This window comes from Engystomops pustulosus, chromosome 10, assembly GCF_040894005.1.
Source record: "Engystomops pustulosus chromosome 10, aEngPut4.maternal, whole genome shotgun sequence".
Taxonomy (NCBI): Eukaryota; Metazoa; Chordata; class Amphibia; order Anura; family Leptodactylidae; genus Engystomops; species Engystomops pustulosus.
Window position 1 is genome coordinate 98,805,711 of NC_092420.1, and position 65,532 is coordinate 98,871,242.

A 65,532-nucleotide genomic window follows, 5' to 3' on the forward strand; every position below is an offset into this window, starting at 1 on the left:
ATCGGATATTTGATGCTTCACAGAGATCAGATGTTTCTCAGCCATTAAGATCAATCAATGATGTGAAGAGAATTCCCGGGGGAGGAGAGAACCCGTCACGTTTCTCAAAAAAAAGGTGGAATGTGTCTGCTATGAAGATGCGGCTCTGGGGGCCCGGCTCCGGATAATCCCGGATCTCATCCGTATCCAACATCTTATATCTGTGAGAGGCAACAACACAACTACAAATCCAGAGACACTAAACGGCCGTATAGGGAGGTCAGAAAATCAGGGACAAGCGACGGCTGCTGTAATAAGGTCTCCGAAGCAGAATTTGGAGATTATTACTGATACTTTGTAACATAATTCTCAATAGCCAAATGATACTTTGTAACAAAAAAAAGTTCAGGCTGGGCCAGATGCATGGAGAGGGCAGAGCAGACTGACTGCAGGAGGCGGGGTTACCTGACTGCAACAGGAGGGGTCACCTGACTGCAACAGGAGGGGGTTACCTGACTGCAGGAGGAGGGGTCACCTGACTGCAGGAGGAGGGGGTTACCTGACTGCAGGAGGAGGGGTCACCTGAGTGCAGGAGGTGTGGTTGCTTGACTGCAAGAGGCGCGGGTGCCAGACTGTAGGAGGTGCGGTTACCTGACTTCACGAGAAAGGCTTGCCTGACTGCAGGAGGAGGGGACCCCTTCTGGCTAATTAGCATAATTATAGAAGTTGATTTTAGAAGGAAGAGGCCATGGATAACAAATATGAGAAGATCCCAAAGTCCCGGTGCCTGGATCTAGGAGTAATGTCCCTGGTTTATCAGGATGGATGTTTTCCTTCAAAGTTTGCTGCCAGAAGACGTGAGACATGTGACCCCCTGGGGTAGCAGGAGCTGTGACATCCGCACGCCCCTCCAAGAGTGACCAGAATCTGTCAGGACATGGGACGTCATTGGAGGTCCCGAGTCCCACGGCCCGTGGCTCCTGGTTGTGAAGGGCAAACATTAGCCTTTTAGTGCAAGTATGTAAGGATCCATGTCCCGGAAGAAGCCAGAATGAGGCATTTTCTGGACTTTTATCTCAATGTGAAGTTTTTAAGAATATTTTTCTGTATATATTTCAATCAAGTAAGACTTTTACATTTATTTGGGTTACCTGCACTATGTCCGCTCCAATCCGTCTAAGAAGCTGAGCTTAGTCCAAGAATTTTGCTTTTGGAAATGATAGGAACCTTATTAGGGTCTTAAACTTTCCCTTTTAAAGTTTGGTATAAGTGACCAACCCCTTTAATAGATTTACCCAAAAATAGGAGTCTAGATCTATACATCTATATGTCACTTGTAATGTTTCTGCCTTCTGTGAACAATTTTAAAGATTCGCTACAAATGATACAATGTTAATAAGGGGGAGGAGACATGTGGATTCTCCCGGTAAGGGAAGATGGTGGGATCCTTCAGAACAATGCTGAGCAGAGACCCCCGGCATAGCCAGGATGAGACATCACACAATGGGGAACATTTACTAAGTGTCAGCGGATTTCGGGTTTCCTGACTATTTCAAATTTGTGCCGCAGTTTTTGGCACACGCAATCGGATTTTGGCGCCGACTTTCATGCGACACATATCGGGGGGCGGCCATTGGACAACCTGACTGATTCGGACTAAGCGCAGGATTTAAAATTCAAATTGTGTCACAAGACGATGCACTCACATGCACCAGGAAGAAGAAGGTGAACTCCGAGGACCTGAGCGGGGAAGCGACACATGCAGGATATCGGGCGCAGGATCTTAGTGACTCCCCATACAGCACATTATACACGGACAATGCACTTACATGCACCAGGAAGAAGAAGGTGAACTCCGGGGACCTGAGCGGGGAGGCGACACATGCAGGATATCGGGTGCAGGATCTTAGTGACTCCCCGCACAGCGCATTATACACAGACAATGCACTTACATGCACCAGGAAGAAGAGGGTGAACTCCGGGGACCTGAGCGGGGAAGCTACACATGCAGGATATCGGGCGCACGATCTTAGTGACTCCCCGCACAGCGCATTATACACGGACAATGCACTTACATGCACCAGGAAGAAGAAGGTGAACTCCGGGGACCTGAGCGGGGAAGCGAAACATGTAGAATATCAGGCGCACGATCTAAGTGACTCCCCGCACAGCGCATTATACATGGACAATGCACTTACATGCACCAGGAAGAAGAAGGTGAACTCCGGGGACCTGAGCGGGGAAGCGAAACATGTAGAATATCAGGCGCACGATCTTAGTGACTCTCCGCACAGCACATTATACACGTACAATGCACTTACATGCACCAGGAAGAAGAAGGTGAACTCCGGGGACCTGAGCGGGGAAGCGACACATGCAGGATATCGGCCGCACGATCTTAGTGACTCCCCGCACAGCACATTATACACAGACAATGCACTTACATGCACCAGGAAGAAGAAGGTGAACTCCGGGGACCTGAACGGGGAAGCGACACATGCAGGATATCGGGCACACGATCTTAGTGACTCCCCGTACAGCACATTATACACAGAGAATACACTTACATGCACCAGGAAGAAGAAGGTGAACTCCGGGGACCTGAGCGGGGAAGCGACACATGCAGGATATTGGGTGCACGATCTTAGTGACTCCCCGCACAGCACATTATACACAGAGAATACACTTACTTGCACCAGGAAGAAGAAGGTGAACTCCGGGGACCTGAGCGGGGAAGGGACACATGCAGGATATCGGGGGCAGGATCTTAGTGACTCCCCGCACAGCGCATTATACACAGACAATGCACTTACATGCAATAGGAAGAAGAAGGTGAACTCCAGGGACCTGAGCGGGGAAGAGACACATGCAGGATATCGGGGCAGGATCTTAGTGACTCCCCGCACAGCGCAATATACACGGACAATGCACTTACATGCACCAGGAAGAAGAAGGTGAACTCCAGGGACCTGAGCGGGGAAGCGACACATGCAGGATATCGGGAGCACGATCTTAGTGACTCCCCGCACAGCGCATTATACATGGACAATGCACTTACATGCACCAGGAAGAAGGTGAACTCCAGGGACCTGAGCGGGGAAGCGACACATGCAGGATATCGGACGCAGGATCTTAGTGACTCCCCGCACAGCGCATTATACATGGACAATGCACTTACATGCACCAAGAAGAAGAAGGTGAACTCTGGGGACCTGAGCGGGGAAGCGACACATGCAGGATATCAGGCGCAGGATCTTAGTGACTCCCTGCACAGCGCATTATACACGGACAATGCACTTACATGCACCAAGAAGAAGAAGGTGAACTCTGGGGACCTGAGCGGGGAAGCGACACATGCAGGATATCAGGCGCAGGATCTTAGTGACTCCCTGCACAGCGCATTATACACGGACAATGCACGTACATGCACCAGGAAGAAGAAGGTGAACTCCGGGGACCTGAGCAGGGAAGCGACACATGCAGGATATCGGGCGTAGGATCTTAGAGACTCCCCGCACAGTGCATTATACACGGACAATGCACGTACATGCACCAGGAAGAAGAAGGTGAACTCCGGGGACCTGAGCGGGGAAGTGACACATGCAGGATATCAGGCGCACGATCTTAGTGACTCCCCGCACAGCGCATTATACACGGACAATGCACTCACATGCACCAGGAAGAAGAAGGTGAACTCCGGGGACCTGAGCGGGGAAGCTACACATGCAGGATATCGGGCGCAGGATCTTAGTGACTCCCCGCACAGCGCATTATACACGGACAATGCACTTACATGCACCAGGAAGAAGAAGGTGAACTCCAGGGACCTGAGCGGGGAAGCGACACATGCAGGATATCGGGTGCAGGATCTTAGTGACTCCCTGCACAGCGCATTATACACGGACAATGCACTTACATGCACCAGGAAGAAGAAGGTGAACTCCAGGGACCTGAGCGGGGAAGCGACACATGCAGGATATCGGGTGCAGGATCTTAGTGACTCCCTGCACAGCGCATTATACACGGACAATGCACTTACATGCACCAGGAAGAAGAAGGTGAACTCCGGGGACCTGAGCGGGGAAGCGACACATGCAGGATATCGGGTGCAGGATCTTAGTGACTCCCTGCACAGCGCATTATACACGGACAATGCACTTACATGCACCAGGAAGAAGAAGGTGAACTCCAGGGACCTGAGCGGGGAAGCGACACATGCAGGATATCGGGTGCAGGATCTTAGTGACTCCCCGCACAGCGCATTATACACGGACAATGCACTTACATGCACCAGGAAGAAGAAGGTGAACTCCGGGGACCTGAGCGGGGAAGCGACACATGCAGGATATCGGGTGCACGATCTTAGTGACTCCCAGCACAGCGTATTATACACGGACAATGCACTTACATGCACCAGGAAGAAGAAGGTGAACTCCGGGGACCTGAGCGGGGAAGCGACACATGCAGGATATCGGGCGCATGATCTTGGTGAATTGCGCCAGACTTCATCCTCGTCACACAGTCCAGATCGGGGATCGCGACAGGACCGGGTAAGTAAATGTTCCCCATTGTCTGGTGCTTTACTGCGTTATATAATGGTTTATGGAGTCACAGGGGACAATGGCCGCTCCTGGCCCCACCTCTCTTTTTGAACGGTTCTCATATCGGGGGGAAGGAGGGTCCTGCCGGCAGATAATGATATAAATGTGTTTGGGAAACCCCTCTATTCCTGTGCATGGGGGATGACAACCCCTTTAAAGACCGATTATTGATCCTTCCTCCGTCTCAGGATTATTGGAAATAAATACAATCCTTGTAAATTCTGTACAAGAAATTGCGCTAAAAACTAGCAGCGTCCTAATTCAACCGCAGCAAGGAATATAACTAGTATACGGCAGCAGGATAATACAGGAGCCATTAGCAGGGAGCAGCGCAGGTGATACATCTCTGTGACACCGGAATCTAGTGGAAACGCTGTGATTTATCACCAATGGAATAACCCACATCCTACCCCCCCCCCCCCCCCCCGCTGCGGGGGAGCGGCTCCTCAACGCTTTGCTGTAAATAACCATATATTCCCATATACTGACTGACGGAGCGGGGTCTCTGTAATTGCTTTTTTGCCCCCTGACAAAACACTTGATTAAACAATCTAATCATTAATTACAAATGTGGCGGCAATGACATTAAAGATGAAGAACTTATCAACAGCGTTTATTATATTATATACCCAGCAAATAATAGGCAGAGAACAACACAAATATTATATAAATGTCACACAAATAATCAGCGACTTCTGCTACGATATTCCTCCTCACAGCAAGGGGGCAGTATTATAGTAGTTATATTCCTGTACATAGGGGGCAGTATTATAGTAGTTATATTCCTGTACATGGGGGTCAGTATTATAGTAGTTATATTCCTGTACATAGGGGGAAGTATTATAGTAGTTATATTCCTGTACATAGGGGCAGTATTATAGTAGCTATATTCCTGTACATAGGGGGCAGTATTATAGTAGTTATATTCCTGTACATAGGGGCAGTATTATAGTAGTTATATTCCTGTACATAGGGGGCAGTATTATAGTAGTTATATTCCTGTACATGGGGGTCAGTATTATAGTAGTTATATTCCTGTACATAGGGGGCAGTATTATAGTAGTTATATTCTTGTACATAGGAGGCAGTATTATAGTAGTTATATTCTTGTACATAGGGGGCAGTATTATAGTAGTTATATTCCTGTACATAGGGGGCAGTATTATAGTAGTTATATTCTTGTACATAGGGGGCAGTATTATAGTAGTTATATTCCTGTACATGGGGGTCAGTATTATAGTAGCTATATTCTTGTACATAGGAGCAGTATTATAGTAGTTATATTCCTGTACATAGGGGGCAGTATTATAGTAGTTATATTCTTGTACATAGGGGGAAGTATTATAGTAGTTATATTCTTGTACATAGGGGGAAGTATTATAGTAGTTATATTCTTGTACATAGGGGGAAGTATTATAGTAGTTATATTCTTGTACATAGGGGGCAGTATTATAGTAGTTATATCCCTGTACATAGGGGGCAGTATTATAGTAGTTATATTCCTGTACATAGGGGGCAGTATTATAGTAGTTATATTCTTGTACATAGGGGGCAGTATTATAGTAGTTATATTCTTGTACATAGGGGGAAGTATTATAGTAGTTATATTCCTGTACATAGGGGGAAGTATTATAGTAGTTATATTCTTGTACATAGGGGGCAGTATTATAGTAGTTATATTCTTGTACATAGGGGGAAGTATTATAGTAGTTATATTCTTGTACATAGGGGGAAGTATTATAGTAGTTATATTCTTGTACATAGGGGGCAGTATTATAGTAGTTATATTCTTGTACATAGGGGACAGTATTATAGTAGTTATATTCCTGTACATAGGGAGCAGTATTATAGTAGTTATATTCTTGTACATAGGGGGCAGTATTATAGTAGTTACATTCCTGTACATAGGGGCAGTATTATAGTAGTTACATTCCTGTACATAGGGGCAGTATTATAGTAGTTATATTCTTGTACATAGGGGGCAGTATTATAGTAGTTATATTCTTGTACATAGGGGGCAGTATTATAGTAGTTATATTCTTGTACATAGGGGGCAGTATTATAGTAGTTATATTCCTGTACATAGGGGGCAGTATTATAGTAGTTATATTCCTGTACATAGGGGGCAGTATTATAGTAGTTATATTCTTGTACATAGGGGGCAGTATTGTAGTAGTTATATTCCTGTACATAGCGGGCAGTATTATAGTAGTTATATTCTTGTACATAGGGGGCAGTATTACAGTAGTTATATTCCTGTACATAGGGGGCAGTATTACAGTAGTTATATTCCTGTACATAGGGGGCAGTATTACAGTAGTTATATTCCTGTACATAAGGGGCAGTATTATAGTAGTTATATTCTTGTACATAGGGGGCAGTATTATAGTAGTTATATTCCTGTACATAGGGGGCAGTATTATAGTAGTTATATTCTTGTACATAGGGGGCAGTATTATAGTAGTTATATTCCTGTACATAGGGGGCAGTATTATAGTAGTTATATTCTTGTACATAGGGGGCAGTATTATAGTAGTTATATTCCTGTACATAGGGGCAGTATTATAGTAGTTATATTCCTGTACATAGGGGGCAGTATTATAGTAGTTATATTCCTGTACATAGGGGGCAGTATTATAGTAGTTATATTCCTGTACATAGGGGGCAGTATTATAGTAGTTATATTCTTGTACATAGGGGGCAGTATTATAGTAGTTATATTCTTGTACATAGGGGGCAGTATTATAGTAGTTATATTCTTGTACATAGGGGGCAGTATTATAGTAGTTATATTCTTGTACATAGGGGGCAGTATTATAGTAGTTATATTCTTGTACATAGGGGGCAGTATTATAGTAGTTATATTCCTGTACATAGGGGGCAGTATTATAGTAGTTATATTCCTATACATAGGGGGCAGTATTATAGTAGTTATATTCTTGTACATAGGAGGCAGTATTATAGTAGTTATATTCTTGTACATAGGAGGCAGTATTATAGTAGTTATATTCTTGTACATAGGGGGGCAGTATTATAGTAGTTATATTCTTGTACATAGGGGGCAGTATTATAGTAGTTATATTCTTGTACATAGGGGGCAATTTTTTTTATTAGTAAAAACAGACAAAAAAAATATATATAACAATACATTCTCATCAGAATGACCAAACAATTATTTAACAGAAATCATACATATCAGAATATAATAAATTGATAATAATATTAACTTAAACAAAGTCCATCACTGGTAAGAAGGGAAATTAGGAAATAACATGACATGATCAATTACCCCAGATATATGTTCCTCCATAACTCAACATAATTACCCTTTTTGCTAACCTCTATGGATCGTATCCACCTCAGCTCAGATAGTATTAGGGTTACAGCGGTCATGGGCTGGAAGGACTCGCTGTGCGCAGACACTCTGGTGCTGGTGTGCCAGTGGTAATATTTGAGAACGGTGATGATCAGGTACATGGTCCCCCTGTCTATGCCGGTTACTTGTGGAGTCACCCCATAGATGATATCTGGGTATTTGAGAGACTGCAGCCTTGGTATTTTTAGCCTGCGGAACACCTCCTGCCATATCTGCCTCCCTCCCGGGCACTCGTTAGTAAAGTGCTCCATAGTCTCCTCCAGCTGACATCCTAAGGGGCACATACGGTCAGAGACACTCAGAAACTTTAAATTACCCCTGACAAAGAGCCTCCCATGTAAGGACAACCAGGCGATGTCATAGAACTTTGCAGGAAGCCTCGGACTATTGAGGAACCTCAGACTTTCCTGCAGGGTGGCCGTTGTGCAGTCCCTCAGAGCTGGCTGTACTGTATAGAAGGTCCTACAGATATTGGTATAAAGCTCCTTCCTGGTCCTACTCTCCAAAAATGTCTTGTCTATCCTCCACTTTTTCAAACACCTGAGACCATACTCCAGATACTGGGGGAGGAAGCCAGGAGTCCATCGGCCCCTCTTGAGACTGCCGCCTCGCACCCAAGACTCTGCAAAAGGCAATATCCAGTCCCTGACACTACTTACCCACAGGAGACCATTATTTGAGTCCAAGCTTCCAAAATTAACTTTCAGAAACATGGAGTCAAAGAAAACCCTTGGATTTAACATATCCAGTCCACCCTCTCTCCTCTGCAGGTAGGTGATCCCTCTTTTTACTGGGTTCAACCTGTTCCCCCATAAAAGCTGGAAGAACAGGCTAAAGAGCCTAGCGGAGAAAGATTCTGGCAAAGGAAATACGACAGAGACGTAGAGGAAGACAGGGACCAGGTAAGTCTTCATCAGAGTAACCCTTTCTCTATAGGTCAGCCTCCAGTTCTTCCATCGCTGAACCTTTGCATTTCCGGTTTCCAACTTCTCTTCCCAATTTAGTTTGGCATTATCTTCCCTCCCAAATTTCACCCCAAGGATCTTAATATGGGTGGAGGCCTTGGCGAACTGTGGCAGATCAAAGTCAGGAGCAGTATCCAATGTCCAGAAAGCCTGACTCTTCTCTAGGTTGACCAGAGACCCGGAGGCCCCTGAGTAACTTCTGATGGCTGCAGATAACATCTCCACCTCACGAGGTTCAGATATCACCATAGTCACATCATCCGCGTAGGCGACTACCTTCAAAGGCAAGCAATGGGGGACCGGCACCCCCTGAAAATCACACCGCTGCAGTGATCGCAGAAACAAGTCTATGGCAAACACATACAGCAGTGGACTCAGGGGGCAGCCCTGTCGCACCCCGGCCTCTACTTCAAAAGTGTCCCCCTGCCAACCATTGATCAGAGGAAAGCTCTTCGCCTCTCTATACAAAGTCCTGAGCCAATCTATAAATTGTCCCGGAATACCGTACTTTGACAAAGTGGCCCATAGATAATCGTGATCAACCCTGTCAAAGGCTTTAGCCTGGTCCAGACCTACAACATATCTCCCACACCTCAGAGCTTTACATCTCTCAAACATCTCCCTTATCGAGATGACTGCTCCAGAGATGTTCCGCCCTCTTACTGTGCCGTACTGAGAGCCTGCCAACAGTGCCGGGGACAAACAGACTAATCTAGAGAAGAGGATTTTTGCCAGAATCTTCCGGTCGACATTCAAGAGGGCGATCGGCCTCCAGTTCTTGATGTCACTAGGCTCTTTACCTTTGGACAGCAGAATAAGGGAGGACACTCTCATGGATGGAGGCATCAGGTGATTTTCTAGACAGTTGGTAAACACATCCACAAGGATCGGGGCTAAGAGGTCTCTGAACTTTTTATAGAATTCAGCTGTAATACCATCAGGACCTGGTGCCTTCTTCAGATGTAACTTATCAATGGCCTCTTTAACCTCCTCCTCTGTTATTCCTGCTGTCAAAGGAGAAAGGTCCAAATCTCTAGTGTCAGGACCTGGAGTTGCCTCCAAGAATTGAGCCATTTTCTCTTTATCCAAAACCTTCTTCTGAAATAATTCAGCATAGTACGATCTCACCACCCCCAGGATACCCTCCCGAGATTCCTGTAAAACTCCCTGGGAGTCAGTGAGACCTGTGATCGATTTCTTGGCCACACGTTCCCGGCAATTTTCATAGGGATCGGGAACTCCCAGTTTTCCGTAATCTCTTTCTATTACCAGGGACGTGTAGCGGCTGTACTGATACTGCTTTATCTCAGATTTCAGTCGGTCAATCGTTTGTTTGTCCCCCCCTCCCGCCGAATACAGTGACTCCAATTCTCTCCGCAGCTTGAGATACTGGCTGTACTTACTCCTACCCTTCTTCACTGACAGTCTCTTTAAGAGGGACCTGATCTCCTCCTTGACGTTCTCCCACCAATCAGATATGTTATCATAGAAGTCCTGTCTCTGGAGCTGGTCCTGAAAAAGGGAGTGGATACAATTCTGGACATAGACATCATCCAGGACGCTGGAATTGAGCCTCCATAACCCCCGACCAATATCAGAGCGGTTAGTAGCTCCAATGCAAAACAATAAGGCCAGGTGATCAGAATATGGGACAACTCTCTCGCTCATCCCACTTAGATTCTCTGAGGGACTGACAAACGCCATGTCGATCCTGCTATGTCTGTCAGCACAGGAGTACGTGTACTTAGGTGTCCTACCACCCAGGGTGAATACATCACACAGATGGGCCTGTGATATTATGCTCTGTAGGACCCTGGAGTCTCTGACCACTGCTCTGCCCGAGGACCTGTCACCTGATGTCATGGTAACATTGAAATCACCCGCCATTACTACAGGGATAGAGGTGAAAAGATATTGCTTCACCTCATTGAACAGCTGGATTCTCTCTGTCACTGTCTGTGGGCCATAGATGTTAATCAGCCGGAGCCGCCTACCATGGATGGTCACTTCCAGCACCAGGCACCTCCCCATAGCGACCTCCGTCAGCCTGTGCACCGTCACGTCTGTGGTGTTAAACAGTATGGCGACCCCGGCGTACGGCTCCACAGCCAGTGACCAGTAAGAAGGACCAGACCGCCACTCACGCTCAGCCTCACGGAGATGCCCTAAGGTGGTCAGACGGGTCTCCTGCAGGAAGATGACATCAGCGTCCAGATATCTCAGGTGGTCATATACGGCGTGTCTGGTCCTTCTTACTTTAATGCTGTTGACGTTGCTAGAAGCAACTTTTAGAGAGAATCCAGCCATTATAACCAGAAAAAGCAGAGCAGTGACCCCCATCATCATGAGTCAGAGTCAAAGTCCTCCTGTCTTCCACCTGTCTCCATGTCCGAATCCTCAGTGGTATCTACAGGAGGGGGCTTCTTCTTAGTTGGAGGATTCCCTGTGTCCACCTCACACTCACTGTCAATTCTTTCTAGCTCTTTTTCAAAGTCCCCATCTGACTCTGACAGAGCATCAAACCGGTTGGAAAGGACCATGACCCCGGCATCACCGCTGGACTTCCTCCTGGTCTTAGGCTCCGCACTATACTCCTCAGGCTTACGGGAGGATTTGTCTTTTTTCTTCCTTTTATTCTTTTTCACCTCCTCATATTCAGTGGGTACTACAGAGGTGGCGGCCTGAGGTTGGTGTTGAGTTACAACCTCCACACTCCCCTGAGCACTGTCTGACTGCTGGGGTTCTGCATCACCTGACCCCTGTACCTCCCGCCTGGTCAGAATTTCCCCCGACACTAAGGCCTCCTCCTCTATGGCGTCTGCCTCCTGCACCATCTCATCATCAGAGAAGTCTCTGGCGATGTTGTGCCAGGCCTCCGGGCAATCCTTGTGCGGGTGCCCAATCTCTCCGCAAAGGTTACACTTGACCGTCTCACAGGTGGCACTGAGATGACCAACCTCCCCACACAGGTTACATTTAACTACCGTACATACTTCGGCCACGTGACCAATCCTACCACATCTAAAGCACTTCCGTGGTTGTCCGGGATAGAAGCAGACGCCCTTTTCTCTACCTATATAGAAGGAGTTGGGGAGGTGCAGAGTAATGTTGTTGTATTGCCTCAGCTTCACCAGCACCTTCCACCCTCCAGTCCAGATACCGTCGGCGTCTCGGTTCTTAGTGAGGTCAGACAGCAGATCACAATGGCGCCTGAGCCACACCAGAATATCCTGAGGGGGAACAGACTCGTTCCAGAAGATGACATTAACCACTACGGTACCTGGCCTGGAAATGGGGACAAATGTAAATTTATTCCAGCCGTCCTTGTCCCTGAACCGGGGGAGTTTATCCCAGAACCTGTCCAGACTAGACATGAGCTTAAAGCTGACATCATAGCCCTGTCTGTCTGGAAGGTTGATGACCGCCAGGATATCATCTGGCGTGAACCCCATCTGGCGGCACAGGAGATCCCGCACCACAAACCTCCTGTCTGGGAGATCTTCCTTATCGCCTCTATTCTTAAAGCGCACCACGTTCCTCCTCTTAAATGCCTGCCCGGAGTAGTGTGCACCGGAGGTGAAGGAGGGAGCGCCGCGGCTCCAGGCATTTCTGGGAGGTTCCTGACGGGGCTCACTCTGATTACTGGGTGGAGGATCTGATCTAGAGGGACCTGACTCTACTAGGGGGCTCGATGTTAAAGGGGGGAAGTCACAAGCATCATTCTGCACCACCCCCTGCCCCCCCATCCACCTCTATGTTATCCTCCGGTGACTGAACATCCCAGATAGACTGTGGGTCCCCTCTGTCCCCCGACCCCTCAGGTACAGCAGAATGTCCTACAGTGTTCCCAGTCTCAAGTACGTTAGAGTTCTCCTGGGTCACCGCATCACCAAGACCCATAGATGAAAGTTCACCATCAACAGACACTGCTGGGACTTGTGGTACTACAGGTCCATGCACCTGCTCTGGGACCGCTGCGGGGGTCTGTGGCTGATCTTGTGTCTGTCCCTTCTGGAATGAGAAGCTTGCAGGCTTGATAATCTGTGCAACACGTTGGGGGACATCTGGGGGCATGGGTCCTGCCTGTGCTGTAGGGGCCCGGGGCCCAGAGTCACAGCTCTGCCTCTGCTGGGAGAAGCGCTCCTGGTTTCTGTAAGACTCAGCCAGGGGTCCCATCCTCTCCAGGACACAGTCCATATCCCTGACCACCTGTGCCAGCTCTATGCCTAGTCCCTGCAGCTTGGAGTTATACAGGGTGCTGCTTTCAGGGTGCGCAGTTCTAAGAGAGTACATACAGTCAATTTGCATCTGCAGCATTTTCTTATGGTTAGTCAGCTCCCCCATCCTCCTTACCAGGGTCGGTATCTCCTCCGCCATCTGCAGCTCCGGTGCCCGTGCGGTCTCCTTCCCCTGCTGTGCTGGTCGGGGTGCAGCTCCAGATGGTTTTGGTGCACCCGTCTCCTTCCCAAGCTTGTGGCTTGCACTGGCAGGGGCCTGTTCACACTTAGCAGTGCTCATGGTAACAGTCTGCGGCTTTACTGCTGACCTGGTGCGGCCTGGACAGGCCATGCTGGACACCACATCCCTCTGCTGCAGGTTTTCTTGCAGGGTTTGTCTCTCCAGAGACCTTCTCCTCTGTCTGGGTGCAGGAGTGGGGGGCTGTGCACCTGCTGCTGATCTCACACTCTGCTGCATCACCTGTGCTCCTCCACGCTGGCTGCTCATAGAACTTGCTGCTTTCACTGCAGTATTCATGTTCAACTCTTTCTCTTTGTTCACAACAACAACATCATGTCCACAATCTTCATTACATGTTACTTTGGGATTTGAATCCCTTGTAGAAAGTTTGTGGGAGTTCACTCCCGATGTAGGCCTGGAAGCCTGGGCCTTGCCTGGGGAATCTCCCCACCCAGGGTGGCCCCGCCCTGGGCTAGCTCCAGACATGCAGAGACTCAGGAGCTCAGCTCATACACGTCCTCACAGCAAGGGGGCAGTATTATAGTAGTTATATTCCTGTACATGGGGGTCAGTATTATAGTAGCTATATTCTTGTACATAGGGGGCAGTATTATAGTAGTTATATTCTTGTACATAGGGGGCAGTATTATAGTAGTTATATTCCTGTACATAGGGGCAGTATTATAGTAGTTATATTCCTGTACATAGGGGCAGTATTATAGTAGTTATATTCTTGTACATAGGGGGCAGTATTATAGTAGTTATAATCCTGTACATAGGGGGCAGTATTATAGTAGTTATATTCTTGTACATAGGGGGCAGTATTATAGTAGTTATATTCCTGTACATAGGGGGCAGTATTATAGTAGTTATATTCCTGTACATAGGGGGAGGTATTATAGTAGTTATATTCCTGTACATAGGGAGCAGTATTATAGTAGTTATATTCCTGTACATAGGGGGCAGTATTATAGTAGTTATATTCTTGTACATAGGGGGCAGTATTATAGTAGTTATATTCTTGTACATAGGGGGCAGTATTATAGTAGTTATATTCCTGTACATAGGGGGCAGTATTATAGTAGTTATATTCCTGTACATAGGGGGCAGTATTATAGTAGTTATATTCTTGTACATAGGGGGCAGTATTATAGTAGTTATATTCCTGTACATAGGGGGCAGTATTATAGTAGTTATATTCTTGTACATAGGAGGCAGTATTATAGTAGTTATATTCTTGTACATAGGGGGCAGTATTATAGTAGTTATATTCTTGTACATAGAGAGCAGTATTATAGTAGTTATATACTTGTACATAGGGGCAGTATTATAGTAGTTATATTCCTGTACATAGGGGGCAGTATTATAGTAGTTATATTCCTGTACATAGGGGGCAGTATTATAGTAGTTATATTCCTGTACATAGGGGGTAGTATTATAGTAGTTATATTCCTGTACATAGGGGGCAGTATTATAGTAGTTATATTCTTGTACATAGGGGGCAGTATTATAGTAGTTATATTCCTGTACATAGGGGGCAGTATTATAGTAGTTATATTCTTGTACATAGGGGGCAGTATTATAGTAGTTATATTCCTGTACATAGGGGGCAGTATTATAGTAGTTATATTCCTATACATAGGGGGCAGTATTATAATAGTTATATTCCTGTACATAGGGGGCAGTATTATAGTAGTTATATTCTTGTACATAGGGGGCAGTATTATAGTAGTTATATTCTTGTACATAGGGGGCAGTATTATAGTAGTTATATTCTTGTACATAGGGGGCAGTATTATAGTAGTTACAATCACTTTTTGTTGACACAGGAATGTCCTATAATCATACATGTGTTAAAAACATTAGTTCTATGGATGAGCACATTACTTACTTACCCGGTCACTGGAGTTCACAGAAAATGCATTGTCCGTCTATAATGCACTTTGCCGCGATTTACTAAGATTTTGAGCCTGAAATCATGAATGTGTCCCTTCCCTGCTCGTTTGAACGAGTTCACCGTCTTTTTAGTAGTTGCTTGGGCTTGCGAGACAATTTAAAAGTTAAATCCTGCGCTCAGTCCGAATCAGTCAGACAGCACGCCCCCCCAATCTATGTCGCATGGAGGCAGCGCAGCTGCACCACAAAAGGGTCCCGTGCTCCACAATCCCAGTGCACACACTTATTAGATACCTGTACAATCTGTTTTAGCCCCGAAAATCGTGCACAGTCCACCAAAAGTGCAGCGCGACCCTTAGTGAATGAGCCCCACAATAACTATGACCCACATTTATCAAGTAGTGCAAACCGCACTATGGGTAGTTTTCGTCACGAATGTCCCGCTTACAGCTGAGAGGGAGCCGGTGAGAACCTTGGAGGAGCTGGCGCTGGCCGGATGACGATTGCCGTAGCACCAAAACTTATGAACCAGGAGGAAAGTTCTTAAAGACGTTCTATAGATTTGGTGATACATTATATATATATATATATATATATATATACACACTATATGTAATAATGTATACGGCCTCCATAGCCCTCACTACATACAGATCCTCCTTGGCGACTCTCAGTAAGGAGGAACTTTGGGGCCCGTTTTGAATGAACACAAAATAAAAATCATTAACAAAATATTTAACGAAAATCTTTTCCCCTTCAATATATTAAAAATGGATTATAGTAACAATTACTGCGCCTCTTTATCTAGTTTAGGGCTTATTCAGACAACTGCAAAACAGCCGCAATGTATGGACCTCATTACAGCCACAAATATTCCCGCCCCCCCATTGGGTCTAGTTCTCTACGTTGAAGGGATCATAGGGATCTGTGGGGTTTGATCTTTGGGAGGCAGTTATGTAAGGCCACTAAATACAGTAGATTAACGAACATTTAAAAGCGTTTTTTCATCTTCTGTACTTATCACATGTCCCCCGCCTCCGCCGTGATCATCTCAATCACAAATCCCGGGCAAATGGGGGAGTTTTCCATACATTCATGTCTATGGGTTAGGCTTTCTTTATCTCTCCTGTAGACACGTGTTGCCGACTCTTCATTCTCTGACTCTGACCTAGAGAGGTGCTGGTACCAGAGGGTGGATACAGGGATGTAACTACAGGGGTAGCAGACACAGCAGCTGCTACTGGGCCCGCAGTGTCAGGGGGCCCCCCCATCATCCGACCTTCACCATTATATACATACCGTATGCTGCACATTGTACAAAATAGTGGCCCAAATTTATCAGAACTAAAGCAAACTGCACTGGGTCTTCATTAAGCTGCCGCCCCCTGCACCGCTCTGTGCAACATTCCATTTTTGGTGCTTTTTGTTCATCCCTTCAAGTCCGTACAAGTCTACCGGTACCCAAATCAACCATGAGTAAAGCCAGCATAGTGTAGGGCACTTTTCATCATTTTTCTGTGTTCCAACAAGGATTCATTTAAAAAAAAGTTTCTTTAGGCACGGAAGAGGGGGGGGGGGGGCTTGCTTTTAAGGTGCCCTACAAAATGTTGGTTTTGTTTCGGTAGCCGGTGGACTTCCTTTGAGCCACATTGTTCTGACCCTGACACATTCACTTACAGTAGTTTCATTGAACTAAGATGACACAATTATCATCCCGTCCATTGTATATCACCAGCACAACACGAAACGATCTAAAGGAAACAAACTAAAAACATTCAAAACACTACAAAAACAACACAAAAGTTGAAGGCATAAATACATTTTAATTTCCAGCAGCTTATCTCATAACCCCCCCAACATGCAAATCTGTGCAATCTGCAGTCAGACATCTCCCCCCTAAACCTCGTGCTGCAGGTACAGACACCACCCAGAAGCCTCTGCCGGGACTACTGAGCTCTGTGTAAGAGGTGAAGCACTGAACGTCAAAGACCAACAACCGCAAAATATAGCACAAAAATACATGCGAGCAGCTCGGCTTCAAAAATGATAACGTAGCAGCAAAATAAAAACCGGTAAATAAAGGAATCTCATTGCCACAAAGTCTTGGCACCGCCTTCCCTAAAGTCATCAATCCTAAAAGTTACAGCAGAGTCCGGTCCGACATAAGTCGTCCTACATTATGGAACATTTCCCTTTCAGCTTCTCTTTCTTTTTCTGCTGCCTGGACTTCTTTCCGGCCACCTGAAGGCTAACAGTTCTCCTCTTCTCCAAGTTTAAAAGTTCCTGGAACAATTCTTGTACGTTGTAGTTGAGTTTGGCGGAGGTCTCCATGAAGGAGCACTTCCACTTGTTGGCCAAGCTGTCGCCTTCGGACGTCTGGACCTCCCTTAGAGATTCGTCACTCTTATTGCCAACCAACATGATGGGAATGTTCTGTGTGTCTCCTTTGATCTGACAGATCTGGTCATAGATGGCCTTTAGTTCTTCCAAGGACTGCTTACTGGTGACCGCGTAGACCAAGATGAAAGCATGACCCTTGGAGATGGATAACCTTTGCATGGCCGGGAACTGGTGGCTTCCTGTTGTGTCTGTAATCTGTAGGGTGCAGATGTTCTTGTCGCAGCTGATGACCTGTCTGTAGGTATCTTCGATGGTGGGGATGTAGGTTTCCCGAAAAGTTCCTCGTACAAAGCGAAGAACCAGGGAACTTTTCCCAACTCCGGCCGCCCCGAAGACGACAACTCGGTAATCGTTGCTTTGCTCTGGCATCTTGGCTCAAAAGGACTCAGAAGGCTTCAGGTAGAAATGCAGAGACCGGCAGCTGTTACATATCGAGATAACATGGACACCTGTGGAGGAATAGTGAACAATAGTTTAGAGGAAATCTCATTATTATTGCAATGGAAGAACAAACCTTATCGTAAGAGCAAAACATGGACGGTTATAGGAGCTGATGTGCGCGAGATTCCCCGGCTGATAGTACAATCCCAAGTGCCTTGGACGAGTCACGATGCAACCGGACCACATTAGCAGCTAATTACATCTTTGGTCGGATCCCTAGACATTAATCAGGGCTGCACCATACTAGGGTGGACATGCTAGGCGGAGAGCTGGGACTTACCTTTCCCGAGCACCGTGCTGTCTCCCAGTCTTCCTGAGCTCTGGAGGAGGTTTGATTACTACATCTCACGAAGAGCTCAGCCGGATGAAACCTGCAGCTCCCTCCCTTCTCCGTGTAGATTTTGTTGATATCGGTATTGAATGGCGCGGCCAATATTAGATGATTGGTGCCATCTAGTGGATGTAGTCCACACCGGCCCGGGTTTTCCTGACGGTGAGGAATATTGTTTGGAGAATTAGGGAGCGGGAATGTATCTAAGAGCCATTTATTATTCATTTGATTCGGTTACTTTGTGTAGGAGTTTATTATGATCTCACGGCGAGTGGAATAAGCAAAATTGTCAGTAAGAAGTTAGATGCTCGATTTTCCACTCCATTCATCCCGGATCTATCCGACTGACACCAACCCCCTGCACTGTTATTGGTCTAATCAGACAGTGGTATTAGGGACCTCATGATCGGTGGGGTCTCCGTGGTTTTACCCCAACCAATATTCAGCTTTTACCTAATGTAGAAGTTTTATTCAGTGGACATCCCCTTTAATAATCCAAGTGGTGAGGCTCCTGCAGGGGCAGAGATACCCATAAAGAAACTTGTTTAGGCCCCCAGAATAAAGGGGCCCCCCAAACTGACAGCCTATGTTTTTTTGCTGGTTTCTGTAAATGCAATGTTTTCCCTCCATACTGAATGGTCAGGCTATTCCTGATAATGCTCTGTGCTCATCCAATCAAAAGTCACCCCTGCTGCTCTTCCTCCTCTCTCACAGCATCCAGTCCAGGGGCGTAACTACAGTGGTAGCAGCCACTATGGGGCCCACAGTGTCAGGGGGCCCCGTCATCCAAGCTAACACTAAAGAATGAAGGATGTGCACCATTATATACATATTTTGCTGGACATTGTACAGCATAATATGTATATAACATATAAGTGATGTATATATGCTGTACGTCTGTATATGGCACTATATGTGGGTGTATATGTTTTATATGTTGTATGTAAAAGTGTATAAGTGTGTGTCTATGAGTGAAGAACTGTATTTTTATGTATATAAATGTGTGTGTGTGTGTATTTTAAAGTGGGAAGGGGGGCCCCATTCAGAAGTCTGCTATGGGGTCCTGTCTTCCCTAGTTACGCCCCTGATCCAGTCTCAGAAGTATCCTGGGGGTGGAGCTTCAGATGCTTTCCTTTACCTCTCATTATATATCAAGGTGTTGGATTTTGAGGATTTAGGCTGTGTATATGTGTATATGTAAGGGTGACTACCTGATAGGTATTCGGAAGTTTTAGTATATTGCATTATAGCAATAAGATCCTGCCTGTCATGGGGGATCGCACACTACTAGAGCCAACGGGTCTGGTGTAAAAATAGTTCTGCAATGGAAAACCCTAACTCAGCTTCTAAAGGACCTGCATCCGGCTGAAAAATTCAGAAATGGTTGTGATGTCATCATTGCATCATCATCATCATCATCATCATCATCATCATCATCATCATCTCATCCAACATGGGGAGGAAGCCTAGAGGAATGGGCAGGGATGCAAGGACCCCCATGGCACTATGTAGCTGCATGATACTTGCCGTGTTTCTCACTGGGTAGAAGTGGTGGATTGTACCTGCTGCTTTCTAGTACCAATTCAGAAGGTCCCACCCAAAGCCTTTGCTGAGGTTTATATTAAAGGGATGTCCCAATGAAGTCAGGATATGTTACAGATTGCTAGAGTCTGACCTCAGGGACCCCCATTCTGCTAATCATTGGGGACTGCATGAACGGCACTCTATTCACTTGGAGGGGTCCCCGCTAATAAATTAATGGAGTGCTGGGTTATGTACGTAGCCTTCTTCTTAAAGGGGTTTTCCTCCCATGAAGAAGTTTCTTATATTTACTCAGGATAACAATATAACACATTATCGAATTCACTGTTATTAACAAAAATGCAGCATTTCACAGATATAATTCCAGCCTGTCTCTATCAGTCCTGCTGCACACATTTTCGGTTGCCCCTGGTTCCAGACCCTGAATCTTTTGACTTTAGGGTTGGCAGACATCTTGGTTTTCTGTCTGATGGCGGTGGAGCTGATATTTCTGTCTCTCTATGCTCCCTGCACTCTAGCCCCTCCCCCTGCACTCTAGCCCCTCCCCCCTGCTGTCCAGGATGGAGCCCACACCGATACACAGACACTTACTGCCGGCAGCAGCGTGAGGAGTGTAAAGCTACAGGCAGATAAGTTGTTTATCTGGAAAAGAATATATATATCGCACAGTGCTGCACTGAGCTGCCAAATCAGTCCCTGTCCCCAATGGGGCTCACAATCTAATCATCCTACCAGTATGTTTTGGAGTGTGGGAGGAAACCGGTGGAAACCCACGCACACAGCGAGAGAACGTACAAACTCTTTGCAGATGTTGACCCTGGTATTTGAACCCAGGACCCCAGTGCTGCAAGGCTGTAGTGCTAACCACTGAGCCACCATGCTGTTTACATTGTACCTTTATGTTGTCTCCCCGTATGTTACATTGTAGCCATAGATTATATCTCTGTGCTTTACATTTTATCCCTATACGTTATTCTGTACCCTATGTTGTCTCTCTATATGTTACATTGTACACAAAGATTATATCCCAGTAAATTACATTGTACCCCTATACTGTCGCCCAGTATGCTACATGTACCTCCATATTGTATTCCTAGAATTAACATTGAACCTCCACAGATTGCCCCCCTGTACGTTACATTGTACCCACAGATTGTCCCCCTGTATGTTACATTTTACCCACAGATTGTCCCCCTGTACGTTACATTGTACTCACAGATTGCCCCCCTGTACGTTACATTGTACCCACAGATTGTCCCCCTGTACGTTACATTGTACCCACAGATTGCCCCCCTGTACGTTACATTGTACCCACAGATTGTCCCCCTGTACGTTACATTGTACCCACAGATTGTCCCCCTGTACGTTACATTGTACCCACAGATTGTCCCCCTGTACGTTACATTGTACCCACAGATTGTCCCCCTGTACGTTACATTGTACCCACAGATTGTCCCCCTGTACGTTACATTGTACCCACAGATTGTCCCCCTGTACGTTACATTGTACCCACAGATTGTCCCCCTGTACGTTACATTGTACCCACAGATTGTCCCCCTGTACGTTACATTGTACCCACAGATTGTCCCCCTGTACGTTACATTGTACCCACAGATTGTCCCCCTGTACGTTACATTGTACCCACAGATTGCCCCCCTGTACGTTACATTGTACCCACAGATTGCCCCCCTGTACATTACATTGTGCCTATAGATTGTCCCCCTGTACGATACATTGTACCCACAGATTGTCCCCCTGTACATTACATTGTACCCACAGATTGTCCCCCTGTACATTACATTGTGCCTATAGATTGCCCCCCTGTACGTTACATTGTACCCACAGATTGTCCCCCTGTACATTACATTGTACCCACAGATTGTCCCCCTGTACATTACATTGTGCCTATAGATTGCCCCCCTGTACGTTACATTGCACCCACAGATTGTCCCCCTGTACATTACATTGTACCCACAGATTGCCCCCCTGTACGTTACATTGTGCCTATAGATTGCCCCCCTGTACGTTACATTGTACCCACAGATTGTCCCCCTGTACATTACATTGTGCCTATAGATTGCCCCCCGTTGCCGCCCTGTGGGTCCAGCAGTGAAAATAAAGCCGCCCCGGGGTGTATGATCTGGTCCTGCCATGTGACAATGGAAAATCCCTCTAAGTGACAACCCGCGCCCGCTTCATGTGCTGCTATAAAGAGCACAACCTACAGCTCCATCTACATAGCAGGTAGGTAGAGTCACTTACCTGGAGAGGATGGTGAGTGCTGAGATACAACCTGCAGGGTGGTACATGAACCTCTTACAAAAAGCCACTGAGGGTCCGCTCCATCTCCCCGGCCGTGCATAGGGGGGACTGCATCACCTAATCCAAGATAAGACCCCAGATTTACATGCACTTACCCCGGGGGCAAATACTGAGATGCCCCTAATGCAGAGCAGTGACCATGGCGCCCCCTGCCCTCTCCCCACCCGCACACCCCTGTGTTCTGCAGGGCCCAGAGAGCAGGTGCCCCCCCTGGGTTTCATTCATGTTTTCCTGGAGTGGAACATCCCATTCATGCAGCTGCAGAGGAGGATTAACCCCCTGAGTGCTGGGCGGGGGCTCTGCACTGGGGGGGGGGGGGGGGGGGGGCTTGCAGCTGCTTGCATCAGGTAGAGGGTTAATGCGGCGCAACTCTTCATGGAAACATAATGGGAGGCGCAGGATGGAGATTGTCTCTGAGGACATTTCCTATGTGAGAACATGTGGGGCAGATTGTAGGGAACATTGCTATTCTGTAAGGGGGAACATGAAGGTGACCTTTAAGAGAGCAGGACAGTAATATTACTATAATACTATTACTATGATATTATTACTATGATACTAATACTATGATACTAATACTATGATACTGTTACTATGATACTACTACTATGATACTATTACTATGATATTATTACTATGATACTCATACTATGATACTGTTACTATGATACTAGTACTATGATACTAATACTATGATACTGTTACTATGATATTATTACTATGATATTATTACTATGATACTATTACTATGATATTATTACTATGATACTGTTACTATGATACTAGTACTATGATACTAATACTATGATACTACTACTATGATAATAATACTATGATACTATTACTATAATATTACTATAATACGGTTACTATAATACTATTACTATGATACTGTTACTATGATACTAGTACTATGATACTGTTACTATGATACTAATACTATGATACTAATACTATGACACTGTTACTATGATACTAGTACTATACCATATACTATACTGCGCCGCTGCACACTTCCTAGGCATATTGTCTACCACATGGAGACATTAGGCTGTGTTCACACATTCTGTGCTGTTTTTTGATGGACTGTGTGATGCGGCCTCCCCACTCCATTGCAGGTGAACATATCCTGATCTATTACCACGCACTTTGCATATCTAATGCCCTGGCCTATGGCGGCCCATTCCTGTGATTGTAGGGAGCCCCAGACTCCGGCCCCCGGATACTGGATAATTGCAGGTTTACTGATAAAGCTGCAGCAAAAATTGCCACTGCATGGTGGATTTTTTGCCATTGTCCATAACTGCTTGAGACGTCCACTCCTCTCCCAGTAGGATTCTCCTGGGGTCAGTTCACACTGTGCAGGTGCGGTCACACGGTGCGAGTTAGACCGTTCTTAAACACGCATGTGTCTATACATGTTTCCTATGCGTTTGGGCTGGTTTGAACCTGTTTTTCTCAATTTCTGAAAGTGTAAGCAACTGAGGCAGTCCGTTAAAAAACGCATCCGTTTTTTGACCGTTTTTGTCCGTTTTCCAATTATCCTCATTAAGATAGTTGGAAAGAACTGTCAAAAACGCATTTTTAACGGACTGCTTAAAAACGGGCGAAAAACGGTTCAAAACGCCACGTGTGCCGCCGGCCTAAGACCGTTCCAAGAACGCAGCGCAATATTATAAACTTATGTTTTCATGTTATTTCTGTGTTCACAAAGACGACGACTGCTTCCCCAAATCAGGTCGCAACGAGTCGCAACTTTGTACAACTTTGTTATATCACAAAAAATTGCAACTTGGTTGCTGCATGACGTTTTGTAGAGTGATGTGTAGAGATTCCTGGACTGCGGATGTGATGAAGGTAATGACCCCCCAGGACTAATGGCTGCAGCTGCGTCACCTCCTCCCCCGCGCGTCAGCCTGAACAATACCGCTGCCTTCCGCTCTCGGATACTATCTACTCCTCTGTTTGATCTGCTCCAGGTGTATTTACATGAGCAAAATGTCAGATTCCACGTGTCAGAGCGGCGCGTCCGTGGTGAGGTCATCCCCGCGCAAGGTGCTTCTATATATAGAGTCAGCGCATCTGCTCCGGGTCTGGAATGCGCTCATATAGGAAGTGATTGATGGGTTAATCAGTCTGTAAATACGTAATAACACAAGTGACGACACTGCAAATCTACTGTACAAGAGGCGGCGAGCGAGGAAACCGACTCAGGGCAGAGGGTATGAGACCTTTATAGTACACACTAAGGACCTTCTACACATACAGGACCTAGAGGAATGGATTCCCAATCATCTCCGACTTACTGGCTGCATCTACATGGTGCAATGATTGCTGCTGTATAGGAGAAGGGAATGACTTGTTATCCAATCTATCAATAAGCAATCACCCGACAAAGGAGCATTTAGAGGTTTTGGCACTAAAGACACTTATCCACTATTAACATGCAGGGCCGGCGTAAGGGGGGGGGGGCAAACTGGGCATCTTTCCAGGGCCCCCTGTCTTTTTTTTTTTTTTTTTAAATCAGATCCTTTTTATTGAAACAACTCCATCACCTTTTCCATTTGTAACATTGAGGACAAATCCCAACAAACATTCCCCCCACACACTGCCCCCCATCCCCTCCCCCCTAGCAGGGCCCCTTAAAGAGCCCCTTGTAGAATGCCCGGGTGCAGATGCCTATAATCTATCTCCTGTCTATATATCATCCATCTCCCACTGTCACACATGGTTTGGGTGTTTCTTAAGCAGGGGGGTGGGGGGTGGGGGAGATGGATAAAATTGATGGGAAGATGGAGCCAAATCCAGGACCATTTTGGAAGAAAATCTGTTGGAGTCTGGAAAAGACCTGAGCCTGGGAGAGAGATTTAAACTTCCAAAAAGACAAAGATCCCAAACATAAAGCAAAATCTACACTGGAAGGTTCACAAATAACCGGATCCAGGTGATAGAACGAGTCACATCCAGACCCCAATCCAATGGAGAATCCGAGGAAAGAGCCAAAAACTGCTGCTCACAGACGCTTCATCCAACCTCCCGGAGCTCCGGCCATTCTCCAAGTGCAAAACTGATAGAGACCTGATACCCCGAGCGACTGCAGTTGTAATAACAGCACAAGGGGGCGCTACAGGGCATTAACTTAAGGGGCAGAATAATATCACACCCCCATTTCTCAGTTTATTATTTTTTAAAAAGTTTAAAATATCCAATAAATTTCGTTCCACTTCACAATTGCAATTACAATTTTATATCTTTATGTTTGAAGCCTGAAATGTGACAAAATGTAGAAAAGTCCAGGAGGTGAATACTATCACAAGGAGCTGTATAATATGTGCCCTCCCTGCTGATTCATACAATGTGTGTTCTCTCAATTTAGTTTTACATGTAAGGTGTGAATTGGTAGGTAAATTGCTCCCACCCAGTCAATTTCGTCCTCGGGAAACTTCCATCACGGCAGCTCGGATCCCACGTGACCAGCGTGTGGAACAGCAAACGATTCAAAAAAGAAAATGATCCAGCGCGTTGTGTTGGAAAGAAGCACTCCGGACTTTTTATTTGATTTCCATGAGATAGATGAACATCACATATATTTTAGCACTGCGTCCATGTGGTGGACTACAGCGTCCAGCCTACGCGTTTCGAGCGTATACACCCGCTCTTTATCAAGGCTCACCTTGTGTTCTCTCAATGGCAACTTAAATACATAGATTTATTGTATATCCTGTATTATACTCCAGAGCTCTACTCACTATTCTGCTGCTGGTGCAGTCACTCTGTACATACATGACATTACTTATCCTGTACTGATCCTGAGTTACATCCTGTATTATACTCCAGAGCTGCACTCACTATTCTGCTGCTGGTGCGGTCACTGTGTACATACATGACATTACTTATCCTGTACTGATCCTGAGTTACATCCTGTATTATACTCCAGAGCTGCACTCACTATTCTGCTGCTGGTGCAGTCACTGTGTACATACATGACATTACTTATCCTGTACTGATCCTGAGTTACATCCTGTATTATACTCCAGAGCTGCACTCACTATTCTGCTGCTGGTGCAGTCACTGTGTACATACATGACATTACTTATCCTGTACTGATCCTGAGTTACATCCTGTATTATACTCCAGAGCTCTACTCACTATTCTGCTGCTGGTGCAGTCACTCTGTACATACATGACATTACTTATCCTGTACTGATCCTGAGTTACATCCTGTATTATACTCCAGAGCTGCACTCACTATTCTGCTGCTGGTGCAGTCACTCTGTACATACATGACATTACTTATCCTGTACTGATCCTGAGTTACATCCTGTATTATACTCCAGAGCTGCACTCACTATTCTGCTGCTGGTGCGGTCACTGTGTACATACATGACATTACTTATCCTGTACTGATCCTGAGTTACATCCTGTATTATACTCCAGAGCTGCACTCACTATTCTGCTGCTGGTGCAGTCACTGTGTACATACATGACATTACTTATCCTGTACTGATCCTGAGTTACATCCTGTATTATACTCCAGAGCTGCACTCACTATTCTGCTGCTGGTGCAGTCACTGTGTACATACATGACATTACTTATCCTGTACTGATCCTGAGTTACATCCTGTATTATACTCCAGAGCTCTACTCACTATTCTGCTGCTGGTGCAGTCACTCTGTACATACATGACATTACTTATCCTGTACTGATCCTGAGTTACATCCTGTATTATACTCCAGAGCTGCACTCACTATTCTGCTGCTGGTGCAGTCACTGTGTACATACATGACATTACTTATCCTGTACTGATCCTGAGTTACATCCTGTATTATACCCCAGAGCTGCACTCACTATTCTGCTGCTGGTGCAGTCACTGTGTACATACATGACATTACTTATCCTGTACTGATCCTGAGTTACATCCTGTATTATACTCCAGAGCTCTACTCACTATTCTGCTGCTGGTGCAGTCAATCTGTACATACATGACATTACTTATCCTGTACTGATCCTGAGTTACATCCTGTATTATACTCCAGAGCTGCACTCACTATTCTGCTGCTGGTGCAGTCACTGTGTACATACATGACATTACTTATTCTGTACCAATCCTGAGTTACATCCTGTATTATACCCAGAGCTGCACTCACTATTCTGCTGCTGGTGCAGTCACTGTGTACATACATGACATTACTTATCCTGTACTGATCCTGAGTTACATCCTGTATTATACCCCAGAGCTGCACTCACTATTCTGCTGCTGGTGCAGTCACTGTGCACATACATGACATTACTTATCCTGTACTGATCCTGAGTTACATCCTGTATTATACTCCAGAGCTGCACTCACTATTCTGCTGCTGGTGCAGTCACTGTGTACATACATGACATTACTTATCCTGTACTGATCCTGAGTTACATCCTGTATTATACCCCAGAGCTGCACTCACTATTCTGCTGCTGGTGCTGTCACTGTACATACATGACATTACTTATCCTGTACTGATCCTGAGTTACATCCTGTATTATACCCCAGAGCTGCACTCACTATTCTGCTGCTGGTGCAGTCACTGTGTACATACATGACATTACTTATCCTGTACTGATCCTGAGTTACATCCTGTATTATACCCCAGAGCTGCACTCACCATTCTGCTGCTGGTGCAGTCACTGGGTACATACATGACATTACTTATCCTGTACTGATCCTGAGTTACATCCTGTATTATACTCCAGAGCTGCACTCACTATTCTGCTGCTGGTGCAGTCACTGTGTACATACATGACATTACTTATTCTGTACTGATCCTGAGTTACATCCTGTATTATACTCCAGAGCTGCACTCACTATTCTGCTGCTGGTGCAGTCACTGTGTACATACATGACATTACTTATCCTGTACTGACCCTGAGTTACATCCTGTATTATACTCCAGAGCTGCACTCACTATTCTGCTGCTGGTGCAGTCACTGTGTACATACATGACATTACTTATCCTGTACTGATCCTGAGTTACATCCTGTATTATACCCCAGAGCTGCACTCACTATTCTGCTGCTGGTGCAGTCACTGTGTACATACATGACATTACTTATCCTGTACTGATCCTGAGTTACATCCTGTATTATAGTCCAGAGCTGCACTCACTATTCTGCTGCTGGTGCAGTCACTGTGTACATACATGACATTACTTATCCTGTACTGATCCTGAGTTACATCCAGTATTATACCCCAGAGCTGCACTCACTATTCTGCTGCTGGTGCAGTCACTGTGTACATACATGACATTACTTATCCTGTACTGATCCTGAGTTACATCCTGTATTATACTCCAGAGCTGCACTCACTATTCTGCTGCTGGTGCAGTCACTGTGTACACACATGACATTACTTATCCTGTACAGATCCTGAGTTACATCCTGTATTATACCCCATAGCTGCACTCACTATTCTGCTGCTGGTGCAGTCACTGTGTACATACATGACATTACTTATCCTGTACTGATCCTGAGTTACATCCTGTATTATACCCCAGAGCTGCACTCACTATTCTGCTGCTGGTGCAGTCACTGTGTACATACATGACATTACTTATCCTGTACTGATCCTGAGTTACATCCTGTATTATACTCCAGAGCTGCACTCACTATTCTGCTGCTGGTGCAGTCACTATGTACATACATGACATTACTTATCCTGTACTGATCCTGAGTTACATCCTGTATTATACACAGTGACGCTTTATCCTTGTGAGTGATGACATTAGGCTATTGATGATATTTTTGCCTCTTCTGCTGTTTTGTCTCGGGCTCATTATTATTATTATTATTATTATTATAAATACAAAATCTTCTAGAGAATGTGGTTTGCTTTCGCTCTGTAATCCTCAGTATTTAAGCAGCTTTATTAAGAATCTCTCAAGCAAGACGTCCAGGATCGGCTCCTCTCTCTGATTTGTAAGCTGATCAGGTTCCTGCTGAGCTGCAGCCGCGGCCGGAGATTTAGTGATAATGATGGGAAAGAATGTGAGAAATATCAGAATGTGGAGCGGCAGGAATAGGCGGAGTCTCCAGAGATGGGGATCAGCTGAGAATCTCCTACGAGTCACATTATACAATTGTGCCCATTGAAAAAAATAAATGTCAGTGATAATGCAAAAACATATTACATAAACTTCTCCTAAAAAGTTTGGGATATTTGTCTTGTGGGTAAAATTTTAGGATTAACCCAAAATCCTCACTAACCTTTCCACATTATAACTTGGATCATGTTGGATGCACATCTGCCTGTTCTATGTTATTACTTCACAACCAGCGTATGATCCATAATTCACCCAATAACTTTCTGGTTCAGACAGTCCTCCTCATCATGCTGTTCCCATATTGACATCATTAGACCAAGATGACACCCAACGATTTATCAGCAGAATCACAGCAATTGATGCTTCCATTAGGATATTCTCAGACAGAAGTGGACACTGAGCTTAGAAAGTCACAGAGAGACATCAGCAGGTTGTACCAGAGATACAGAGACTGGAAGAGACACAGAGACATCAGCAGGTTGTACCAGAGACACAGAGACTGGAAGAGTCACAGAGAGACAACAGCAGGTTGTACCAGAGATACAGAGACTAGAGACTGGAAGAGTCACAGAGAGACATCAGCAGATTGTACCAGAGATACAGAGACTGGAAGAGTCACAGAGAGACATCAGCAGGTTGTACCAGGGATACAGAGACTGGAAGAGTCACAGAGAGACATCAGCAGGTTGTACCAGAGATACAGAGACTGGAAGAGTCACAGAGACATCAGCAGGTTGTACCAGGGATACAGAGACTGTAAGAGTCACAGAGAGACATCAGCAGGTTGTACCAGGGATACAGAGACTGGAAGAGTCACAGAGAGACATCAGCAGGTTGTACCAGGGATACAGAGACTGGAAGAGTCACAGAGACATCAGCAGGTTGTACCAGGGATACAGAGACTGGAAGAGTCACAGAGACATCAGCAGGTTGTACCAGGGATACAGAGACTGGAAGAGTCACAGAGAGACATCAGCAGGTTGTACCAGGGATACAGAGACTGGAAGAGTCACAGAGAGACATCAGCAGGTTGTACCAGGGATACAGAGACTGTAAGAGTCAGAGAGACATCAGCAGGTTGTACCAGAGATACAGAGACTGGAAGAGTCACAGAGAGACATCAGCAGGTTGTACCAGAGATACAGAGACTGGAAGAGTCACAGAGACATCAGCAGGTTGTACCAGAGCTACAGAGACTGGAAAAGTCACAGAGAGACATCAGCAGGTTGTACCAGAGATACAGAGACTGGAAGTCACAGAGACATCAGCAGGTTGTACCAGAGATACAGAGACTGGAGGAATCACAGAGACATCAGCAGGTTGTACCAGGGATACAGAGACTGGAAGAGTCACAGAGAGACATCAGCAGGTTGTACCAGGGATACAGAGACTGGAAGAGTCATACAGAGACATCAGCAGGTTGTACCAGAGATACAGAGACTGGAAGAGTCACAGAGAGACATCAGCAGGTTGTACCAGGGATACAGAGACTGGAAGAGTCACAGAGAGACATCAGCAGGTTGTACCAGAGATACAGAGACTGGAAGAGTCACAGAGACATCAGCAGGTTGTACCAGAGATACAGAGACTGGAAGAGTCACAGAGAGACATCAGCAGGTTGTACCAGGGATACAGAGACTGGAAGAGTCACAGAGAGACATCAGCAGGTTGTACCAGGGATACAGAGACTGGAAGAGTCACAGAGAGACATCAGCAGGTTGTACCAGGGATACAGAGACTGGAATAGCCACAGAGACTGGAAGAGTCACAGAGAGACATCAGCAGGTTGTACCAAAGATACAGAGACTGGAGGAATCACAGAGAGACATCAGCAGGTTGTACCAGAGATACAGAGACTGGAAGAGTCACAGAGAGACATCAGCAGGTTGTACGAGAGATACAGAGACTGGTGATTAGTATATAGCTTGGGATACACCATTCCTATGCAGAGCCTTGTGTCTCCATGGTTACAGACTACAAACAAACCAAATGTAGTCAGATTCTTCAGTTGTATTTTAATTAATGTGGGTCCTGGCGCTGTGCGTCGCTAGTCTTTACACGCCGGAATCACCTAGAAAAGAAAGTTATAATTAGCAGCCCGGAGCACGGGGATGAGATGTCCGGTGCTCTGGGCAGCTAATTATGCAAACCCCTCCCATTGGTGGGAGAGGGAGGTGAATTCACGCCTCTTATGTGACGTCACCTCCCATTTCTTTTCTAGGTGATCCCGGTGTGTCAAGACTAGCGAGTGAGTATTTGTAGGTTTTTAAATGTTTTTTTTTACTGGTTGATTTCCTTTACAGGACGTCTACCATCAGATTGATCGAGACTGCAGAGAGCTGGTGAGGTCAGGGACCAGGACTGGACGAGGGAGTGAATACAGTTATAAGCCGAGGTGCTCATAATTTCTGAAACCCTTTCTGCAGAATGGCTGTATTCTGGATTATAATAATTTCCAAGCAGATGAAGTCCTAAGGAGCATGAGAGTAGGACTAGTCAGCTATAAGTCAATCTGATGGCAGACATCCTTCAAATTACAAAAACTGATGACAGGTTCCCTTTTACGCTATAGGTTTATAAGTCCCTGCTGATTTAGCTGTAGATCTACAACACAAATGGCTCATCAGCAGATTTTTATTTTTTTTGCCCGGGGCAAATATGCAACATGGGGGGGGGGGGGGTCACTGACCCCAGGGAGTCCTATAAGTGGCCTCAATAGACCCTGAGAAGGATTTATGTAAAATACCTTTATAAAAGGGGTGCATAGTGCAGATAACACGGGGCATGTGCATCAGCTAATTTGCTGTGATTATACAGAAGCAGCAAAATGGACGGGACTTAAATTCGCATCCTGACACTAAAATAGGAAACAAAAACAGATTTATAGAAAACAAATTCAGCCTTTGAATGAAAGCAGATGCTAAAGGCTAGTGTGTGCCTTCTGGAATGTGTCACAATAGACAGGTAGCATTACATAATGTATGTGCACAGTGACTGCACCAGCAGCAGAATAGTGAGTGCAGCTCTGGAGTATAATGCAGGATGTAACTCAGGATCAGTACAGGATAAGTAATGTCATGTATGTACACAGTGACTGCACCAGCAGCAGAATAGTGAGTGCAGCTCTGGGGTATAATACAGGATGTAACTCAGGATCAGTACAGGATAAGTAATGTCATGTATGTACACAGTGACTGCACCAGCAGCAGAATAGTGAGTGCAGCTCTGGGGTATAATACAGGATGTAACTCAGGATCAGTACAGGATAAGTAATGTCATGTATGTACACAGTGACTGCACCAGCAGCAGAATAGTGAGTGCAGCTCTGGAGTATAATACAGGATGTAACACAGGATCAGTACAGGATAAGTAATGTCATGTATGTACACAGTGACTGCTCCAGCAGCAGAATAGTGAGTGCAGCTCTGGAGTATAATACAGGATATAACTCAGGATCAGTACTATGTACACTACTTATGTAGGAATAATAATATAAACAAATCTAAGGAAAAGTAAACTACTTCATCTTTTGATATGAGACATATATTTTAAGAATGTAAACCCAAGTCCCCATTCACAAAGTTCCTAGTGCGGCCTCTATAATATAAATAGAATGTAAATGTTGCTACAGATGAAATTATAGTTGCAGTTATCAACTATGTAATAATTTCAGCCAACCACTAGGTGGCAGCAACACACAACCAACTGCAAACAATTTGGATGGATTGAACAATGTCTCCTCCTATTTGTTATTACTCATTATTAGGGTTTTCATCATCTTTAATAATGTGAGGAGATACTGAAGACACTTATATATGCACACTATATATTATTAGATACTTATAGCCCCAGGTAATTTACAGGTAAACTAAAGTCAAAAGATCATTTATTTCCTATAAAATGTAGAACAGATTTATAAAAGAAAAACAAAAAAAGTACAAAAAAAAGTTATTTTATTGCTTATTGTATATTGCTTACGAGCACAAGGCAGGAAACGCTTGTAAAATTGTGACTATTGTTCCCAGTTAATTGCTCATCGTAGAAAACCGCAGAGCAAATGATTATTCCGGGGGAGGCGGGGGGGGGATCTGATGGACAAATTCAGCAGCAACAAAAATAAAATAGTAGTAAATCCACCAGTGTGAGTGAGCACTCGGCACCAACTGTATATATAATAGATTTATAAAAAAGGGCTACAACGTTCTGCCTCTCCTCTAAGCGAGAAATCCAGCTATAAATAGGAGAAATGTGCGGCTTCCGCTATCGTACGCGACCTGGTGAGACCGGAACTAAAGAGTCTACATGAAGCCCACCCCAGCGGCTGGTGGTGGGGTCACTCCTGGGCCTCTTTGCCCGCCAGTCGGTACAATTCTGTGGGTCCGTCCGCGTGGGTGATTGTCGTAGTCAGCTGCAGCTCCTCTCCGCTGCTCATTCCGGTTCCACCTGTGATATAGATTGTAAAATTCCGTCACAATAGCAACTAGTTACAATGAATATTTACTGCATTCATCAAAAATTTCACTCTGATGCAAAGTCGCATGAAGGCGCCTGTGGGTCAGATTAACACTTGGCCCTTTGTGAAGTCTGGAACTGTAAGACCAACGTCTGGGTCCTGGACAATCCCTTTAAGAGTTACATAGCAGATGCATTTTAGTGAATAACAGGCTGCACGTTTCTCCATGCGCTTTGGCTGCCTCCTGGCGACATTGCACATTTCCTACCTTACCATTTGATTGGTCGTCTCCGTAGTTCTTGTGCGACGGCGCATACAGGAACATGAGCGCAAAGACGTACAGGTTCCACATGCCGTAGATGCCGGTGAAGAAGGCGCTGTTCAGCTCAATGTTGTATTCGCCCCATTTCCAGTTTCCCTCGGACACCTGGGAACAATAAATCGGAGCGTCACTGGAGCGCAATTCACAGAATCAAAATCATCGTAACAGGTTCAGGTGCAGAGCAGTGTGCGGGGCGATGGTCCCGGCTAATAACCCCTTCCCCTGCGCTGCAGCTGTGCAGTCACCACTAGACTGGTCTGGGTGGTCCCCAATGGCTGGGGGTCTCCATAGGCGTCTGGTATCCTGATCAGGTGACCATACGCCCCATCACATTGGTGCTGGTCAGGGGTATCACCACTTAAAGGGGTTGGCCACCTTTCTTATAAAAGCATATGTACACGGACCGCGGCTTGTGCCAGTATTGCGGATCATTTGTGTAGAGATGAATGCCGCTTAGTTATAGGACCATGCATGACCTTTGACCTCCGGTCAGGAGAGGAAAAGCAGTCGGGATTTTACAGCCAACCCCTTTAACTCTCACTTACGACATTACCCCAATACAGGTTCCTTTGTGGAAATAACAAACATTCCACCAAGTCATGTGAGGAGCCCAAGACCCTCATGGATTACTGATCGGCACAGACCACCAACATTAACCTTTTGCGCACCAAGTCACTTTAAAATAAGTTTCTTCAACACAGAGTCACAGATTTTCCTCCAGGAATACTAAACCGACCCCTCCGCCCAAGTGCCCAAATATCACCAAATCCCACTGATCACAAAGTGCCAACACTGCAATTTAAGCAGTAACTTCTTGCTCCCGGCTCGGTCACAGCGTCCTGAGGACGCCAGTGCAGGGGTTTGGAGAAGGAGCTGCAGTGACAGACAACACCTCCTCCTGTAGTCCCAGGCAGCCGAGGATGAATACTGTGCTGGCGTGACGGCCCAAGTGCACCCGCGCCATAGGACGGCCACCATGACATAGACCCTGCCAAGGGGGACAGTGCAGGACACAGGGGACATCACAGGCAGAAATACTGGAACATCTCATCTACACACATTGGACAAGTGATCTGTGCAAAGTCCGTGGCAACTTATCAGGTCATAACGCGACGATCACTTACCTGTGTGGTGATGAAGAACACGGTGGTCAGCGCTGCACAAGCCAAGGTGATGAGCATCAGGAACTTGAACCGAAAAATCAGCCCCTTAAAATAATAAATAAAAAAAACTTCCATGAAGTCAAAATGGTTTCATCCGGTGCAAATCCGTGGTCACACGTGCCCCTAGCGCTGCGTTTCATAACTGCACAGGAGCTTCCAGGGAAAAACCAGTGATTATTAACCAGCCCCCATCTAAATAATACAAGACACCGGGGTCTGGTTACTGATCTTATCCTTGGAAATACACAGACATGGCCATAAGTTCTGAGAATGATACAAATGTTAATTGTTACAAAGTCTCCGGCATCAGGTTTTATAATGGTAATTTGCATAAACTCCAGAATATTATAAAGAGCGATCAGCTTATCAGCAATTCATTACAAAGTCAATATTTGCCTAGAAAATTTACTTTTTCCCCCAAAACACATTTCAACCTCATTGCAGGCGCCTTAGGCGGAGCAGCGGCCATGGTGTCAGTGATGTCTCCAGTAACACAGGTGCGGGGGCTGATGAGGACAGGGCTGGGGACAATGTGTCATGTGTAAGTAACAATCACCACTGGGCAGTATAATAGGAGCAGGTAACATGGTGTCAGTGATGTCTCCAGTAACACAGGTGCGGGGGCTGATGGGGAGAGGCCTGGGGGACAATCTGTCAGGATTAAGTAACAATCTCACCCCTGGACACTTTACAAGGAGGCTGGTGCTTGGTATCATTGTTTCTCTTCTGTTACCCATGGTTATCTCTAAAGAAACACGTGCAGTCATCATTGCACTGCACAAAACTGGCCGAACAGGGAAGAGTATCGCAGCCAGAAAGATGTCACCTCAGTCACCAATCTATCGCATCATCAAGGAATTCAGGGAGAGAGGCTCCATTGTTACCAAAAAGGCTCCAGGAGCCCAAGAAGGACCAGCAAGCACCAGGACCGGCTCTTACAAGGGTTTCAGCTTGGGGATGGGGCTCCCAGCATCGCAGAGCTCAGGAATGGCAGCAGCAGGTGTGAGGCATCTGCACGCACTGTGACACTGCGGAGACTCCTGGAGCAAGGCCTGGTGTACAGGAGGGCAGCACAGAAGCCGCTTCTCTCCAGAACCACCAGGGACAGACTGATATTCTGCAGGAGGTGCAGGGAGTGGACGCTGAGGACTGGGGGACAGACGGATATTCTGCAGGAGGTGCAGGGAGCGGACGCTGAGGACTGGGGGAAAGGCATTGTCTCTGATGAATCCCCTTCCCGATTGTTGGGAGCAGACAAGGTGAGCGATGCCCCCAGTCCTGTCTCCTGCACCTGTAAAGCCTCCTGCAGCCATTCATGTGGGGGGGGGGGCTTCTCAGCCAAGGGAATCGCCTAAAAACACCTCCATGAATAAAGAATGGGAGCAGAATGTCCTCCAGGAGCCGCTTCTCCCAACCCTCCAGGAGCAGATGGTGATGAGCAATGCCTCCTCCAGCATGATGGAGCACCGGCCATAAAGGGGAGAACTAAATGGCTCCGGGAACAGAACACAGAGATTCTGGGTCCATGGCTCCGGGAACAGAACACAGAGATTCTGGGTCCATGGCCTGGAAACTCCCCAGATCTCATCCCATTGAGAACTTGTGGTCAATCATCAGGAGACGGAGGACAAACAAAACCAACACATTGTGACAGAATGCAGCAGTGATTGTGCAGGAATGGACGGCGATCAGTCAGGATCTGGTGCAGGAGGTGAGTGAGAGCCGCCAGGGAGAATTGCAGAGGTCCTGGAGAAGAAGGAGAGGTCCTGCAGATACTGACTGGCTGCAGTAACTCCTCCTACCTGACAATAAAAGCTTCTGCTCCCCATAATATGATTGCACTTGTATCTCTGTATGTGACAAACATCTGACAGACCAGAGGACACATCATGTGACAAGAGGAGATCTGTGTCATTCTCAGGACTTATGGCCATGACTGTATTTGGGATTGCGCTGACAACCGCCCCTGTGTGGTAGCAGAGCCTTAACGATCGCAACACTAGCGGCACAAGTGACCACGGCCTAAGAGCATCGGGTGACCTCATACTCTGGGGGTCTATGGTCATGGCTACTTCTGTAGCAGGGTTAGAGGGGGTTGATTTTACCATCAGATTTCTAGTCAAACTTTCCAAAACACATCATCCATTGTCCGTTCCAACTTGTGACCAACATGTATTTACTTTGTGTGTAGGAGATGGATTCTCGGTCAGACACCGGAGGTTACTTGAGGATAGATCTTCCCACACAGAGGATCTCTCCCCCCTCACCTCGTAATGCAGCCGCCGGGCCTTGCTCATGGCCGGGAGACTCGTCTGTTTGCCGCTGATGTTCCTGAAGACTTGGTAAACCATAAAGCACAGGAATAAGAAGTAGAGGCAGGCGCAGATCCCGGCCACGATGATGAAAGCCATCTGAGAGCCACGTTAAGGGAAGGTTTGGTGAATGACCAATTGTGTCCTGAGTCTTTAATCAGTATAATCCTACAAACGCTTCCAGATGTATCATCCATTGCACATATTCTGTAGTGCACTGCAAATCTTAAAGGGAATACATCACCAGATTTTATCCCATTAAACCACAACCCCCCCACCCCCCAGGCATGAAATGTTCTTTCTAGAATTCCCTCATGTAAAATCTCCCTCGTCAAGCTATAAAGAAAATTTCCTTCAAAGTCATATGCAAACAAGCAGAGAAAAGAGTCGAGTCATTTTGCCCAAGACGAGATACTTTTAGGAACTGCAGGGGGACCGTCACTATTGGTTCTAAAATATTTTGAAACATGATTTTGACATATTAAAAAGATAATAATTTCATCTCTCAGGGCTCATCAAGTTTGTTGTGGGTCTTTAAATGAAATCTACCACCAGGATGAAGGATTGTAAACCAAGCTCATTTACATTACATTCATGCCCCGGAAGAAGCCTGAATAGGCGAAACCTGGGTCGGGCGAGGTGTTTTAGGCGTCTTATGCTTTTACTACATGCGCGCTTTTAAATTGGAATTTGTGAGTATATACAATAAATACTATTTCCTTTTTGAACCTGGCAATCTGCACTATCCTTTCGCATACCTCCTGATGTAGGATTGGGAACACACCGTGGACACGGTAACAAGACGAGGATTGTGTTTCAACCCACTAAAGGAGGACGATTGGTGATGCAAGGAGTCGGGGATATCTTTTATTTCCAGTCCATGAAGAGGTGGTGAGAGGCTCTCGCCATTTGACAAACAGTATAAGGAGTAGAGCACTAATTTTATATCCTTGGCCCCATTTACATTACATGCTGGTGTGTGCTTATGCACTTGCTTTATATGAAGCTGAAGCTAAAAGAAGAGCGGATCCTTCCAGAGGGGGCACACAGCAGTATGTCAACGCTGGGTTTACAGTCCTTCATCCTGGTGGTAGATTTCCTTTAACTGCCTTGATCTCCAGTTCTGAAGTCTGATACAATAAAAAAATCTTCTTTCTAAGATCAGGACAGCAGCAGCAGAATTCTAGGTGCTAGAAATGATTCTTGGTATCATTGTAGCTACAAGTATGAGGGATACAGGGTTACTTGCTCTCTAGGTATGATCTATGTGGATTGGTTATTAGGTCCTTAAGCATAGCTAAAAAAAAAAAAAACTTGGTCTCCATCTGTCTGCTGTGGGAAATGTGGGTGGGGGGATTGTGCCGTTTTTACTGCTTTGGTCTTTTGGGTAACAGTATGTTTGTAAAAGTGTTTATTAAAAAAACAAACAAAAATGTTTTGATCGAAAAAAAAAAAAGAAATGATTCTAGGAGCTCTGCAGCCTCTAAACTTATCTCTTCTTAGGCAAAACATGACTCTTCTCTGCTCATTGTCACATGACTTTGGATGAGAATTATTATAGGGAAAATGCACAAAATTTCACATGATTCTGGAAAATACATTTCATCTTCTACTTGAGGGAACTGGCAGTTTAAAGCCGACCTGAAAGATTGATTTGGGACCCTAAACCAACTACAGGTCCTTATACAGGTCAATTTGGGACCCTAAATCACAGGTCCATAAGGGCTGTGGGTAGACAAAAATTAAAATAAACTTTTGTGCTCGCATACATCAGACTCACATCCCCAGATCCTGCGATATAACCGGGGTGCACTACGCCGGCTTCACTTGTCCGACCGTGCAGGCGCCAAGAGGGCTATAACTTATGTGTCCGCATAAAAATGCCCTGATAGGTTCCCTTTAACAGGGTAAAAGCTGGTGACAGGTTCCCTTTAAACTGTATCATATGAATTATACATTTATCTAAAAACAAAAAGGGCATTTGCAAATTTGTGCAATCAGCTGCCGGTGAATTTGCTAGAACTTTGCATTGGTCGTTACTTTGTAGCGAAATTCCACTTTAAATGCTGCAACAAAATATTTTGTTTCAATTATTTTTCAAAATAACATGAAGCAAAATATATAAACACACAATCTCAAAGCTGACTCACTTCTCACCCCATCCCCCACACTAAACATTGGGAGAGTCAGGACAAGACACAGAAGTGAAGCGGCTGCACATGTCCCGTGCACGTGGCCGCAGCTCCACTATAGGGTTAGGTATATGCCGCCCCCTCCCCCATCGCTTTACTCTTCCTTACCCTGATGCCCAAGTACTTGACATGAAATCCATTCTCTTGCTGTTGCGATGAGCAGGAATCAATTATTAACCACATTTTTCACACTTTTATGGACCGCGCCGCAGACTTGTCGCTTCTCTCTCGCTCCGAGGAGCATCAGCAACATCCCGGAAGGGTCTCCTTAACCTTTTACTAACTCGGGAATTTTATAACCCAGGATTCCGAAACAAAGATAATCCATCAGCTCACCGTGCGATGTATGGATCCACAACACTGGACCCTGGCATCGTCCTACATGTGCAGAGGGCGATCCACGTATAACCTTGCCCTATGCAAGTAGAAGGAAGACAAGATCCAAAAGATCCTGGAATCACAGGGAGAATTGGGATTGTACAGGTCACCAGATTATGGTCACATTGACCTCTCCGGAGCAGGCGATGGTCTATACAATTATAAGTGGTCTTAGAGCGGCCACAGATGTCCCAGATATGGGGTCACCACGGTATATTCAGGAGTCTAAACAATAACCTTCCGGCCATGATGTGAAAAGGATACAGCCAGCTCTGCCCCCACATCCGTGGTCCAAATACTGTAAAATGGGTTCTTCAGCTGCACCCCCCTGATGGAAACAAAGCGACACAAGAAGCAAAGATTACAACAGACTTGTCATCCACAAACATCCCGTACGGTGTCCACCCTCTCAGCTGTGCGGAACAAGGATAGGGCGGAGGATAGCATGCGGATCAGCAGGGGTCCCAGCCCAAGGACAAGGGTCCTGCTCACCTAATGAATGGTGGAGATGGCTGGTGCCACTAGGACTACTGCTTCTCCCTTCACTAGAGACAAGAGGACTGTGTACAGGAGGAGAACACCGGTTCGGACAAGTTCTTTGGGGTTCTGGCAACAGTGACCCCCAGCTAATAACAAAGGTGGTTCCACATCCCTTAATTGAATTGGCCAATTGCCTTGATACCTCTTCATTAATGATTTATGCAATTATTACTAGAAGTGCAGCTGCGTTGCCAGTGCTCTACATTACTGGGAGATATGGGGTCCCGTCCTCATAATTGGGGACTTAAAGGGAACACAAAGCTAAATTGAATGGTCAGATTTTGGTAAAACCTTGATAGACCTTTAGATTAACACATGCAAGGAATACATCCAAAGGACCTTGATACAGACTTGATATGTCGAAACGCCTCGGTCTGGGACGTCTGGCTGTGGGTTTCTATGTATAGGACTTCATTTGGAGAATAAAGCGGAAGAAGTTTTTAAGCCCTTCTTGTGTCGTGCTGGACTTTTTGGATGTATTCCTTGCATGTGTAAATCTTGAGTCAAGCTCCGGACCTGTGCGTTTGCACCTCCAGAGGCTGTGGAGGATCCTACTTGGGTGAGAGCCGGGCGTGGGGGCATATTTTGTCTCGATGAACGTTTTTCTTGTATCTTGATAGACCTTTAAGAACAGGGATCTCAGTGCTGAACCAGCATGTGAATAGGGTGGTCCTAGGACTTGTGGATCAGTGACCATTACCTCTCACACATATCGAATATGAAGAGACAACAGGAGCCAAAGGCAATGGGCACAACTTGCTTCCAGTAGACGGAGATCCGGTTCCTTTCTGACTGGTCCTAAAGACAAGATCACAGCGAGAAGTAAGACCAAGGGCGGAGGAGGAGGGAGGTCCGAGATGTGAGAGGATCAGTAAACCTTACCATCATGTGTTCTCCACAGAAGATGATCCAGAAAGACAGCAGCATCACGTAGAAGATTCCCTGGCGGATATCACTGAACAGCAACATCCAGGTCCAGTTAAATCCAATGGAAAACCACTCAACGGGAATGTTAATGAAGGTCATGGAGATACCCAAGGCAAAGATAACCCTAAGGGGAGGGGGAGAGTTGGTCACCAAGTCACAGAACTTAGGTACAAGGTTCCCCCAGGACATTCATTGCTTATTCTACCAAAGTCCACACCGCAGCCCCCCCCCCCCCGGCACCACCGAAACAGCAGAAATGGAAGAAATCTTACTTTTCCAGCAGAACTGGAGAGCGAGTCATCATGGTTATCCTCCGCCAGTACCAGATCATGATGATCAGGATGCTCGGGGTCAGGAAGGTCTTCATAGCAAACCAAACCTGGGTAAAGCCTCCATTCTGGAAGATTGTCTGGATAAAGGGAAAAATATGTGGAATATTCAGTAATTCCGTGTAATGCGACTTCCGGCCATAAAGACTGAGAGGGAACTCAAGGAAAATCTCATTCGGACAAAATCCGTCCAACCTGCACACACTCCAGACAATCTAAACCTGCCATAAGTTTGCACCCGGGGGTGTAAGAGCATCATTAGGGTTTATGTAGTTCTAGAAAAACTCTATGCAAATTAACACCAAAAAAAAAAAAAAAAAAAAAGTTAGACCCCTCCCACAATAACGAGTGTAAAGCGTCCGACCAAATGCGGATCTCCGCGTGATGCAAGTTGGACTCTTCACACTCGCTATTGTGTAAAGACCCTTAAAAGGGAACCCATACCCAGATTTTACCCCACTAAACTACTAGTCCCCTCAGGTCAGGTATGAAATGTCCTTTGCAGAATTCATTTTTTATGTGACACCTGTTTAGCTTTAAATAAATAATCTCCTCCAAGATCAGGCAAATACGACTCGTCTCGCCTCATTTGCACATGAGATGAGTGAAGTTTAGTGGTTGCAGTGGGAGGGTCACTTCAGAAGCCTCCATCTTCTTCTATAGATTTTTGTGTCACATTAAAGATCTCATATTTTGGATCCCAAACTTATGGATCTGTCGGCTACAGAACTAGACATACAGGTAGTTAAAAAAAGGAAATGGGAACTGGGTCTTTATCTACGGCTCTGTCTTTAGCTGCCTGTAAGTCCAGTTCTGTAGCTCACAAGGCTGATGCATTTTGAAAGAGGAGATCCTGATCTTTAATATGGCACAAGCAGCTGGTTTCTAGGTGCTATAGAACAGGAAGACTTATGGAGTTACACTCTCCCTGCAACCACTAAACTGGTCTCATCTCATGTGAAAATGAGGCGAGAAGAGTCTTTTTCCCCCTTGGAGATTTTTTAGAGGTAAATGGGTAAGATTTTGCATGAAATAGGGAATTCTAGAAAGAACATTTCATCCCTGACCTGAGGGGGCTGGGAGTGTAGTGGTGTGATACCTGATGACAGGTTCTCTTTAAACCAGAGTTTATTACGGTTTCCATTCTCTAATGTTGTCTGTATATAGTGATGGGTCAGTGCTCTGTAGTGAATAGATGCAGCTGGAAGTCTACGGTGTATAAATCCTGCAAATTTTAACTGTAAATGTCTGATCTCTGAAAATACTATGAAGCAAAAGATAATTTAATATATTATTATTTCATTATTTTTTATCTTTTCATGAAAGGAAATTTACCATTTGCTTTCATGCATCATCATACCTTCAGAATGCGGTTTCTACACTGATGCAGAAACATATCTTGTTTAATCCCTGAACTGAGTGGGTTTGCTGAAAAAACTACTCTAAAATTATGATAGTGAGGCTCAGTCGCTCCTGGGGCTGCCTCGGCGCTTCTCCCCTTACCCTAATTATGCCCCAGCCTTGTCCTACTGAGAATATGTCCTCACTGTGTTGTCCCTAACAGGCAGAAGTAATCAATCACAGCACCATCCCCCAGCTGCTGCGTACGAGTCATCCAGCTCAGGTCGATTAGTCCTGTCTGGACAGTTCAGGCAGCTCTTTTACTTATGCCAGCATGCACTCAGCTTTCCCAAGGCCCTGAATTTTAAAATGATTTTTTTTGAGCAAAACCACTCTGTTCAGAGATTAAACAAGATATATTTCTGCATCAGTGTCGCTACAGCATTCTCAAGGTGTTTTCTTCACAATGCATAAAAACAAATGGTAGATTTCCTTTAATCTTTTTTGTCCTTCCTTTATTATCACACACAGACACTTGTGTTGGTCATTGGGGGATTATATGTGGATCGCGTTGCACAGCAGTGAATGAGAGAAATAGAAGGTATTCAGCTCTAAGTCAACATCACTTGTAGCGACACTCCCAAGGAAAGGTCACAGGCTCCGGAAAGAACAGAGCGGACAACGGAAGACATGACTCATAGCAGAGAGGACGAGCCGCGGCTAGTGGGGGCTCCTCACCGAGTGCGGGGCTCACAGATACAAAGTTACCATCGCTCTCTATTCCCTGGAATCCTGAAGGGATATTCTGGTCACGTGTTACATCTTTGTATGACGTCTGCTCGCCGTCATTCCTTAAAGGGGTTTCCCACCAATCCACAGGATAGGGTCTACGGCCAGGTTACTACCAGCCGGACACAACAGCGCCCCCTATGGCCAGGTTACTACCAGCCGGACACAACAGCGCCCCCTATGGCCAGGTTACTACCAGCCGGACACAACAGCGCCCCCTATGGCCAGGTTACTACCAGCCGGACACAACAGCGCCCCCTATGGCCAGGTTACTACCAGCCGGACACAACAGCGCCCCCTATGGCCAGGTTACTACCAGCCGGACACAACAGCGCCCCCTATGGCCAGGTTACTACCACCCGGACACAACAGCGCCCCCTATGGCCAGGTTACTACCACCCAGACACAACAGCGCCCCCTATGGCTAGGTTACTACCACCCGGACACAACAGCGCCCCCTACGGCCAGGTTACTACCAGCCGGACACAACAGCGCCCCCTACGGCCAGGTAACTACCACCCGAACACAACAGCGCCCCCTACGGCCAAGTTACTACCAGCTGGACACAACAGCGCCCCCTAGGGCCAACTTCTCATATGATTTATATCAGTTATTGTGAACATTACCCTGGAATATCGCTTTGTAAGAGGAGATCACTCATCCGTAAAAGCATCATTAGGCCCCACATGCGGGAGGAGCGGCTTCTCTACTCGCTCATTTTTCAGGCGAATTACCCTTTAAGAGCTCAGATCGGAATTCATTAGGAATACGGGATGCGACTTCTCACCACTAAGCGCAGGTCGTTTATCTCCCCGATGTCCACATTTATTTTCTTCCTCTCGTTAACGGGAAGCCGGATGTTGACCAGGTAATATTTATGCGCCACGCTGCCCAGCTCGATGAGGGGGAGGACGTCGCAGTCGTAATAGCGCCCCTGATTCTCTGCCGTCTGTAAGAAATGAAGATCACAAGTTATAGAACTACATAGGATTCATCTAGACTACAACCCCCAACAGGTCCTGAGGAACGAGCAAGAAGAGGTTTAGAGACCCACAGAGGGTCACAACTTAAAGGGGTTGTCAAAAATTTGGTTGTTATACCCTTTTTCCACCAATCAAGAGAACAGGGGTCCCATTCCCTGTAACCGGCCAATCGAGTCCCGTCTCCATTCACGACCTACGGCCGCGCTGGACATAACCGCGATCTGTCCCCAATTATCTCCGCCACTCTTATAGACATTGCATGTAGTGGGGTGGGGGTCAGAAAATTTGGGCCACCCCTTCAAAGACACACTAACTCCTTTTACCAGAAACGTTGCTTCATATCTCCAGACCTCTACCAATCACAATACGGGGGTCACCTCCCTTGGGTGCAGAGGTCCAACATGCACCCCTGGCTCCAATGACTCTCTAAGAAGCAGATGGAAATGGCCAAATACAGCCCCCCTTTAACTATAACAATATTGTGTACATAGTTCTGTGTTTCCATAGCAACAGACTACAAACATTCCCTGAGTAGTCAGATCCTGCAGTAACGTGTTACTTCCTTCCTACTCTTTACCAGCCAAGGGATTAGTTCACAGATGAAAAACGCTTTTGCTGAAATTAAAGAGATCAGACCCCCTTTTGCTTCTGTCTATTGTAGAAGGTCTAGAACCCCGAGGTACAGACTCCACCAATCACACATAGACGAATTATGTGGAGGCAGATCCTCAGTATAAAACAGACCCCAGAAATATTACCTGCGCAACCGGGAATGTGCACTTGAGCTTTCTTTGCTCCACAGAACGCGCCAACTCAGTCCACGGATCGCTGAGCTCGTCACGGTACGCCATCGCCACGTCCAGAGTCACCATCGCATTTTCCTCTGAAAGGCAATGAGAGAAACTTTTTAAAAACCCAATTGTTTTTTTAAGCCCAGAAAGTTGAGGGTTCGGACAGATGTTCCGTTACCAATGTGTATTGAAAATCAAAACAACCAAAATGGGGAGGGGCTTGTGCCGATCGGATCGGCGTATCAAAAGGAAATGAATGCGATCAGTAACTAACAGCTCATGCAAAAGAAGCGCGCTGGTTATTGATCGCATCCATTTCCCTTGAAACGCTGATGTGATCGGCATAAGCCCCTCCCCAATCCGGTTACAATGTGGTTCAAAATGCTAACGGAAATTGCGTCTGCATCCTCAATGTTATGTTTAACTCAAAATGTTTCCATTAGTCACTGAATTGGACCATCTCCTCTTACACTCCTACAAATAGATATCTCACAGCTGAGGGTTTGCTACAGTTGAATCAAGTGCAGACCAAACTAACAAATGCATCAATAGAGAAGCTCTTGCCTGTCCTGATAGCTTGTTACAATGCGTCAGTGCAGGCTCGTGGCTGTTTGATGTATACGCCGGGGCAGAAGGTTGTGATGTATACAGACTTATAGGTCCTGTTCTGTCTTAGGCTACACTCAGACGATGTATGCACGCCGTACTGTAGTACCATAGTACGGCGGGAATACATCGGCGTTGCGGAGAGGAGCAGGGGATGAGCGCAACTAACCCCTGCCCCTCTCCATAGGACTATACAGCGCACGGCACCGTATCACGTAGAAAGATATGACATACGGTGCTGTGAGCCCATAGAAGTGTATGGGGGACGTATATCGGCCACATATATATACGTCCCCCATACAGCAGTGTGAATGTAGCCTTACAGAGGCTTCTCTGCACTGGATACAATTGTTGCAAGTATTTCACACACATTCTATAGAATAGAGTGGAAAGATCTTAATCCTCGACCATAACCTCTCACCCACCCCCCACCCCAATTTGTGGCTCCAAATGATTCTATTCACTGACAGCCAGCACAGATCTTGTAAATGAAGAGGATCTTGTAATACAAGAAGACCCCAGATGTTGAACATATTATTCCACACTGATGAGGCACGAGGTTTATCGTTGGGTCTGGTCTGAGGTAGCGGCTCATAGATTCCGGTGTGGAGGAGCCGTGTTGTTGTTGGCGTTTATCCAGAATAACTCAAACTGTGAATTTTAAGCCGCCCGGGTGAACCAGTCATTTCAGATGAGACAGCGTTCTATTAAAAGACGCGACTCCTCTCATCATGGCCGGGAAACAATACAGGACGGAGGCGCGAGGCTCAAATGACTAAAACAGCGCATTCTGCATTACTGATAGGGAGAGACTTCCAGATCGTGACACAGGAGAAAACCACAAGGATGAGCCCCATATTCTGTATGGGAAGAGATGGAAAACCGGAGTATCCAGACAAATGGAGGGGATTCACTCGATATGAATGTAATCCGGGAGACACAAAGCTGCAAATTGTGCAGAGTAGATGCTGCCCTTGGTTATGGCGCACATAGCCCACAATCCACGCTGTAGACAAGATGCTACACATAGAGTTACGCGCGTCCAAGTGAAAATGGATATATGAAAGGTGAGCGGAACCTTTGAGTGTTTATTAGCCAAAAATGTTTGAGGATTTTCAATACGAATCAGAGTCTTCATCAGGTGAAAGTCCTGCCGAGCTGGAGGAGTCCAAAAAGCGGATCTAGTGAGTGATCGGACAAGTGCAGCTACGCAGGCGGCCGGGGACCATGTAGGAGCTCGACGTGGAAACGCATTGTCAAACAATTGTAGTAAATACTCTACGTAAATAATACGTATATCCATTTTTTACCTGGAAGCCCAACACCCTGGAAGTTTATTTTCTTGCCATTATCTATAAGATCTTTCAGACAACTTGAACAGAACTGCGGTTGTCGCAGCTTCCCATCAGGTGACCACGAATATTGGAGAGAAGAACCGCCCACACAAGTCTTCTACGGTTTTTTCTTTTCCCAAAAAATCCCATTTTTCATTACATAATTAGCCGTCCTCCCCCGCCCCCGAAGGTCGCGGACAAGGGCACCGACCCCATAAACACCCCTCCGAAGGTCCCGTCTGTGGGCACCCACCCCCTCCTCCAAAGGACTCGCCCATGTGCAGTGGGACACAATTAGCTGCAGGGGCCACATTTCCAGGGTAGGATTCAGACCAGCAAGAGACGCATTGGAATGAAGCAGAGGGACAGAAATTATTAAAGTGATTCCTCTTATTCTGATTTTATCACATGGTCCACATGAGCCAATGGCAGCGCTCACCTATGTAATTATTCAGCTTAAAGGCGATGTCCAGCTGCAGGATGATCAGCATGAACTGGAACCAGGGGCTCATCTCTTGGCTCTGGAAAGGAATGTGCACGGAGAATACGATGTCATTGGCTTCGATAAGACGACTCGCCGCCTCCTCAAACCCCCGGATGCTGTCACAGCGATCCCTGCCCCAGGGCAGCAGCCACTTGGGGGCGCCGTGGTGACTTTTTCGGATGTCGACGCACTTCACAGCAAGGAAGTCGACCGACGTCGTGGGTTTTGGAGCTGGAAAGAGAAGAAGAAATTATAAATCAATGTGCAGGTTAATAGGAGCAAGAAACGTGAACTTATACAGTCCGGACATCGCAGCTTTATATGAGCCATGAATATCAACACACACAAAAGGTTGGATTACACATCTCTTCAGGGACACTACCAAACATTGGCACAGAGAACAGCAGTGTGAGGACACATCCTCAATGCCCTTGGAGAAGTCCCAGCCCTGAAATACAAATCCATACATCACAGTCCTGCTGCTACTAACAACATACACAAAGCCCTGATTATACATCTCTCCAGGGACACTACCCAACATGGGCACAGAGAACAGAGCACAGCAGTGTGAGGACACCCCCTCAATTCCCATGGAGAAGTCGCAGTCTTGAAATACAAATCCATAAATCACAGTCCTGCTGCTACTAACAACACACACAAAGCCCTAATTATACAGCTCTCCAGGGACAATACCCAACAATGGCTGCAGAGAGAACAGAGCACAGCAGTGTGAGGACACACCCTCAATGCCCTTGGAGAAGTCCCAGTCCTGCAATACAAATCCATACATCACTGTCCTGCTGCTACTAACAACATACACAAAGCCCTGATTATACATCTCTCCAGGGACAGTAGGGTCACACATTTGCTACCACTTCAGGCCCTGCGCAAAGTGATAAAGGGTTCTTGTAGTGTGATGTGTGAGGTTATCTCCTGGGAACAGAATGACATCAGAGGAAGCGGGAGTGGGGGGGGGGGGCTTTCAAGATGACAACTTTCTCCTATGTAGATGCTCCGATGCCTTTGCTGAACCTCAGATAGAAATCTAGGATATTATTGTTGCGAATGAGAACGAATATAACAGAATTCCCCATTATTGCAGAGTCGGCTTCCCCCCTTTGTTATTGTGTGTGAGCAGCGAACCCGAAACAAGATCCGATCTGCAAAAGGACAATTAAAAAAAAAATTCAAGGTCACTGCAGAGAGGAACAGACTGTACACACTCCAGTGATCTGCGGACGTGCAGCACCTCCGATGTGACACTACAACTCCCAGCAGGCGCTTTACTGCAGGATGCTACAATGGTGGGGTGGAGGGTGATACAATAATATCTGTAAATCTAAAACATCAAAAATAGCTGATCCAAAGGTCAAAAAAGTTATCATAAATTATTCTACTCCATTTTCAGATTTTCCATGTTAGGCCCCTGAAGGGCATCTACTACCAGGACCGTATCCAAATGAGGCTCAAGGGCTCCAGGCTCCATAGGTGGTAATGCAACCCGGAGCCCCTCAGGCTCATTTGCATACAGTCCTTGATCCTAGTGGTAGATGCCCTTTAAATGCCCAGGACAAACATCTCTCCCACTAGATTAGATCTCATCATGTCCAGGATACGATTAATAGGCGAGCGACCCCGGAGCGGCACTGCAAACAAAGTCTATTCACAGTCCCAGTCGCTTTCTGTCTATCCCAATTAATTCCTGGATGTCATGTGCACGGATACGGCGTCAGGATGGTCCGGCCGGCTCTATGCTCCATTACCCCTCCTGTGTGCAGGCGGCTCTGCCCGCCACCACCAGCACAATGGTGAATGCCTCATTACACCAAGCAGCAGCACGGGGCAAACCGTCCAGCCACTTACACCCAGAATCCTGTATACGCCCAGAGCGGGGCCCCTACAGCATACGCCCAGAGCGGGGCCCCTACAGCATACGCCCAGAGCGGGGCCCCTACAGCATACGCCCAGAGCGGGGCCCCTACAGCATACGCCCAGAGCGGGGCCCCTACAGCATACGCCCAGAGCGGGGCCCCTACAGCATACGCCCAGAGCGGGGCCCCTACAGCATACGCCCAGAGCGGGGCGCCTACAGCATACGCCCAGAGCGGGGCGCCTACAGCATACGCCCAGAGCGGGGCCCCTACAGCATACGCCCAGAGCGGGGCGCCTACAGCATACGCCCAGAGCGGGCCCCTATAGCATACGCCCAGAGCGGGCGAGATACAAGGATTGTGCTCTGCAGGGTAAAGAGGAAGCAACAAACTGTCGACATCCGACCCAATTACTGGTTATAAAGCAATTATGACTTGTGTTGTTATCTATATCCAGCACTGGCCTCTTATTCCCTGCTGACCCAGCACAGAGGTCATAGGCAGCGCCCCTACAAAATACCAGCAGCCAATCAATGGCTTAGTTGTCACATTACAAATCTTTCTTTTACCTACCCCATGGGTGCAGCGCTTCTAAACCAAGGACACTTAGGGTGATGCCACACATGGCGCTTTGAACCCATTTGTGGTCCGTTTTTAAGCAGTCCGTTAAAAAAACGCATCTGTTTTTGACCAGTTACAAATAAGATAATTAGTAAAACCTGTCAAAAACAGATGCGTTTTTTAACGCTTCAGTTTTTCAATGGACTGCTTAAAAAAAAAAAAAAAAGGAAGACCAAAAACGGGTTCAAAACGCCATGTGTGGCATCACCCTTACACGCTGGCGTGTGCGTCCCGGAACAAATCTGTTCTTTTTGCTTCTAATAGCTTCGTTTTTTTTAGATAAAAGTCTTTGCAAGTATGCAAATGAGCCTCAGGGGCTCCTGGCTAGATCACAGGAGCCCCTGCCGTCTCCATCATCTGATAATTATTCACGTCCCCACTAGGCTCTCTGTCTGGGGAGGAGGTGGGTAGAACCTCCCCTCAGAAGGGCCTTATATGATGTAGCCAGGAGCCCCTAAGCCTCACTTGCATAGCCCCCCAAACAAAACTAAGTTATTAGAGGCAAAAAGGAGACCGGATCCCGTTTCAGGAAGCATGTACTGCATGTACTGTGGTTGGTTGCTTGGATTAGAAGCTGCACATGTGATAGGAAACTATAAAGACGATTCATGGGCTTATTTATCCATAGCCCTTAAACAGAACTTCTTAAAGGGATTTTCCCTTCACAGGCCTATAAGATGCCACATCCTTGATCAGTTTGGTTTCAACTTCAAGGTAGAAGGAGTCGCAGCAAGTAATCTGCAGGGTGTTTTCTAATTTCTACACAGCGCCCCCCTCAGCTCTGTGGGAAAACTGCAACATTACATCCTAGGGTTCAGTAGGGGACCATAGTTTCTGCTTTGTCAGCACTAATCATACAGGCCGTCTGCACACAATCGTGGTTGGCCTGTGGCCACGGACTGACCACCAGGCAGAGGACTGTATAGATAACCATCCACAGTCATGTGTGCCGCCTGAGGCGGTGCTCACACGTGGCGTTTATGGATGCGTTTTTTAAAAGCACGCATTTGTAAACCCTTTCAAAGCCAATGTTGCTGGAAGTGTAAGTAGCTGCATTAAACATTGGGACACAGCTGCTTACACTTCCAGCAATGAAGATGCTTATAAACTGGCCGAACGCCCTAAAAACGCCCTGTGTGAATGCACACTTTGCCTATGAGCCGGAGCTGGGCAGGACGTAGAATGTAGCTGCACCCATGTCCTGCACCCTTGTCCCATCTAGAAGATACAAATTACAATAAATCCGCTGCATTAGAAAGGAGTCTAAGCTTTGGAGAACTTTCATTATCTCCGGTTTTATGGTGCGGCTTGTAGATACGATTCAGCTCAGACCCCATGATGCTACAGGCTGTAACATGTGCACCCGGCTCACGAAACAGATCACCGTGCCCTCGTTCCACATGAAAGAGCATTCCACGAGAAAACTGGGATAATGTCACATCAGAAACAGACGCCACACGCTCAGATCTATCGCAATGCAAAGGCTCTGGAGCCAACACGAGGGATGAGTTATAGGAGACACAACAAGTCCAGACATGGAGGACGGGGGTGGAAGGGCTGAATCATGTAGAGGCTTCCGCGCAGTTTCTGGAACAATAGTCACACAGGATTCCTCAATGTAGAAGCTCATAGTTATCCAAAGTAATGGAGGACCCCCCCCCCTAACCCAACGCCAGGGCTCCCTGATAACCAATATGGCTGCCATTACAGTTCCCAAAAAAAGCTGCATAGTTATACAGTCACTGGAGCAGAGAGTTGAGTTTCTGGCAGGACCGGCCGGACCGTGTATTATATAACTGGTTGGCATAAAATATCAGGAATGTGGATGAACCTTCCTCTGATAACAGCAGATCATCAGGGTCCCCATTATTAGTGAAGGGGTTGTTCTTGAAAAAAACACAATGCTGGGACCTATTCATGTACAGGACTGGAGACCCGAGATGTAGCTGAATTCCACACCATCAATAACCACCAGCGGCGGTGGGGTGAGGAAACGCAACCGTCACACAGGCTAAAGGCTAAAGATGCCCCCCAACAGCAAGACAAGACTAGAGAGCTACGAGACTCCATTACCAATGCATCAATCCATTTCCATATATGTAGAAAACTAAACTTTGTTATATGCAATAAAATGCTAGTCACCAATACAGATGATATATCCAACATAAAGGCTCGTCCTAAAGTCTTCAGCATTCACAGACACAGACTCATCCAACCAGACAGATGAATGTGGCTAAATACAGACTGTCTGCAATTCACCGACTCCCACAGGTTGTGGAAATACACTAGGATATGTACAAGAATATAACTCCTATAATACTGCCCCCTATGTACAGGAATATAACTACTATAATACTGCCCCCTATGTACAAGAATATAACTACTATAATACTGCCCCCTATGTACAGGGATATAACTACTATAATACTGCCCCCTATGTACAAGAATCTAACTACTATAATACTGCCCCCTATGTACAAGAATATAACTACTATTATACTGCCCCCTATGTACAGGAATATAACTACTATAATACTGCCCCTATGTACAAGAATATAACTACTATAATACTGCCCCCCATGTACAGGAATATAACTACTATAATACTGCCCCCTATGTACAAGGATATAACTACTATAATACTGTCCCCTATGTACAGGAATATAACTGCTATAATACTGCCCCCTATGTACAGGAATATAACTACTATAATACTGCCCCCTATGTACAAGAATATAACTGCTATAATACTGCCCCCTATGTACAGGAATATAACTACTATAATACTGCCCCCTACGTACAAGAATATAACTACTATAATACTGCCCCCTACGTACAGGAATAGAACTACTATAATACTGCCCCCTACGTACAGGAATAGAACTACTATAATACTGCCCCCTATGTACAGGAATATAACTACTGTAATACTGCCCCCTATGTACAGGAATATAACTACTATAATACTGCCCTCTATGTACAGGAATATAACTACTGTAATACTGTCCCCTATGTACAAGAATATAACTACTATAATACTGTCCCCTATGTACAAGAATATAACTACTATAATACTGCCCCCTATGTACAGGAATATAACTACTATAATACTGTCCCCTATGTACAAGAATATAACTACTATAATACTGCCCCCTATGTACAGGAATATAACTACTATAATACTGCCCCCTATGTACAGGAATATAACTACTATAATACTGTCCCCTATGTACAAGAATATAACTACTATAATACTGCCCCCTATGTACAGGAATATAACTACTATAATACTGCCCCCTATGTACAAGAATATAACTACTATAATACTGCCCCCTATATAACAGGAATATTGCTCTTGATAAAGTGTAATCTTTAAGTGTTTTGTGGTTCTGATACTTCGGCCTCTTTCTTTGTATCCTCCTGAGTACGGTTTGCAGTATACAGCTATTTGTGTTCCCCCCACAAGGAGCAGGGGCTTGTCTGCTTTTAATCCTCCCTCCTGCCTCAGGCAGTGTATGGGGCTTCCTTCCATGTTAGGATGGAGCAGCCTCTTCAATCATTTTCTGGATTGTTCTAGGAATGTAACTAAGCTCTGCAGAAAAACCACACATCATCCTTCAGTCCCAGGTATTCAGCGCTATGACTGTATCTACTATTTATTGTCTTATTTTATCTGTTCCCCCATGACCTGTACAGCGCTGCGGAATATGATGGCGCTATACAAATATTATTATACAAAGTTACCATGTACAAGACCTCTCAATGCTGGGTCCTGCTATCCGACACGATCCAGTTCCTGGTTTTAGATGTCACTAAAAGAACCCAAAAACTATAAAAATTACTTTATAAATTCCTATAGAGATTCAGCTGCTTTAAACCTACAGCACAAAATAGAACAAATGATAGAGAAGGCAGATACCAAATCCAGGACCCCCCAAGGTTTCCCTACATGAGATCAGTGGATCAGTGCAGTCAGGCAAAGCGACCCACCCAAAAAATGTTTTATTGTGGTAGAACTAAAAACATAGCTGTGTGTACATTATGGTGCCACATGCCGCCCCTTTACAATGCGCCCATTTTATTGTAAGACAAACCTGTTGTTATGTGGGATTTAATGGGTCATAAGAAAATGTTATATTCACCAGGAAGCAGAGAGATGTACAGTGAGACCCGAAACCTGGCCTTGTGCATGATGATCAATAGGACAAAGGTGGAGCCCGAAATGGACCAAATTTAAAGATACAATGAAGCAGTGGAAAGAAAAATACTCCAAAAATAAACAAAATAAAAAACAAAAAAAACCCCACTGCATTTCATTTTCTTGTAACAGATCAGATTTCGCAACTGTAAACACAGAATTCCTCCGAAACCTCCCACCCCCCCAATGCAGCTCCTACAAAGACACCAGCTGTGACCCCCACAGCACACCGAGGGTTAAAAGAAGTTCAAACTACAAACAAAGTTGTGGGCAGTATGGTCTCTTGTGTTTTCCATGTCCGGCCTCAGGGACAGGCTCAATAATTTCCTGATTTCACATAATAAAACCTGCGGAGCACAGAGAATGGGCTTCCTGTGTAAAGTGCAGTAATTGATCCTATTCTCCTGGAGATGACGCCCGGGCAGGGGGCGAGTTACTCAAGTAATTGAGAAGGACAATTAGGAAGTAAAGATTTTTTTTTTTTTTTTTAAATGTACATTTATTTCGCAATCAGTGCATCTCACAAGGATCACACACACAAAAAAAATTCCACCCGATTCACATTGGGGGCAGGGGAAATATGTCAAAATATGTTTGGTGGTGCCCCCAAAATCCGTCCAAGAGTCTACTAAACAATCTGAATGTCTTCGAATCGATCTCAATATTTAGCAATTATGTTTTTCCAAATATTTTCCAGCTCCCTCATGAGATTTTTTACTTAATGATTCACATTAAGGGGGGGGGGGGGGGGGTGTTACAGATTTCAGAAAAAAATTGTGCTTTTTGGGTGACACATCTGACGATTTTACAGGTAAAGCTAAATTGTTAGCAGAATTTCACAAATATGTTCCCAGGCTGAACACAAGTTGCTTTGTTTCAGGCTATGACGGGGTTAACAAAAAAAAAGTTACAACAGAAAAGAAGTTTCATAAACAAACAATAGGAAGATACAAAGTATCAGAGCTGAGAGCAGGGAGCCCCCTCCACAGCACAGACCACCCTTCCTGGGGTGTAAATCTAACAACAAAGGATACACAGGGGGAGGGGGGAGCGGGTGACCCCCACCAAGTCTAACATGAACTTTCCCGGTTAACCCCTTAAGGTTTGAGAAGGGCAAAGAGTTAATAAAGTTGCATAAGGGAATTATTAACCCCTTCCAGACACAAAACCTTCTTAAAAGTGGCAGCGGACACTTGAGCTGGGGAGTCCTGCACCCACCTATACAGCAGAAACAAGGGGAATCAGTGCAGCTCAGCACAGGGGACCCGGGGGCGAGGGTTGGGGTGCAGGGAGAGGCTGCGCACACAAGGAGAAAAGTTTTGGAGCGGAGCACTTACCGATCAGTCCCCCGACCAGGAATGCCAGCACTTGCAGGACCAGCAGTGCGCCCCCCACCAGGCACAGCTTCTTGGTGCTCATGTTCTCTATGATAGCCCCCGCCATGGCTGCAGATTCCTGGGGCGCCCCGACTCTATACACACACACAGAGCTCTGCAGCCTCCAGATTTATCCGCCGCTGCCGCAGCCTCAGCGTCACGTGATGGGGCTCTGCCTGCACCTCCCCTGCTCTGCTGTACAGTGCTGCCACTCAGTGACCGGACCAGTGACCAGCACCCACCCTCTACACTACACCTAGTGTCCTGCACACATTCATCTACACTACCCCAGAGCTGCACTCACTATTCTGCTGCTGGTGCAGTCACTGTGTACATACATGACATTACTTATCCTGTACTGATCCTGAGTTACATCCTGTATTATACCCCAGAGCTGCACTCACTATTCTGCTGCTAGTGCAGTCACTGTACATACATGACATTACTTATCCTGTACTGATCCTGAGTTACATCCTGTATTATACCCCAGAGCTGCACTCACTATTCTGCTGCTGGTGCAGTCACTGTGTACATACATGACATTACTTATCCTGTACTGATTCTGAGTTACATCCTGTATTATACCCCAGAGCTGCACTCACTATTCTGCTGCTGGTGCAGTCACTGTGTACATACATGACATTACTTATCCTGTACTGATCCTGAGTTACATCCTGTATTATACCCCAGACCTGCACTCACTATTCTGCTGCTGGTGCAGTCACTGTGTACATACATGACATTACTTATCCTGTACTGATCCTGAGTTACATCCTGTATTATACCCCAGAGCTGCACTCACTATTCTGCTGCTGGTGCAGTCACTGTACATACATGACATTACTTATCCTGTACTGATCCTGAGTTACATCCTGTATTATAGACCAGAGATGCACTCACTATTCTACTGGTGCAGTCACTGTACATACATGACATTACTTATCCTGTACTGATCCTGAGTTACATCCTGTATTATACTCCAGAGCTGCACTCACTATTCTGCTGCTGGTGCAGTCACTGTGTACATACATGACATTACTTATCCTGTACTGATCCTGAGTTACATCCTGTATTATACCCCAGAGCAGCACTCACTATTCTGCTGCTGGTGCAGTCACTGTGTACATACATGACATTACTTATCCTGTACTGATCCTGAGTTACATCCTGTATTATACCCCAGAGCTGCACTCACTATTCTGCAGTGCTGCTGGTGCAGTCACTGTGTACATACATGACATTACTTATCCTGTACTGATCCTGAGTTACATCCTGTATTATACTCCAGAGCTGCACTCACTATTCTGCTGCTGGTGCAGTCACTGTGTACATACATGACATTACTTATCCTGTACTGATCCTGAGTTACAGCCTGTATTATACCCCAGAGCTGCACTCACTATTCTGCTGCTGGTGCAGTCACTGTGTACATACATGACATTACTTATCCTGTACTGATCCCGAGTTACATCCTGTATTATACCCCAGAGCTGCACTCACTATTCTGCTGCTGGTGCAGTCACTGTGTACATACATGACATTACTTATCCTGTACTGATCCTGAGTTACATCCTGTATTATACTCCAGAGCTGCACTCACTATTCTGCTGCTGGTGCAGTCACTGTGTACATACATGACATTACTTATCCTGTACTGATCCTGAGTTACAGCCTGTATTATACCCCAGAGCTGCACTCACTATTCTGCTGCTGGTGCAGTCATTGTGTACATACATGACATTACTTATCCTGTACTGATCCTGAGTTACATCCTGTATTATACCCCAGAGCTGCACTCACTATCTGCTGCTGGTGCAGTCACTGTGTACATACATGACATTACTTATCCTGTACTGATCCTGAGTTACATCCTGTATTATACCCCAGAGCTGCACTCACTATTCTGCTGCTGGTGCAGTCACTGTGTACTGTTTGACATTATGAAGGAAAATGACTTGAGATTCTAAAGATTCATTGAACTGATGATTGTTTTCTCAAAACTTTGATGATGTCATGTCTGGGACATAAAATACCATACAAATAGCATTCTATAATCGCTAGTAGCTAAGATCTGTGGCGCCTTGATCCTGATCTGTGCAGAAGGTTTTCTTTCAAGTTGCTCATCTTCCATTCGTGTGGTCAACTAGGAATTGCCCATGAGGTATGTGGGGCTGTGTAGTTTGATCACTTGGTCATTTTCTGCATGCAGTGGGAGGTATTGTCCCTGGAGAGCTGTGTAATCATGTATGTATGTATGTATGTATGTATGGTGTTAGTAACAGCAGGACTGTGAAATATGGATTTATGTTCTCGGATTGTAGCTTTACCAAGTATTCCCGCTACTCTGAGTGAAAGCTGTAGCAAGCTTTTAGTACGATTCCACGGAATCGCAGAGCGGAAGATTAATGCAGAGAGCACAGAGCACAGCAGTGTGAGGATTCTTCCATTATGCGCTTGGAGAAACTACAATGCTGGAATATAAATCAATTTTTTTTTCCACAGTCCTGCTGCTAACAACACACACGAAAGTTGCAATGGTTTACACAACTCTCCAAGACCAATATCTATCTGATACTGTGCTATTTTACTTGGTTAAAATTTCCAGTTAAACCACTGAGTTACAATCCCAAATTATGGAGTGGGTCAGATGAGGGGCTGGTCGAAAAAGTGGATTGTTATTTGATTTTGGGATCGTGTCCTTTATGCGTCAGCCTATCCCTATGAGCAGAAATCATGGGGCAGGTATATGAGGTTACGGACAACTAGATACAACAAGATGGAATATGTCCCATTCCTGCAGTATAATGGTACAACATGTAGCGCACCCATCCTGTGCAGGCTGTGGTATAGGGGCACGCAGGGGCTCATGGGTAATTTCAGCTCTTGGATGCCGCAGTCTCGGTGACGACCTGTCTCTTAGCATTCCCGGCCTGACTTTGCAGATGATGAGAGAATTCCTCGGAGTTGGACTCCGTCCAGTATTTCAGAGGACACTGTGTATATTCCTGCCAAACATTTGCCATCCAGCAAAATGACTCTTTTGTTAAATGACAAGCACCGGCTTTAACCCCCCGCTGGCCGGTGCGGGAGAAAATAATCATTTTTGATTAAACAGGGCAGCGAAATATTTTTTTTCTGGCTAATGAGCAGGAGTTGGCGGCGCGGCGCTTGTTGTTTTTTGCGACCAGACCAATTAGAGGGGGATCTTTGTTTCGGTGCCGTCCTGTCCCTACTCATTTTAATTAAGTCATGAATATTCCGAGTCAATAAGCTCGATGGGAATAATTACCGACTTTCTGATGAAAACACAAACCCGCCAAGTGATTTTATGGAAAAATATGGAGAAGCGATTCCCAATCTACTGGTCAATCTACAATTCTGATCATTCACGGAAATTACAGGCAGAAAGTTTCATTTTTACAGATATAATCCCCCTTATATATTAAGCCTCTTCTGTTCTTAGGAAAGCTGGGTGACATCCAATATGGCTGCTGATGAGCCCTCATACAGCTGGACACGGCCATAATAAGGTGCATTGTAGGATTTGCATTTCAACCCAAAATAACCCTAAAATTCTCCCCTAGTTCCACTAAATTTAAAATAGATGCATATGGATTATTGTACTATGGCCATAAGAACTACATACCTCTACATACATGAAATCAGAACTTACTTCCAGCTGCTACTGACCCAAATTCTAGGACTGCACTAGGGGCGTAAGGCTGCGAAGGGCAGCTCACAATGGGGGTCATTTACTAACGGCCCGATTCGCGTTTTCCCGACGTGTTACCCGAATATTTCCGATTTGCGCCGGTTTCCCCTGAATTGCCCCGGGATTTTGGCGCACGCGATTGGATTGTGGCGCATCGGCGCTGGCATGTACGCGATGGAAATCGGGGGGCGTGGCCAAACGAAATCCCAACGGATTCGGAAAAACCGCCGCATTTTTTTAAAAAAATGTGTCGTGGAGCTTGCACTTACCTTCACTCAGCCCAGCTCGGTGTATTCCAGTGCGTTCCAGGGAACTTCAGCGTAGCAGCGCCACCTGGTGGACGTCGGAGCTGCCTTAATAAATCCCATCCGGACCCGAATCCAGCGCAGAGAACGCGCCACTGGATCGCGAATGGACCGGGTAAGTAAATCTGCCCCAATGTGTCAATTTTCAATATGAGAAGACTAGTACCATTATATATATATAACAATAATAATAATAATCATCATTATTATATATCGCCATCATATTCCGTAGCTTTACAAATCATAGGGGACATATACAAATATAATATCACATTACACAGTACAAACAGTCATATGGAACAATATGAGTGAGGGCCCTGATCACAAGAGCTTACAGTCTATGAGGATGAGGGGTGACACAAGAGCTTACAGTCTATGAGGATGAGGGGGTGACACAAGAGCTTACAGTCTATGAGGATGAGGGAGTAACACAAGAGCTTACAGTCTATGAGGATGAGGAGTGACACAAGAGCTTACAGTCTATGAGGATGAGGAGGTGACACAAGAGCTTACAGTCTATGAGGATGAGGGGGGACACAAGAGCTTACAGTCTATGAGGATGAGGGGGTGACACAAGAGCTTACAGTCTATGAGGATGAGGGGGACACAAGAGCTTACAGTCTATGAGGATGAGGAGTGACACAAGAGCTTACAGTCTATGAGGATGAGGGGGTGACACAAGAGCTTACAGTCTATGAGGATGAGGGGGTGACACAAGAGCTTACAGTCTATGAGGATGAGGGGGTGACACAAGAGCTTACAGTCTATGAGGATGAGGGGGTGACACAAGAGCTTACAGTCTATGAGGATGAGGGGGACACAAGAGCTTACAGTCTATGAGGATGAGGGGGGTGACACAAGAGCTTACAGTCTATGAGGATGAGGGGTGACACAAGAGCTTACAGTCTATGAGGATGAGGGGAGGACACAAGAGCTTACAGTCTATGAGGATGAGGAGTGACACAAGAGCTTACAGTCTATGAGGATGAGGGGGTGACACAAGAGCTTACAGTCTATGAGGATGAGGGAGTAACACAAGAGGTTGTATAATGGTCCAGCCATTCTTTATAAGTGAACAATGTAAAATAATTTAATAAATAAATATTCAGCTGCTTGAACCAGCCATCAGCCGTATCTTATATACAATGTCCTATGTGAACGTGACTGCAGAGAAGCCTGGAACTTGGTATATATCCAGGAGACGGCAGATAGGACATAGGATGGAAAGTGTAAAGGGAGAGTTTACATTTTATGCAGGTAGTGATGTGATAGATCTGCCTCAAGAGATGGGTTTTAAGAGCACGTCTGAAGCTTTGGAGGGTGGGTATTAGTCTGAGAGTCTGGGGAAGGGCATTCCAGAGAATTGGAGCAACTAGGGAGAAGTCCTGGAGACGTGCATTGGAGGTTCGAATTAAGGAAGAGATTAATCTAATATTACTGGAAGATGGAAGAGCACGGGAAGGGCGATAGACTGAGATGAGAGAAGAGAGATAGGGAGGTGCAGCATTGTGCAGAGCTTTGTGGATGAGGGTTATTATAAATGAATACGGAAGGAGACAGGTAGCCAGTGCAGTGATTGGCACAACCTGTAGTGACCTGTGTAGCGTTTGGCCTGAAAGACGAGCCTGGCTGCTGCATTAAGAATAGATTGTAGAGAGGAGAGAGTTTAGCAAGTAGAAGATGATTTGTAGGGAGTTACAGGAGTCTAGACGAGAGGGAATCAACAATTAGCACTTTAGAAGTTTCAATTGTCATAAACGGTCGGATTCTGGAGATGGTTCTGAGATGCATAGAGCAAGCAAGAGGCTGAATATACGGTGAAAAGGAGAGGTCAGAGTCCAGCACAACCCCAAGACAGCGGCCCCGGGGCTATAGTGATCCCACAGACCGAGATGGAGAGATTGGAGTCCAGCACAACCCCAAGGCACTGGCCTGTACCCCTGGGGCTATAGTGATCCCACAGACCGAGATGGAGAGATCGGAGTCCAGCACAACCCCAAGACACCGGCCTGTGCTCCCGGGGCTATAGTGATCCCACAGACCGAGATGGAGAGATCGGAGTCCAGCACAACCCCAAGACACCGGCCTGTGCTCCCGGGGCTATAGTGATCCCACAGACCGAGATGGAGAGGTCGGAGTCCAGCACAACCCCAAGACACCGGCCTGTGCCCCTGGGGCTATAGTGATCCCACAGACCGAGATGGAGGAGAGGTCGGGGTTGGGTCGGTTAGTAGATGGTGGAAAGACAAGAAGTTCGGTCTTAGAAAGATTACGTTTCATGTAGAGAGAGGACATGAAACTTAATTAAACCATTAAAGTATTTCCTGACCAGTGGCATAACAATCGCAGGGGCGAGGGTGTGCGACTGGAGATTGGAGGGGCCCCGATGCCATGACAGGCAAAGATAATCAATTGTATGCATTTAGACACGGGGTCGGTGTAGTATATGTATGCATTTTCAAGTGTAATGATTGGAATGGGGCAGCAGAGTGATTTTAGGTATATGGGGACCCCAATCCAAAGTTTTCATTGGGCCCCAATGGTTTCTTGCTGCACCACTGTCCCTGACACCAAGGGAGATGAGGATCAGACTGATGACTTTTAGCACTCCAATTCTTTGGTGCGGATGGAAATGAAGGCAGTATTATCCCCCTTCTCTCCATAAAGAACACATGCATGCTCAGCTAAGCCAAGCATGCATGTACTTAGCAGGTTGAACCTCCATGAGGCTGCACCCAGGAGGTCCCTCTGCATATGAGAGAATAATATATGATATGGTGTGGCTCTGTGCAGCGCTGTGTAATCTGTGTCACTATATAGATAAAGGAATTATTATTATTAATTATCATGCTTGATTTTGATGATTGATTTTCTTTAAGGTTACACCTCCAAGGACTAGTTATGAGGGTGTAGTGGTAGCATTTGCTCCTGCGCAGTGATTTAAGGGAGTCCACAGGACCATAAGAAGATGTCAGTGGTATTATTGCGCTCTATAGATTTTGCTTTGGGGGCCCGGACCACTGTGTGCAGCAGATACAACGTCTATGGGACTGCTGGGCCTTGTAGTTGCTTCAGCATCCAGCCATCAGATGTGATTTCCTCTGCTTGCTCCGAACGCTCATTAGTAAAACCAGAGTGAATTAGTGTCACGGTGTGGAGAGAGGTCTGTGCGGCTATGACCTTGATATTCATTATTAGATGTTATAGCGCAATAAATCCTGGATGTTTTATTAGGATATTGTTGTATCTGGCAGGATGCCGTCATCTCTTATTATGTAATGTACAGTCCTGGTGTCTGGCATGTATCGCAGTCCTCCGCTCATCCCTAGCTAGTGAGGACTACTCGTGTCCATTTAAAGGGCTTGTCCAGGATTTCTAGGTCATAACTTGTCTAATTATTAATGGTTTTCATTAGTCTTCCTTAGTGGTCATGACAGAGACGGCAAAAACTCCATTCTATATTAGATTTATTTTACCCCCCCCTTCCCCCTCCATTGTAACTACTTTTCTATATAGGGTGTTGTATGAGCTGTGCAGGCTGACTTTGGGAGCTAGAACCTATACTTTTTGGTTATGGATCCATCCACTTATTATCCATTTATCACCACCTCAGGGTGAGGGACCAGGTACCCACAAGTCAGTCTCACTATCCCCAGAAGCAGCTGGGTGAGGTCTAGATATCTGCCAGGAAGGAGACTATAGAGAAGCCAAATGGGCTACAGATAATCAGGCCATCAACGTTCAGAGACAGTGTCAGACCGGGGCTCCTTAGGCCACCAGGCACAATTATCCTAGAGGTCCATACTCCAACAAACTCTAGACAATAGACCCTAGTAGACTTCAAAGTGTGCTTTCAGATTCAGTATTGGGTTAGAGCCTGGTTCCCTCAGAAGATGCTGTGGTACTCTGATGGGCCAGACCAACGCTGCCAAGTGAGAAGGTCCACAGGGCCCTGGTCTGGACAGTAGGGTCAGGAGAAGATGGAGAGCACAGGGACATCTGTATGTATGTGCAGTCCCATACTTAACACCAGTGTGGCAGCTTTGGGTTTGGGCCTTATAGGACAGGATTGTATCTGCATCAGGTATTTGTGCCTCCATTTTATGGACAATTGTAAGTTTAAAGTAAAGTGACCTATGAGCGTGACTAATGGATCGCCGCTCCTCCTCCTGGTCCTTAGTTTTACCAACCTCAAGGGCACCGCAATTCACCATTTGTGTGCCAGGAGATTACAAGCTGGGTGTTTGCCCCAGGATTTCCAGCACCCCACACCCCCCTCTTTACTGTAGCCAGACCCACTATGGCACCAGCATTAAATCCTTCGTAGTCCCCACTGCAGGGGTACGGTGGTTCCTGCTTGCTGACTCCCACCCGGATCTCTGCCCACTACACATAGAAATGAATTGAACGCTGTGACTACGTTCCACAAGTGACAAAGGGACACACGTTCTCGTGGAATTGTCGGATTCCCACCAATCCACAACTTATCCTCTATCCTGGAAATAGGATTCAAGCTGTGTTGGTGGTTAAAACCCCTTTAATATTAAATATTTACCCCAATGTTTTGTCTGTACATTTCCGAGACAGGTCTAACGGGTACATGGAAACCCTGCAGATGATATTAGGAACCCGTCGCCCTACCATAAGCAGATGAATTCCGGTTTTGCAGTTATCCTATACACAATGCAGACTTGTCACAGCGATTTATCTGAAGCCAAAAAGGCAGAAAGCGAGGTTAGTGGAGAGGAGATGTGTTTAAGGAGAAGACGGGGAGGGGGGGGATAGAAAATAGTAAAGAAGTGCGATTGACTCTACAGGAATGCAGCAGTGCAAGTAATGATGGTAAGATCTGAGGCGTCTGCTCTCATGTGCTGCAGCAATATCCCGGCCGCCCGCTGTGAAGCTGAAAGGAGAAGCTTTCTCTAAAATTCACAGCACTCACCCTGATTAATCCCCAGACTTCCTGCTGTGACTGAATACATTGCGCTGGCTTTTCTGGGCTTTAATGTGATATATATTTTGATTTTCTTTGAAACCCCTGAAGTGAAGTGATAGAGAGAGCCGGGGACAGGTTTGAAGTGTTGGAATGAACTAGGACACGGACTGTCCCTATT

The 65,532-nt window shown here is 45.9% G+C and overlaps 2 protein-coding genes across 3 annotated transcripts; both read right to left on the reverse strand.

The window, feature by feature from the left end:
- Positions 1-17,078: 17,078 nt before the first annotated feature.
- On the reverse strand, positions 17,079-22,438 carry DIRAS3 (DIRAS family GTPase 3). 2 transcript variants are annotated; one of them, XM_072127826.1, is made up of 3 exons: positions 22,252-22,438; positions 18,397-18,603; positions 17,079-18,124 (listed from the first exon to the last, which is right to left on the reverse strand). In XM_072127826.1, exon 3 carries the CDS (start codon positions 18,042-18,044, stop codon positions 17,448-17,450), a length of 597 nt encoding a protein of 198 aa, XP_071983927.1. In that variant the 5' UTR covers positions 18,045-18,124; positions 18,397-18,603; positions 22,252-22,438; the 3' UTR covers positions 17,079-17,447. The 2 variants fall into 2 exon arrangements, with proteins under 2 accessions (XP_071983927.1, XP_071983928.1); XM_072127827.1 differs by lacking the exon at positions 18,397-18,603.
- A 10,822-nt stretch (positions 22,439-33,260) lies between these two features.
- WLS (Wnt ligand secretion mediator) lies at positions 33,261-56,578 on the reverse strand. The gene is made up of 12 exons (XM_072126717.1): positions 56,363-56,578; positions 48,291-48,566; positions 45,879-46,003; positions 44,925-45,086; positions 41,951-42,087; positions 41,634-41,802; positions 41,452-41,549; positions 40,476-40,539; positions 37,597-37,740; positions 35,291-35,374; positions 34,118-34,271; positions 33,261-33,834 (listed from the first exon to the last, which is right to left on the reverse strand). The coding sequence occupies exons 1-12, from the start codon at positions 56,466-56,468 to the stop codon at positions 33,725-33,727; spliced, it is 1,629 nt and encodes a 542-aa protein (XP_071982818.1). The 5' UTR covers positions 56,469-56,578; the 3' UTR covers positions 33,261-33,724.
- Between the last annotated feature and the right edge of the window lie 8,954 nt (positions 56,579-65,532).

What these genes read in the sequence shown, in the direction of transcription:
- WLS (XM_072126717.1), bottom strand. Translation starts at nt 56,468, where the DNA reads ATGGCGGGGGCTATCATAGAGAACATGAGCACCAAGAAGCTGTGCCTG. An exon ending in CCTGGTCGGGGGACTGATCG is followed by an intron (nt 48,567 to 56,362) that starts GTAAGTGCTCCG and finishes TTCTCTTTCCAG; the next exon opens with CTCCAAAACCCACGACGTCG. An exon ending in CCCGGCGGCTGCATTACGAG is followed by an intron (nt 35,375 to 37,596) that starts GTGAGGGGGGAG and finishes TATTATTTTAAG; the next exon opens with GGGCTGATTTTTCGGTTCAA.
- DIRAS3 (XM_072127827.1), bottom strand. Translation starts at nt 18,044, where the DNA reads ATGCCAGAGCAAAGCAACGATTACCGAGTTGTCGTCTTCGGGGCGGCC.